General features: G+C 47.2%; 5 protein-coding genes across 7 annotated transcripts; 4 read left to right on the top strand and 1 right to left on the bottom strand.

The window, feature by feature from the left end:
- Positions 1-25,558: 25,558 nt before the first annotated feature.
- On the top strand, positions 25,559-27,839 carry LOC136538164 (SCARECROW-LIKE protein 7). Its single transcript, XM_066530142.1, has one exon. The coding sequence runs from the start codon at positions 25,697-25,699 to the stop codon at positions 27,389-27,391; it is 1,695 nt and encodes a 564-aa protein (XP_066386239.1). The 5' UTR covers positions 25,559-25,696; the 3' UTR covers positions 27,392-27,839.
- Positions 27,840-30,483: 2,644 nt separating this feature from the next.
- On the top strand, positions 30,484-31,542 carry LOC136538163 (uncharacterized). Its single transcript, XM_066530141.1, is given in 3 exon segments — positions 30,484-30,892; positions 30,987-31,114; positions 31,209-31,542. Coding segments are annotated over 3 exon segments (507 nt in total). The 5' UTR covers positions 30,484-30,593; the 3' UTR covers positions 31,289-31,542.
- Positions 31,543-51,882: 20,340 nt separating this feature from the next.
- On the top strand, positions 51,883-61,023 carry LOC136519443 (BTB/POZ domain-containing protein At1g63850-like). 3 transcript variants are annotated; one of them, XR_010774923.1, is made up of 3 exons: positions 51,883-53,122; positions 60,167-60,252; positions 60,541-60,675. XR_010774923.1 is itself a non-coding variant. In XM_066512849.1 (2 exons), exons 1-2 carry the CDS (start codon positions 51,962-51,964, stop codon positions 60,814-60,816), a joined length of 1,437 nt encoding a protein of 478 aa, XP_066368946.1. In that variant the 5' UTR covers positions 51,883-51,961; the 3' UTR covers positions 60,817-61,023. The 3 variants fall into 3 exon arrangements, 2 of the variants coding, with proteins under 2 accessions (XP_066368946.1, XP_066368951.1); XM_066512849.1 differs by lacking the exon at positions 60,167-60,252 and having other exon boundaries at positions 60,541-61,023; XM_066512854.1 differs by lacking the exons at positions 60,167-60,252; positions 60,541-60,675 and adding an exon at positions 58,044-60,158.
- Positions 61,024-63,070: 2,047 nt separating this feature from the next.
- On the bottom strand, positions 63,071-64,179 carry LOC136538162 (uncharacterized). The gene has a single exon (XM_066530140.1). It carries the CDS (start codon positions 64,002-64,004, stop codon positions 63,420-63,422), a length of 585 nt encoding a protein of 194 aa, XP_066386237.1. The 5' UTR covers positions 64,005-64,179; the 3' UTR covers positions 63,071-63,419.
- A 2,357-nt stretch (positions 64,180-66,536) lies between these two features.
- Positions 66,537-69,972, top strand: LOC136538161 (uncharacterized). Its single transcript, XM_066530139.1, is given in 8 exon segments — positions 66,537-66,860; positions 67,951-68,042; positions 68,145-68,183; positions 68,185-68,322; positions 68,428-68,526; positions 68,639-68,884; positions 69,213-69,443; positions 69,586-69,972. Coding segments are annotated over 7 exon segments (882 nt in total). The 5' UTR covers positions 66,537-66,860; positions 67,951-67,979; the 3' UTR covers positions 69,652-69,972.
- The last annotated feature ends 1,323 nt before the right edge of the window (positions 69,973-71,295 follow it).

The following is a 71,295-nucleotide window of genomic DNA, read 5'->3' as shown; positions in this document are numbered from 1 at the left end:
TTCGGGGTCCACACAAACTTATCATCCTTTTGAAGTAGTCGAGTCATGGGCTTGGCGATTTTAGAGAAATCTAGGATAAATCGATGATAATAGCCAGCCAAACCTAGGAAACTTTGGACTTCTATGACCGTAGTAGGTGCCTTCCAATCTAGGACTTCTTGCACCTTAGTAGGGTCAACCGAAATCCCCTCTCCAGATAACACATGACCTAGAAAAGGTACCTTGTTCAACCAGAATTCACACTTGCTAAACTTAGCATAAAGCTGGTTGTCATGTAATCGAGTTAAAACAATTCTCAGATGTTCAGCATGCTCTTCTTTATTTTGAGAATATACAAGGATATCATCAATGAACACGACGATGAACTTGTCCAATTTCGGCATGAATACCGAATTCATCAGGTACATAAAGTGTGCCAGAGCATTTGTCAACCCAAAGGACATGACAAGATATTTGAACAAGCCATAACGAGTAGAGAAAGTTGTCTTAGGTATATCTTCAGGATGAATTTTGATCTGATGGTAGCCAGACCTCAAATCAACCTTGGAGAATACCTTAGCTTTAAAGAGTTGATCAAACAGAATATCGATGCGAGGAAGAGGGTATTTGTTCTTGATAGTAACAGCATTAAGGGGGCGATAATCCATGCACATGTGCAGAGACTCATCCTTCTTCTTCACAAAGATAGCCGGACAACCCCAAGGAGAAGAACTAGGCTGAATCAAACCTTTCTTTAATAACTTATTCAACTGAATCTTCAGCTCAGCCAACTCATTGGGCGGCATTCTATAGGGCCTTTGAGAAATAGGAGCCGTACCTAGAATGAGTTCTATCTTAAATTCTACTTCATGGTCTGGAGGTAATCCAGGCAAGTCATCAGGGAAGACATCTAGAAACTCATAGACAACCGATATATCCTCCATGGCTTTAGCTAGGGTAGCATTGGTTGTATTGTGGATAGCAATATCACAAGGCAACTGCACTAGAAAACCCTTCTTATCCATAGGATCTCTCAACATTACCACACGGGTTGATGTATCGATCAACACTCCATTCCCGCTCATCCACTTCATCCCTAGGATTACATCGATTCCTACCCTCGGTAGAACTACAAGATTCACAAGGAACTCTCAATCCCTAATCTCAATCTTTACATCTTTAACTACTTGATTAGCCATGATATTATTTCCAGCAGCATTAATACAATAACCACCCTTGACAATTATAATCACATTCATCTTATGCTTAGATGCAAAAGTAGAACTCATAAAGTAATGTGAAGCACCCGAATCAAAGAGCACAACTGTAGGGTGATCATTAACAAGAAACTTACTAGCGGTGACCACTTCACCAGTAGGAATTTCCTCCACAGTAGTGTAGTGAACACGCCCCTGACGGACATTTCCCTGAGCATTCTGCTTGGGAGGATAGGAACAATTACTAGCCTAGTGACCAGGCTTGTTATAGTTCCAACATGGCCTGTTAGATGGTGGGACATTGGAGCTGCCCTGCTCAGAGGTATTCTTTGGCAAGGAAACTACGTACCCCTTGCGGAAACTAGTTTTAGCTTGATTCTTCTTCTGAGGTGGGCGGTACCGGACATTAGCATTAGGTGGACGATATTGGGTTTTGGATACCACTGGTGCCTTAGACTGAGAAGCACCTACCTCAAAGTTTCTTTTACAGGTCTTGGAAGCAGCATATACCTTATCATTATTCTCCTAAGTCAGGGTGTCACTGACAAACTCATTGAAGGTGACACACTTACAGTTGCCCATAGACTTCATCAGTTTAGGGGAAGTCCCCTCTTAAGACTAGCTATCTTTTTGGCATCAGTATCAACAAACTCAGAAGCATACCTCACCAGGTTGTTAAAGGCCTGGAGGTATTCATTAAGACTCTTGTTGCCTTGAGTTAGCTTCATAAACTCGGTATGCTTGATTGCCATGAGACCAGGAGGGATAAAATATCCCCTGAAAGCTTTCTGGAACTGGTCCCAAACCACCTCGACGTTTGCAGGGAAGGTGGTCCTGTGATGGTTTCACCAGATACCTATAGGGCCTTGGAGCTAGTGTCCTGCATACGAGGCCTTCATACCTTCTATCAATCTAAGCAATCGAAACCTTTGCTCTATCGTACACAACCATTCATCAGCTTGTAATGGTTCTTCTGCCTCTCTAAAGATAGGAGGCTTTGTGTCCATGAAGTCCTTAAAGCTGCTATATAGGTTTGGCTCGGGTCCCTGGCAGACATGTCGATCATTGTGGTTAGCCAGTTGGCGCATAGCCTCAGCTAGCATGCGCTGACTTTCGATGACTGTCTACATTAGCTCAGCTGGTGTGGGTGGTGGTGGAGGAGGTGGTTGTTCCTCATCTCCAAGGCTACGACCGCGACGAAGATTATAAGCCATCTGCAAAATGTATAGTCAATGAGCACTGACGATGTGGAAAATTTTGTAGATGAATTGTATAATTATGCCAAACTGATTCCATTAGAGAGAATGAATTTATACAATCAACAGAGGCACAATCATCCATTATAATCACACAACTCATCAAGCGCATCAATTGACACATTAATGCGATGAACTTAACCAACAACGAGATCTATAGACCGCATAGACGGAATTTATCAAAGGCTCACATACGTGGAGCATAACACGTTTGATAGGTTACATCCAAGCCATAGAGGTTCCAAACTTACATCAAAGATAACATAGGGTTCGATATTACATCCCAACGATTAACTTATTACAAAGCTACTCGTTCATGCATGAGGATCAACAAAAGACTAGCTCTAGCGCATTAGCTAAGTAGTAAGCTAAACTACACATCATCCTCAGAGTCAGTGTCGAAGATCTCTCCTCCATCTTCATCACTAGCAGGTTCTAACTCCTCATCTTCCTCCTCTTCAGGTGGAATGTCCTCAGGTCCATTAACCTCAATGTCATCATCATCTTCAGCCATGATGACACCAGAGCCCATCTCATCCTCATTGTCATTCTCATCATCAGGGGGCAGGAGAGGGTGAAGCTGATTGTGTAACAGGTGAACCTCCTCATGGAGATGGTCGTTGTACTCTTCTGCAGCTGCCAACTGCTGCTCCAGCTCAACCTGTCGCGCTCTCAACGCATTCTCTTTGTTCCAGGCTTCATTCCGCTGGTTCGGCATGTGAATCAACATACGTTCACAGTTGCGATGAGCAACTGTCAACTTCTGAACCTCCAGGGTCTCTTGATCCCGTTCCTGTGTTACTTGCTCCAAACGCTGCTGAGCTGCACTCCTCTTAGCAGTCACCCGGGCCAGCTCCGCTCTCAGCCTTTCCTCCTCAGTAGCCTTAGGACGGGGCTCACGAGGAGCTAACTGGTGATGAGGTGCCCTGCCTTCGGCGAACTTGCGAGCAGTGCGTTTTGTGCGTGCCATCTGTAGCAGAAAGTTGCAACTTAAGGGGAGAATCATTTAAGGGATATGAAATTTAATTAGTCAAGAACATCAAATTTTAAAGGAGGGAGTAATGTAAGAAATGCCATGTATGCTTGAACATGATGCATACATGATCCGTACATCCTCACAAACCTAGAAAAATTTAAAGGCTAGCGAAATATACGGTGGCATACATACATTCTCTCATATACGGTAGCTAGTCGATCTACAACGATACGTTGTTAGTGTACCTGCAGCAAATTTCATTTTGGCCCAATAATTTCCCAAAAAGGCATGTAAAGTAAGCAGTAAACTAAATACTTTCATACATACATCCCCCGATGTATATACTCTAGTATTATAGCTACCCGACAGAGATACCCACACTTAAGTAGTCTCATAGATACATGATTGAACATGTAAGTATACGAGCAACCACAACTACTCTCCCCTAGACCGACGGTTGGACGGTTATGCTCTCACAACTCCCACTTACTAGAGCGTAGAGGTATTTTGATCTATACATTACCACCCAAGCTGATGGCATCCATACAATAGCACACCGTATAGACAACGAAATAGAAACAAGTAGAAACCCCCAAGTTAGTACTTTAATAAGCCACCTAAGAGTCCTTATTTGGGCATAATGGATATGACCACTGGCAACACTTAGTATTTAATTTAGAATTTTCACAAATACTTTTGTTTTAACTACACAAATGACATGTTTAGTGTTGAATCTTGCTCTGATGCTAGCTGTAACAGAACCGACCAAATTATAAGAACGTAAGTACAAAAACAATCACCGAAGTGATCAAATTTCTGTACTTAAGCTCCCATAATCCCGGTAGTTCAAAAATCATGATGGATTTCAAACAACTCCCGACATACAAACCAAGACCGTAGTAATTCAACACAACACATCATTCGTTACAACATTTCACAAGTGGCATCCGGATTACATCCATCAAAGTTCAAATAAAATATTACAAACCAAGTTCAAATTTGCGGAAGCAACATAGTTTAGTACATAACTTCATAGTTTCAAATACATCGCCAGATCTTAGTCATGTCCCACCAAAAGCATCTTTAGGTATGAGAACTAGAAGAGACCATGCCCAACGGTCTAGTCTTCATCTCCAGCCGGGAGAAGGCAATACTTGCAGCAACCAAAGTAGAACTGGTCATCTGCAACAGATGGGAGATAAACCCTGAGTATGAGAAGGTACTCAGCTAGACTTACCCATCAAAACTAGAAATAAAGGACACCAAGGGTCATGCAAGGCTTATGAGATGGGCTAGCTTGACACAGTTGCATAAAAGAGCTTATGAATATAGTGACCAATTTAAACTTAGCATCAAGTTTATCATCATTTACCTATCCACTAGATTAGCACCTGTACTAGAGCACTCACTTATTAGGAGTAAACAATATTAATCATAGCAGGTATAATAAGGTTGTCATCATCATACCATCATTCCTAAACCATTATGTTATTTAGTGTATCTACTTTGGAGATAAGCCCGTCAAGTTCTCACTAACCGGTGAGAGACAGCGACTCGAATCAAATTACAACTCAGCTGAGGGGGTATTCCTAACTCTCACCCTGGCATACATTGTAAGGGTAGCCATGGGTCACCTTTGGTACAACTCAGGAACCAAATTCACGGGTTCGATCAGCGCCAGCACTCTCAGGGATTACCCTTCTGCTAGGATGATCATAACTTTTAAATCACCTGCCCTTGGACTCACACCTATGGCTCCCTTCCGAGTCGTACTTTATACTTATCGACTCCTGGCCTGAGGTGAGCTACTCGGCTTCATGGTCGATCTCTAGACCTGGCCAACTAAGAGAGAGACATGCATTCAATATGAATAGGAAAGGCTCCAAGATTCGGTCCTTAAGCGACACAGACGGAGTCACTACAAACCGGCAAGCCTCCGCCCGGTCTTCAATTCAAATTAAGACAGGTTCTTTTCCACGATAGCAAATATAGCCAACCATGCCATATGTATATCTCTATAGCTCGCAGGTGATAGGAAATCACCTGACTTCTATCACATTTAAGCAGGGCTAAGCACTACACGAGCCTGAGCTACATAGGATTTAGGGTATCAATATCTGGACAAGGATTGGATAACCAATGCAGCAAGTGTTTGCATCCAACACCTAACTTAATGCAACAATATATATGTAATAATAATACTTTAATTGCATTTCAGAAATTAGGAGGCTTAATATGCTCCGGGGCTTGCCTTTCACAAAGTTGCACGGATGGTGATCTGGGCACTCAACGGCGACCTCGTATGGCACTTCTCTCGAGGGCTGCACCTCCTGAACCTCCGGTGTTGGCTGTTGCTGCTCCCCGCTCGGTTCCTCGAATTCTAGCAGTGTCACTCCTTCCGGTACACCTATTGCATGCAGATGCACAAGATAAATATCATGGATGCATAAGGAATGATATGATGCTCATGATGAATGGATACAGTAAGTGTTTAATGAAAACATCACTGGACACTCGTTTACCGATTAAGAATAGCTCTATTCAAATCACTTTAAAACATGTATCTAACTTAACTCAAAGAACAAGATCAACTTACCTAACTTGCATAACCTAAGATAAAGATGCTCATCTTCAGTTAAAGGCCTAACACCTAGGAACATTACCACAAGCTTAGGAATAGTAAAGGCATACTTAAATCAAAAGTTAAGGTTTCATATGCAAACGAGCAGTTCCTTAATTCAATCACAACAAGAGTTATACAAATTCAAATGACTTGCAAGAGGACATTCTAGAAATCTTATGAAATTCTCTACAAATCATTTGTAAACAACAAAGCATGATTCTTACGTTAACCAAATCGAATTAAAGTAAACATAGAATCTATCCAGAAATGGCAGGTTTACTAAATTAAATATTTAGTGATGATGCAAAAGCATAATTGGACCAAACCAAGTTTACCAACTTGTTGTGCATACCAGAAGAACATCAGAAAGTATAGTGCCAACTTCTAAATAAATTGTTTAATGTCCTTTTCTAATTTATTTAGTTAATTAGGTGATTAAAGCAACATATAGTAAAACTATACAGAAAAATCTACAAAAATTACAGTAGCTATCTCACGCTTCACATAGACTACCATAAAATTTTCAAAGCAATTGGACAAGCAAAACTTGCTGTATCAAAAATAACAGATGGCAGGTCTATTTCTAGCATAATTAGGAAACCCAATTGAAAAGTGTCAAGCAATAGATTTCATATTTTTTCTAGTATCATTCTAGAATAAGAATAGCACTCACCATATTTTACCTTTACTGGATCTATAGAAAAATTATGAAAATTCACACAAGATCCATCCATGCAAACAAGAGAATTACATAACTCCTACATACAGTGTCCAAAGTGTATAAAAATTTAACTACAAGCTATTCATGATATGAGCAGTACACTATAAAAATTTCATACTATTTGGAGCTATACATAAAAAGATATAATTACCCCTATTTCCCACATGATTAAAAGAGATAATTAGCAACTCTATTTTTCATAATAGAACATGGCATAAATTATATTTTTAATATAAACTAGACATTACCAGGAACTCAACAAAATTGGAACCACATCATTTGGATCTATCAATTAAGAGATATATATTTTTGAATCTGTACCCAAATCTGTGAAAAAGAATAAAACAAAACAAATTGGAAACCCTAACCAACTACTAGGCCGGCCCAGAAAGCCACTGCGGCCCGTGACGCACGCGCCCACACACGCCAGCATGGCCTAGAAACATGGCGCGGCCCACGGTCGACTCCCGCCCGCGCGCGGCTGCTGACAAGTGGGCCCCAGAAGTCAGAGAGAAAACAGGGGAGGGAAGAAGAGCGACAGTGGTAGCTCGCCGCCGATGGCAGCTTCGACGAGGCCACAGGTACCAACGTGTTCACCTCAGCCGTGCGCACCTAGAGGTACCATTAATTGCAGCAATTGCGGTGACTAGGGGGAATGACGACGGCCATGGCGGCGCATGGCCGTGAGTTGGCCAGCTCCGGCGAGCCGACGGCATCACGGTCTTAATGGTCTACCCTACGAGCATCAGCATCACTAACTGGACCTCAAGCAAGGGAAAGAGGGGGCAGTAAGAGGCTCGAGCGGCACAGCCATGTGCGAGCTCGGCCGGCGGCGGACATGGCGACCTGGTGGAGCCGCCTTCATGGTGAGCCCTACCTGAGGCGAGGATGAGGTTTCGGTGAGGTCGAGGACGTGGAGAGGCTCACGGTGGTGCTATGGTTCAGGGGAATCGAACAATGGTGCTCGGTTAGGTGATTTGGCTCAGCGGCGGTCACGGTCTTCCCGGTCACCGCGCTCGCTTGGAAGAGGACGACAGAGAGGGAAATGGCGAGAGGAAGAGGGAGTGAGCGAGGCACTGGCTTGGCTTTTATCTGGGAGCACGGCGCGCGACATGGAGGCGCTAGCTGAGCATGCACGCCATGCGGTGGCCAGCCTTTGAACCGGTCGGCCACGGCGTTCACTGAATGTTTTCTAAAACGCCTAAATCGGGGTCCATTGGCACGACTGACAGCGCCGATTCATCGCCTCAAATCTCATAATCCAGCCCGAGTTAACGGTAGGTAGTAACAGCAAACTTGTAGAGCTATAGGAGTACTACAACATTGTCAATTGGGGCTTGGACTAATTCGGTCTGGATTGGGAGATACAAGGTCGCAAAGAGGGGCTCATGAAACTATAAGCCAGGGCTTGACTGAAGAAAATTTTCTAAGTCTGAAATCAGCAGGGAAACCTGACTTGTGGGCCCTGTTTGAGCATGTTCTAGCCATTTTCATGAGATGGTCATATTGAGACTTTTGTTTCTTGATAAATTGGCTACAACTTTGGTAAAGGGTGCACATCCATACAAGATCTCTAGGTTGGACTTTTTAATCAGTCAAACAGAGTCACTCTAGAGGTCATCCTAAAGTCAAACCTCCACCTAGAGGGCAATTTAGTCATTTTGGTCCACATGAACAATGTCCCATCAATTAGCCTAAGTGTAGTTAAGGTGTATTAGACCATAATTAACCACTCTACATAAGTGCTACCCCAACTTCTAAGTATCACATGTGATAAAACAACAAAACACTCAAATTACCCTAATGTTGCAAATCCATGTTTCACATGTTTCATGACTTTGTTGCAATTTTAAACTTGTCATATTACACTACCATGTTGCCATATTTCAAGGTATGAGAAACTCATGTTGCATTCACATGTTGCACTAACTACCATTCACAAGCAATCAAGTATGAAACAACATAATTGAGAATATTGTATATACATGTTTCAGTAACAATGGCATGATGAGATAGATGATGCACATGTTTATGAAGTGAAATGCAATTTTGTGGGAGCCAAACACCTAGGGTGTTACAACGGTCGCAATCTCACGGAGCCCTATCGCAACGCTGCGGTGAGGTGAGGCTTTTTTAGAATGGATGGGGATGAGTGGATGAGCACATAAAAGGACGGTCATTGGGCTGGTGTGGGCGGCCCACCGTTTGGGCCGGGCACATCGTAGTCCCATTGTGACACCACACGAGTGTCCAGGCAGTGAGACGGTGCGATGGAGCACGGTTGCCGAGACAGCACAGCGCAGCGCGGTCGCAATCTCGTGGAGCCCCCTGTCGCACTAAGGTTTTTTTAAATGGCGGGAGACGAGTGGATGAGCACATAAAAGGACGGTCGTTGGGCTGGTGTGCCCGGCCCACCATTTGACCCGAGCACATGTAATTCCATTGTAACACCACACGAGTGATCAGGACCTACAGGAGATAAACAATGTGGGTATCCCCTGTAGACTGGGACGATCCCACGGATGGAACCCAGGTGGGTGGCGTGCACAACCGCACTGCCAACCACTGAGCTACGTGCTCGTTCCGGTAAACAGTTAAATTTGATATTTGGACATGCACGGACAATGCAGAGCATGGCTAACGGTTTTGGAAATGTTGTAAGAAATAAGTGGTTCAATAGTAAAACAGAAGGACGCTCCATTTGATAACTAGCTATCTTCCTTTTCTCTAACTAGAAGCATACCTCGCACATGGCTCTGAGAATTGCAGATGAATTAGAATAAAGTTATACTAAATTACTTTTATAAAGGAATAAACTATTATAGATTAATGGCAGTGGGACGATTAAATACATGCGATGCGATAGTGGACTGCTAAGGTGGACTACTTGCATGTTAAGATAGAATAACTAACGGGGTTTAGAGTTATAGATATAGATATAGGTTGCTATTATCAAACCTTCGGTTACCATTAGATGTTGGTTCTTACTCAGACCCAGTTAGAGCTTGGTTCTTACTCAGACCCAGATGATGCAGGTTGATCCTGCCTAAAGTATTGTAAGGGCAACTCCAACCAAGCTCTCATCTGGTCTCATATTCTTCTTTTTAGGGGCTTCGGACTTGAAAACACAGTTCCAACCGAAGCTTCACCCGGCCCCCGGTGGATGAGGCACTTTCATTCCTCTCTCCTAAAACTCTAGATGTAGGAGTCCCTCATCCTCTCCCCTACTCCTCATTCCTCTCTTGTTACAAGGCTGACAAGTGGGTCCAATAAGTAGGATACATGATAATATAGTGTAAAGTAGAAAAGTTTTAGGAGATCGGTTGGAGTGTGCTGAGAAGTAGAAGCTTGAATATGGATGAGGGATTCTCATTTCATAAGATAGGGGGCTAAAATTTGAGGAATATGTTGGAGTTGCCCTAAGGGGCGTCATTTTCTCCCTCTGTCTTTATGTGATGACCTCAAGAGTCAAGACCGGTTGCCATGAAGAATCTGATGGTGAACCTCATTTACTTTGCATGATCCTTTAATTTGAAAATATTGACTCGAAAAAACCCTGCATGCATATCAGTATCATTTGGCCTCTCATTCGGATCCCTTTAGAATGCAGTGGTTTCAAAATAATCGTGTGTAAAATTTCACATAAACAACATAGGAAACACATGAAAAATAATCCTACATTTCAAAAGAGGCCTTAGTCATTGTATGCCAAGTCAGCCACTTGAAAGAGCTCTTTTCCTTGTGAACGCATACATCCTACTCCTATGAGTACCCAAAAAGACTACAACTTGTGTCATCTATTGCTGAAAGAATAACGTCATTAAATCTTAAAATAGTTAAATTCAGGAATATGTGAGTACCCACAAACCATAGCAAGTCGAGGACTTAACCCAAATGAGTAGGTTCCAACATAAAGACACTCTCAATTGTATGAGCTAGCTACCAGCTCTAAGACAACCTCCTCAATAGTGCTAACTTTTAGCAATAGCCCATAATGGCCTTGTTCGGCTGACACAAAAATACTGTTCACGGATGAAAACACTGTTCATGATGAAATTTTGTGAGAGGAAAACACTGTTCCGGATGAAAAAAGAAGCGGATCAAGCCGGGTTCAAGGTCAGCCGAACAAGGCCAATATGATTAGATCTACATGACAACCTCATATAATCTTGAAATATATGTATAAGTTTATCTCTTTATCAAGGGATAGTTTTTCTCTTCTTCTATTAAAATATAAAATATGAAACAAAATATTTAGAGCTAGCTCATAAGTCACTGTTGAGGCTATCCTAAGGAACCCAACCAACTAGACTACAGCTTGCTACTTCGAGAGTTCAAAGAAAAATCAAGTTGATTATGCTTGTCCCTTAATAAACATTGTCGTTGCGAATCTGCTGATCTCACTAGTACAGAAACAGGCTTTAGTCTCGGTTCTCAAACCCCTTTAATCCCGGTTTTGGAACTGGGACTATGCAATCGGGACTAAAGGTCTTGATTTTTAGTCCTGGTTCCTCCAACCGGGAGTAGATGTGTTTATTGGGTGAAAAAAAGTTACAGCTGTAGAGATTCGAACCTCCCACTTCAGCTCTTGCACGCGTTACCATCTCACCTACAACCACACATCTAACTTAGATAAGATACGCTTTCTTTTTTAATTCAGTTTGGAGACACCTTTAGTCTGGGTTTGAGACATAAACCGGGACTAAAGGTACCTTTAGTCTAGGTTCGTCTCTCAAACCGGGACTAAAAGTCACACTTTTAGTCCGGGTTCATGTCTCAAACCGAGACTAAAGATTCTCGCACTGACGTGCCTCTGACACACCTCGGTAGCCGTTGGGCAGGGACCTTTAGTCTCAGTTGGAGCTACCAACCGGGACTAAAGGTTTCTCTAGTCCCGGACGCGAAAAATACCGGGACTAAAGCTAAATTTCGAAGTGTATCAAAAGTCGTTTCTCTACTAGGGTCTGTGTTCCCTCCCGGCAACACATTAGACGTGGAGAAGATGGTATATGATACATCTCCCTTCTGTTCTCTATACCAAGTGAAACATGCACGAAGAACACATTGAGACTAAAAAACGCTGAAGAAGCTGACCTCTTATTCAAGAATTATGTTTCTTTATATGGTGTGAACCCTTCACGAGTATATATATTCAATATCTCCGGATATCTTAAAACTTTTCTTTGAACAATTACCGCGGCTAGCTTTTGTCTCGTTAAAAAATCTTTTCTAAATCCAGTAAGATTTTTTTTTTTGAGAAAACAGTACATTATTACTGTCTACACTTATTGCCTTGTTAAAAATCTCATTGTAAATCTCGCAGTTGCCCACAAGACGGATAAAACGGCGAGTCGGTGATGTACTGGAGTGCTGGTGGATGTCGATGTGATCGATTCAACTTCCGCGACCTGGGCCGTCTATTGGGCTTACGGCCTGCTGTGCGCTGTGCTTGTATTTCTGGGGCCCTGGATCGTCGCTGATGGACGGGCCTGATGCGTCCATTGTAGCATACTCTGTGGTACTGCTAAACCTGAGCACTGACCATATTCGATCAATTATATATGCGAGATTGGAGTATATAAGACGACAAATGGGCCACCAAGAGTAAGAACAATGGATGAGACAAGACTAATCACTTGGACGACTACCGCCTAAGCGACGGATTAGAAAAGAGCAGCCACTTAGAGTCGCATGATTTCCGGATCTCGGGTAAACACGACTGGTTGACATGTCCTACAAGGCTACAAACAAACAGCTGCATGCACGAAAGATAGACCCATCGATTACTGATGCTGCGTGCACTGCGGACAACGCCGGAGACGTCTAAGCGGGAACAACGCAGTTGGAGTAGCCTGCTCGAGACAGATGATACATAGATCACTGGATCGGGGCTGTACAGCTGGCTAATCTCTCGAACAAGCAAGCGATGCAGTGCACCAAGCAACATGCCAACATCTGATGACGCACCCTTGAGAAACATCCCCGCTCACGCTAACTTGTCAAGTTGTCAATACGGTACTCCTACATGTCGACTGCCCGGCCAGCACGGCAGTCGGCAGCACGCACGTTGCTGAAAACCGGGCCACCTGATAATTGCCGCCAGGACCATCCATGGATCCAAAGCCCTAGTATATGGACTCGCTGTAAAACGGCTAAACAAAAGAGGGTGAAAATAAGATTTGCGTGAGTGTTTACCGGTGGCAATCGATGGAAGTGGAACGAGACGTGACCACACTTCCAGTAGTCCGCGAGCAACGGCGCTTCCGGTGCCAGTTTTCAGACAGCACACATCAGTTCGCCGTCGGACGCCACCCAAAATCTACGCGGCCCCGCAGCTTTCGGCCCCGTCTGCGCGACTTGCCCGCCCGCCTTTGCCGATCGAGCCAGCCGCACGAGTGCGCGACGAGGTCTGAACGCGACCGGCAAAATTTGTCACGCGTCGTCTGGTAGCTGGAGATCAACTAGTTAAAGCGCGGTCAAGCCGAGTGAGTGATGAGTGGCGCCACGCACATCCCGGACAGGGACGCGCGCAGCTGCCGCAGCATGGGACTGTGGGATGGCCAATGATACACGCGCGCGAGCTAGAGCTAGAGCTAGAGGCCTGACCGGCGAGTCGGCGACCGGGGAGGGAGAGTTTTGCGCGGGCGCGCGCACGGGCGGTCGACGTCGCGCCAGCCTGGTTGGTGACGACGCCAGGACCTGGCGAGCGCGATCGACGGCGACGTCCGCACTCGGCACTCCTCACTGGCGGACCAGCCGGTCATTATACCGGTGTGAAGGCGCCGCTTGACCGCGCTGCATTTTTGGGCTTTCGGTCGCTGGATTTGCCTCCGTCTTTGGAACTTGTTGGCGCTCGATGGTGCGATCACTTTTTGTATTTTCTTCGGCGCTTTTTATCTCACAAAAGCTGTGATGAAAACTACGAGTCGTTGCGAGTCACGAACCCAACGAAAGGCCAATCGGATCCATCCCAAGGCTCGCAGCAGAATATACAAACTGCTGCTAGCTAGGCCTTCGTGCTTTGCCAAATCTGGAGGGAAAACACGTACTCCTGGAGTCCTGGTAGTAGGTAAACCACAAACCGACAGAGAGAAAAATTGTTAAACCCAAGTGAAAGTAAATGAACCTGTGAGGTCGGTAAAGACCAAATCATGGTGCTCCTTGGCTTTTCCGGGCTCGTATATGTACGGCGTTAGAGCGAGGCTAATAATACAACCGTTTATGGCTGTAAAATTTTTTTTTTTAGCTTTTTCTCAGTACACTCATATAGTAATTACTTCATCACTATTAATATATGGTCTACTTGTCTATTTCATAAACTTTCTTGATTTTTATGCTTAAGTTTGCTGTAATCTTACCGCCTACTCTTAATTTTTCTCCTCCACCTCAACATTTATCTAGCTTACATCCTCAGCCTGTTCGGCTGGGGTGAAACGATCGTAAACAATCGAAAATTTTCAACCAAAACAGTATTTTTCTCACACGCCCTACGAACCGCCCACGAACCAGCCGGACACCTGTTACTCTTAGCGCACGCATCCCCAGCGGTGGGCTCGAGATTCACGTCCCGACAGCGCCATTGCTTTAAAAAAAACTACTGTTGACCGGGATTGATGTTCAGCGTACGTAATTTGGCGCTCACAGTCGCGGCACAATCATTTTCAGGCCCCGCCATAAACAAGTCATCCACGCGCCCGGTGCACGTGTAAAAACGATTAGATTACGAGGGCGCGCACTAGTTTATGGTAAAGCGAGATCTATAGTCCATGGTGCGTGCTTAGATAAGGGTCAGTCCTAGTTCCGATACGGTTAGGCATCATGATTGCCTTGCCACAATCATTTTCCTTTGTTTTTTTATCATGTGCACGAAACAATGTATCGAAATGTTGGTTGGTTGATTTCTAAGCTGATAAACTAGTTTGTTATGAGAGGAAAACACTTTTGATTGACCTGGCTGAAACCAACAAGCAAATAGACTGTATAAATAGGCAGTCACGAAGTTTTTTTTTCGATACAGTAATTACCAGCAGTAATAAGCAGAGAAATTTCCCGCATGGGAAAGCCATACCACATGATATGGTTCAAGCTCAGCACACGTAGTCGTAGTCCACAGTACCGTACTTGCGCGCCAATTACACGCACAAGAAATTAAGAAAAGGTACTTGGGCACCAATTATCAGCTCCATGCACACACGTCGCAGACCAGACTCCAGAGCGTGCACGGTGCACGCCTGCACGGAGACATCGCCGTCCTCCGTCCTCGTGCAGTCGTGCCATCGCTGCAGGCAACGTCATGGATGGAGGGGCAGGGGGCGCATTGATTCGCGTGCCGGAAAAGAAACGGAGAAAAGGAGCCGACAGGTCTCGAGACAAGGGAAACGAGAAATCACCCGTCGGCCCGAGGCTGACGTCGCCGGCGGGGCCGCTTCGAGCGCCGTTCCCAGTTCCCACAGGCGCAAGCTTTGGAGCACCGTGCATTCGTGCGTCCCACCGGGGCCGGCCGGCGGGCCGGGGGACCTGTCCCGTCCTGCCTCTCGCGGGTGGCGTGGACGTCGGTCGTCACTGCAACCAGCGGCAGCAACGCAGGCAGATCATCAATGGGGATGCCTGTGAACTGTGATCGCCTGCCGGCTCGCCAGAGGCTCGCTCGGTCGGCAGAATTTTAGCTGAACTTGCTGAAAATACCGTTTTGACTAAATTATTGTGAAAGAAAAATACTGTTCTGACTGAAAAAAGAAGCTAAATAAATCGAATATAGGGTAAGCCGAACGGGGCCTACTGGCGTAGTGTGAAATGTGAACACTTTGACGTTTCAACCCCGCCTCCCCCTTCAGTTAACAACCTCAGCCTCAGCAGTCGAACCGGAGTACCCCAATGCAGATGAACACTTTCAATGCAAGAAATCATCCGTAGTTCCTATGGTCCTGTTCGACTGGCATTAAAGTCAGCCAGCTGAAACTGTTTTGTTGTGAGAAAAAAATTGACTGATAAGTTCAAGCGAACGGCCTATAGCTCACGACTCCGTACCAACAAACTATTCTTCGGAATGCAGCTCGTCTGTCTAGAGTCCAAGTAAAAATCCGGCCCATCATTCACAGCGTTGTTGGCTCCCGTACCTGGATCCTATGCGCCTCTCATGAACGAGACCGTGCTCTGCACCCTGAGCTCCGTCCTGCTCGCCGTGGAGAGCTATGAATGGCGTCGCAGCACCATTAGGCGTTCCAGCCGGTGGAGCAAGCCCGCGAGCCGCACAGGGTGGTGGCGTGTGACCTCTGTGAGCAGCTGCGTGGGCGGATATCTCCCCAGTTGTGGGATGCTCTCCGGATGATCGATCCGATCGAAGGTTATGGCATACTCCGACCAACGGAGAAAGGCAGGTGTGGCCGGTTTGGTCGTATAGACCTCGTGGCGCGCGACCTTCTGGCGACGCTTCGAGTTATAGGTTGCCGATCCTCTGAAGATCACGAGGCAGCCATCCAGCGTTAGAAAGCCGCCGTCCTTCCCCTCGGTGTCGTCCGTGGTAGGGTCGGAGTCCTTCCCTTGCTCCCCTTTGTTGGAGCCTCCGGACAAGAACCGCTTCATGAGGCCACAGTCCTTGTGCAGGTCTTTGACGGGGTAGGCATGGTTCGGGCATAGGCCCTCAAGCAGTTTTTCAAAGTGGTTCGGAGTGCTCTTCGCGGGCTATCGACCACCCCTGCAGTCAGCGACGGCCACGAGCGAGCCCTCGCATCATTGTTTTTTTCTTTTTCTTGACGGAACGATTGGAGGCGCCTTCACCAGCGTCCTCGTCCCGCCTCGCCTTGCAATTGAGGTGGTCGAAGATCGCTCCCACCGCTTCTTCGCTCGAGGCGTGGCTGGTGGCAATGTCGAGGAGTTCCTTCATGGTTCGCGGGCCTTGCATCCCAGCTTGTGAACTAGGGACTCGCAGGTGGTCTCGGACAGAAAGCTCCTATAACATCTGTCGGTGTTCCGGACCGGGGGGTCCTCGACCGACTAATGAATTTGTTCTGCGTGCTCCCGATTCTGGATGGTGATGCAAAGAGACACAAGGTTTATACTGGTTCGGGCAATCGGCGCCCTACATCCAGTCTGAGAGATCGAACTTGTATTCCTTGCACCGGAGTGCTCGTAGTAGGGGGTTACAAGCTAAGGGAGAGAGGGAACTAGTCCCAGGTCTTGGCAGGGTGTCGTGTGGGCCGTCTGAGACGTTGCTCTCAAGCGGCGGGAATGTGTGTGTGGGTGTGTTATCCGGTGCCCCTCTAAGTGACCCAAGTCCTCTCCTTTTATAGTTGAAGGGAGGACAAGGGCAGTACATATATTACTATGCGGCGTCGTGCCGATAGGGACGGCATGTCCGAGCCCTGTGTCCTGTTCCTGTGGCGGCGTGGTCGTCGGAGTGGTCCTTCCTTGGAGTACTGGGGCGGCGTGGTCGTCCCATCAGATCCTGTGCGTCGTGGGAGCCCCTGGAATGCCTCGGAGTGGACGTGGCGGCGAACATAGCCACTGTGGACGGACTATGCACGAGGCTGAAACTCGGTCGGTGCCGAGGCTGGTACTGCGGTGGGGGGTCTCGGCGGGCTCGGACCCCAATATCGCCGAGGCCTTGGTGTACAGTGCCGAGGCCCTGGTGTACAGTGCCGAGGCCTTGAGCGGGCGGCTGATCGTGGACACAGTGGTAGGGCACAGTGGCCAGTAACCCCCGACATATCATGTCCTAGGCGCAGATCGTGGTCACAGTGTTAGGACATAGTGGCCGGTAATCCCCGCCGTGCCCTGTCCCGGCCGGTATGGTGGTGATGCGACTTCGGGTCACGTCGGTCATTCTGTGACGTCGAGCCGCTGTTCGGCTGAGATCGCGGGGGTGGTTGAAAGTATTAATGTGACGTGACGCGCTGTTGGGAGGGTCGGCCGAGGCGGGGGGCGACGGACCGCGGACGAGCCGGCCTCGAGCGACACGGAGAATGAGGCCTCGCGCGAGACGGAGACCAGGCTCCTTTCCGAGGCCTCGCGCGAGAGGCCTCGCGCGAGACAGAGAATGCGCCTCCAGCCGAGGCCTTTCGTGGAGAGCCTCGGGCGGGGCGGAGATGGCGTTCCCTGCCGAGGCCTTCCCTGGGGGGGGCTCGCGCGAAGCGGAGTTGGTGCCAGGATGCCGAGACCCCCTGCTTGAGGCTTGAGGCGAGGAGGGGGAGGACCCAGTGGGCTCGGTCGCGACGGGGAAGGGCCCATGACTTACCTCTTTGCTTTTATTATCATCAGATGGGACTTGGGCAACCCATTTGATGTTTTGCTTGGGGTACCCCATTCTAAGGTACCCGACAACATCGGCGTTGGCGACGTTAGGGGGCTTATTGCATTACCGGGAGAAACATCGGATGTACCCATGGAGGGTTTCTTTGGCCTTTTGTCGGTAATTCTAGAGGTCCCATGGGTTCCTAGGGCGCTTGTATGGGCCATAGAAGTTCCCCGTGAAGATCTTCTTCAGGTCCGCCCAACTCGGATTCTGTTGGACGGCAGGTGTTCCAACCATGTTCGTGCCGAATCGGCCAAGAACAATGTAAGGTTGTAAATAATTAAATTATCATTATCCGCACCACCGGCTTGGCAAGTAAGTTGATAGTCCTCGAGCCATAGTCCGGGGTTTGTCTCCCTATATTACTTTGGGATGTTGTTTGGTGGTTGGTACCTTGGCGGGAAGGCAGTGTTGAGGATGTGTCGACTGAAGGCCAGAGGCCCCCGCTGGCTGGGGCTTAGGTTTCGGTCCTCGCTGCTGTCGTAGCGTCCGCCATGGCGAGGGTGATAGCCACGACTGGCTCCCTCTCTCGGGTCGTCATGGGTACGCTTGTGAGCATCGAGGGTGTCACGTGCATCACAGTTGTGGTCGAGACGCTGACGCATCGGGACCATGGTGCGCTGCCTGTCGCCTTGTGGCGCCTGGTGGACCGACGCATCCCTACCGGGGCACTCGGAGAGCGTGCGTTGGCTGGCGTTGAGCTCGTGTCGCCGAGACAATGAGCTCTCGGCCTTCTGCGCTGCCGCACGCTTGAGCAGCGTGTGAATCTCATGGTGGGCCCAACGATCCTTGGGCGTCATGGCCTCTAGAAGACCATGAAGCAAGGCCATCGCGGCAGCGATGTTCTGGCTTGCCCGAATGAAGCGAGAGAGGGTTTCATCGTCCATGATGATCCTTCGGTTCATGTCGTGGGCCATGGCGCATGCACGCCCACTGTATCCATGGCGCTCGATCTCTCGATCGAGCTCCGCACGCTCCTGCTAGAGCTGGAGTCGCGCTTTCTCGAGCTCTTGGTGTCGGGCTTTCAACTGCTCCACCCGCATGCATGGCGGAGCTACTGTCTCCCCCTCGGCCTTATCATCGAGGTTGTTTAGTGGGGTAGTCTCCTTCTCACGGACGCTTTCGACATGTCCCTCAGGGGTACCTATTATGAAGCATTCGTGAGAGGGGTGATGGCTCCCCCTGTTAGAGTCAGAGATAGAGGGCGATTCTGGCTCCTCTGCGAGGAGGTCGTGGAAAGATTCTATGACGTGCTCGATCATCCCTACGAATTCATCGTTCGTGGGAGGTGGAATCATGCGTTGTGCCATAAGGTGGCTAACGGTCTCTGTGGCATTGCGGAGACCGAACAGGAGCACTATCGAGGCGCTCTAGATGAGGTGCTCCGGAGAGAGGGGTTCCCCTCCGGCGAGCCATGCCATGTCATTGGCGTAAGAGAAGGTGAGGTGGCATAGATCCTCCTGGGACGGCTAGGGTCCTAGGGAGACACCGAGCTGGTGCTCCGGTCTCCCGTAGTCTAGGAGCTGGTTGTTTCCAGGGGCGTGGGCCCCCGGTGCATGCAGTTGCAACTCCTCAACCACCTCATCGACTGTGTCGAGGCCGATGGAGGGGAGAGGTTGGATGGTGGCGTGAGCCATTGCCAACTCTCCTCCCACCGTGATAATAAAGTCCAGGTCCCCGAAGCACATGTGTGCGCCCGGGACCCAACTGATGCCATGACTAGCCATCCATGGCCTGATGTTAATGTTGGGACACGCAAAGCCCCCTACCTGACACGCCAACTGTCACTGTTTCGAGTAAAGACCAACGAGTAAATTTGTGTTGTTGTGTGTCTGACCTGGATGGTGTGCTAAAAGATATAAGGTTTATATTGGTTCGGAAAGAATATCCCTACGTCTAGTTCATGTCTAGTTCATGGCTGTTGCTCGTATTATTAGCACTGAAAAGTTCGTAGTAGGGGTTACAAATAGGTGAGAGAGGGACGGGTCCCAAGTCTCTGATGGAAAGGTCGAATAGGTGCCGAGAGCTTGGTTGCTGCCTAACTATGTGTGATATGATGTGTTTTGTGTTGAATCGATCCCCTTAGTGAGGTGCTACGCTCTCCCTTTTATTAGCTAAGGGATAGTATGGATTACAGATGGGAGAAAAGAGGAAAATGAGAGACAAAGGAAGTCCTCCAAGGATGCCGCGTCTTCCTTTTCCTCCGTGCGAGCCCCCCTGACATGGTAGGTGATGATGGGGATAGCCCCACATTGGGCACCGTCTGCTGACCCTGACAAGGCCACGCTGAGTGTCTACCTGTTGATGATGCCATGTCCTGACATTGTCAGCGAGTTATCACATCCCATCCCGCCCCGCGCGGGCGGCGCGACAGACCAAGGTGTTGATTCGCGGCCATATAGGGAGCAGACGACGCAGTGATCGCATGTCCGTTACTGTAGGTGATGCGAGTTTCCTCCTAGACTGTAGTGGTTGTCCTGAGCTTCCGTCAGGATCCATGCTCGAGGGCAAATGGCGCGCCCACAACACTGTGAGGCAAATGTCGACGCCTACAACACTGTTTTGGGCTCTAACATGCCTAGAAGGTCGCAAAGCGCCCTTGTCATATCCTGACGGTATTTTTCTGTAGGTCGTGCAGGGTACGGTCCTCGGTATTGTGGTTGACTTGAGCGTCTTGCCTTATCTGCTCCGCCTGATTCCTGGGTCAGTATCGTGGTAATGTCATCATATGTGTCGGGCGAGGCGGAGCCAACCCTCGAGGGTCGGGTGAGACGGAGTCTGCCCTCAGACATCAGGCGAGGTGGAGCTAGCCCTCGGGGGTCGGGCGACATGGAGTATGCTCTCAGACGTCGGGCGAGGCGGAGCTCGGCAAGCGGTGTAGTCGCGCTCTTGGTCGCGCAGATGAATCAATGTTGATGGTTATTAGCTCCTCCTCTTCAGGTACCTAATATTGGTCTCCGAGAATGAGTTATTGAGATGAATGACTTTTAACTTAGTAATTTTTTTATTTAGATGGACAAGAGGGCAAAGGTTTGAATTTATTTAGCCACAACACAGATGTTGCTTTCAATGATGGCTGCCATTATTCAAACTAGAAAAAGAAAAGGATGTGAACGTAGAGAAAGAAAGAATTACTTATGTAGTCCAATAGATTAGAGAGATAGAATGAGATCTGAGCATCTAAATAACAAAATATGGAAGAATGATGTAACTTGTGTGGATTAGGAAATTATAATAAATTTACTTTTTCTGAAATAAGGACTTTTTTTAGGTTAACATATGCCAATTAATGGGTTTAGGTAAATATTATCGTAGCATTAGCACGGACATTATACTAGTAGTGATAGAAACCATGCTGAAGACAATTAATGGGTTTATTTACCGTTTACGATACCAGATCGGAGGCTCGGGGGTACTCACTCGATTAACACCACGGTGATCTTCCAATTGCTCGTGTACTAATATTTTTCACGCAGTATATGATTGAATCTTTAGCTCGTGCGCGCAGAGTTCTTTGTGCAGTTTGGAGCTAGCCAATCACCAGTTGACGGCTGCGGCTAGTCCCGAATTCAGGGTGCAGAAAGGGGCCGCACTATGCGCATCACTTGTTTGTTCCACCGCATTAACTTTGGGTTTATGACCCCGGGCCCCCCGCCACGTAGACCAGTACGAGCAGCGAGTAGGGCGTGCCAGCCGATCGGACGTGGCAGGACAGTCAAAGCTCTGTACCGCCCGTACGGACGCGCCGCGAGGTGACTGTGCTCCGTTGGCTCCGACTAATTCTGGAGGCTACAGAAATCTCGTTGAATCTTCAGAAATTTGTGAAAGAAAAAATTTGTTTTGGATAAAAAAAAGAGGTGGGTGAAGCCGGATCTAAGGGCACTCGAAGGTGGGGGCCGCCACCCGCGCGCGAGGCCGGGATCAGGGGAACCGCATGGTCACGTCACGGGACGGCGTCCCGAGGCAGCCCAGCCAGGGGACGAGCGCGGCACGCCGGCGCGGGCCACGGCCAACAGGATGTGGCCTCGGCTCGGCACGGTACCCCGATCAGATCGGGGTCCCCGCCACCCGGGCCCGGGCGTGCGCTGCCTCTGCACTGTGTTCCATTGGCAGGTGGGGCTGGGGTCTCGAGGTCCGGAGTGACAGGGAGAGAGACGTCACGGGCCGGTAGGGCACCGCGGCACGCTGCGGAAACGGTCGTCGTGTGGCGTGGCAGTGTGCTCCACCGGCAGTGGTTGGTTCGCAAGATCTTGTGTACGGAGTAGAGTCCAGTCTGCAGTGGACATCAGTCTATATCGGCGTTTAACCATTTCACCGTTTCGTTGTCCGGGACCAGACACCATTTCGTTGATTGCAAGGATGGCGACAACTTGCAAATGGGCAGAGAAAAGTAGTAGCCCACCCATTTAAGCCCGGTTCGTTTCAAAGGGAATGACAGTTAATTTATACAAGCTTTTATTACCTGAAATGATTCCGGCCACATTCACCTCAAACCGAACGGGCCCTTAGGTATGTTTGGATTCGCTGATCTAAAATTTAGTTGATCATGGTTGGAGACTAAAATTTTAGACCATTTTAACTCACATATGTAGTCTAAATTTTTGTAAGGTTAACTCGATTTTAGACAACACTTTGCACTAAATTTCTAAGGTGTTTTTGTGTTTAAGAGAAAGTCCATGAGAACAACTCCAACAAATTGGATATTCTTGTTATGAAGGTTATTTTAGAATTTGTATAGAAAAAAGTAGGCTCTAACAGATGGGCTATCTGACTTTGTAAAATAAAAAGCTAGCTATCCCTTGACTTTCGGCGGACAAATATAGCCAACCACGGACGCTCGCTATCTGATTTTGTAAAATAACAAGGCTGTTGTCGATCTTTTTTTAGAAGTTTTCTATTTTACAAAATAAATAATAATGGAATTTGGCTACTAATTTTAGCGAAGCTATTGGGGTTGCTCTCACAAGGAAATGGCCACTACCTTCCTCAATTTTCAAATAACTGATTCGGTCTGTTATGCAAGCATGCAAGCTAAGAGCAACTATGATAAGGGGCTATAAGTGGGTTGTATACTGATGTGGAGGAGAGAGGAGAGGAGAGAGAAGAGAAGAGAAACATGTTATAAGCTTATAGTCCGCTTATGTATAAGAACCAAGAAGTTTTGTGAGACAGCCAAGTGGAGTATAAGCTGGCTAACTATTTTATGAGTGGGCTGATAGATTGGCTGTACATTCTTCATATAACCTACCGTTGGCTGGATTATTAATCTTGCTCTAATTTTTCCTTCGTCAGTTTCCAATGCATGCAAGCTAACTTTTCCTTTGCCAATTTCCAAATTATTGGTTCCATACATTAAGCATCCATTCGCGACTCCACGGCTTGATCGGCGCACGAACTTCGGCACATAATATATGGGCAGAGAAAAATAGTAGCCCACCTCTAGAACAGGTGTGATGTAAGGTGTCTGAAGTTCTTCCAAAATGTACGAATTCTTTTTACTGCGAATTTGGTTTCTTTTGGATATTTTTTTTGATGCATTACAATATTTTACGCTATGCAGTTTGTATGTGTAGTAGTAGCAAAGGATATAAAGGAGCCAAGGTAAGAGAAGCCGATGTTGTGTTATACGGAGTATTTGTCGAGGGCCTCATCTATTCCTGCCACTCCTCTTTTCTATTGGCTTATTGGGTCGTTGGGTACCATAGGCCCATAGGTAACCCACTATCTCCTAACTACTGACGTTTCTCACTGCTTTGAAACGTGGCTTGCCCCCAAGATGCTCTCAAAGCCATCAGGATGCCATAAGTTTGTTGATTCTCGAGTCTTACTTATTCGTTGCCCAGGTTGCCACTTGACTCGTTGAATTCATAGAACTCCTTATTTGTGTATTTCTACCACTTGTCATAACTCAAGAATTGGGAGTTGAAGTGTTGTCTTGCAAGCTTCTTTGTGGTACCAGTGTTATTATGAGATAGAGTGATCATTACATCACCAGGATCCCATGTCCATTCTAGATGCCTGATGTCTATTGTTGTTTCAACTTGAGCTTCCTATTGCATCCTTGTTCTAGTTTATAGATCTGTGTTTGCCATACATGTGTTCCCTCTAGTGATAGTCAGTAATTTGATCAAATTCAAACATGACAACTTGAGGTTCACCTTGTAACTCATTGCCATCTTGTGTCAGTGTGGGAGGTGGAATCCATACCGGTCTCTGCAAAACTTTTGCATGCCCATTGCTTGCACTCCCCCTTAGAAAACAATTGAGCTTATTTAGCACTACTTTTCAGCCACCGAACAATATTTTTCTCTCACAATATTTCAGCATAAGCCAAATTTCAGCATAAGCGAACACACGAAATGTCTTCTTTTGCTTACTCTTGTGTTCTTGTTGTTCAAATTCATTTTTGGGAGAATGATCTTGCTGAGAGACAAAAAAAAAAAGGGGCATCGTAATCTATCGTCGAGGATGCACACAACTATTAGTTAGTGATTCAAACAACCCTAGCTAGTTTTTAGTTGTAGCTAATAATTGGCTCTAAACGTTCAAACAGGGCTAAGTGATCGCAGCTTACAATTGAAGTGAGTAGAAGTTTGGTATAGTAGAACTAGTGCCCATTAAATGTTGCCGTATAGGCTATGTTTCATTTAAAATAATTCTAATTCTATTACTCGTACAATGTTTCCTTTTCTTTTCACTCAAACGCTACTCGATGCTGGCTTGCAGTGAATAAATCCGGCATGGTTAGTGGCAGATCTTAACCTGGGTCATGGATTTATTCTCCGATCCCCCAAGAGTTATCGGACCAAACGAGATCATCGCGGCTTACTGCAGTGACAAGCGGAGTTCGGAACTTAGGGCAACTCCAACCAAACTCTCAAATTTTGCCCTCCTATTCCTTTAAATGAGAGTTCCTCATTCATATTTCATCCCCTACTTTTTAGCGCACTCCAATAGATCTCCTAAATTTTTCCTACTTTTCACTATATTGACATGGGACGTGTTTATTGGTCCTACTTGTCAGCTTTATGAGAAGAGAGAAATGAAGAATAGGGGAGAGGATGAGAGACTCCTACATCTGAGAGTTTAGGAGAGAGAAATAAGAGTCCCTCGTCTATCGGGGTTTGAATAAAGACTCGGTTGAAGAGCTTTTTTATGAATTTGAGCTCTCAAAATAGGACGATGGCTCAAGCAGGAGTTTGGCTGAAGTTGCCCTTAGCGATCGCAGAAGATCCTAGCGAGCCACACCTGATCGGCGCAGAAAGGCAAGCCGCACCCCCCTCATCACTGGCTCTCATTTTACCGTTGGGGCCAGGCCGCCACCAAAGTGGAAGCCAATCGGTACATACATTTGCACAGTACACTAGTCCACTCTAGGATTCTGTACGCTACTTCACTCTAGGATTCTGTACGCCCGAGGACAGTCCCGTAATTGCGCCCCGCACAGTGCCTGCGAGTGTGTGTGCCACCACAGTGCCCACGCCCTACTGTTTTAAATCCCGTGCCGCCGCTCACCACCGCCGTCCCCCCCTTCCATCATCCATTCTCCCAAAACAGCACCGCCGAATCCCCCGGCCGCGCCGCTCCCCACCCACCATTCCGCGATTCTCCCACCGGGAACGGCGGGGAGCGCCATGGCGTACATGTGCGCCGACAGTGGCAACCTCATGGCCATCGCGCAGCAGGTGATCCAGCAGCAGCAGCAGCAACAGCAGCACCAGAGGCACCACCACCACAACCTGCCGCCGCCGCCGATGCCGCTCCCGCTCCCGCTCCCGCCGCGCCAGGCGCCGCCGGTGCCGCCGGCCCCGGCCCCCCCGCACGGCCAGATCCCGGCGGCATCCCTGCCGTACGGCGGCGGCGCGTGGCCCCAGGCGGACCATTTCTTCCCTGACGCCTTCGCCGGCACGTCGGCGGCCGACGCGGTGTTCTCCGACCTCGCCGCCGCCGCGGACTTCGACTCCGATGTGTGGATGGACAGCCTCATCGGGGACGCACCGGTCTTCGCGGACTCCGACCTCGAGCGCCTCATCTTCACCACCCCGCCGCCGCCCGTCCCCGCCCCTGCCGCCGCGCCCGCTGTGGGCCCCGTCGACGCGGCGGCCCAGCCCGAGGCCGCCACTCTGGCGTCGCTTCCTCAGCCTGCCGCCGTCGCTACGCCGGCAGCGTGTTCCTCTCCGAGCTCCTTGGACGCCTCCTGCTCCGCGCCCATCCTCCAGTCCCTCCTCGCCTGCTCCCGTACAGCGGCCGCTGACCAAGGGCTCGCGGCCGTGGAGCTCGTCAAGGTGCGCACTGCCGCATCCGACGATGGGGACCCCGCGGAGCGCGTGGCGTTCTACTTCGCGGACGCGCTGGCGCGCCGCCTCGCGTGTGGCAGCGGGGCGCAACCCTCGACGGCAGTGGACGCGCGCTTCGCCTCCGACGAGCTCACGCTCTGCTACAAGACACTCAATGACGCCTGCCCCTACTCCAAGTTCGCGCACCTGACCGCCAACCAGGCCATCCTGGAGGCTACGGGCACGGCGACCAAGATCCATATCGTTGACTTCGGGATCGTGCAGGGTATCCAATGGGCGGCGCTGCTCCAGGCGCTCGCCACTCGCCCGGGGGAGAAGCCGTCCCGGGTTCGTATCTCCGGTGTACCCTCGCCGTACTTGGGGCCAAAGCCTGCGACGTCCCTCGCCGCAACCAGTGCCCGTCTCCGCGACTTCGCCAAGCTTCTTGGGGTGGACTTCGAGTTCGTCCCATTGCTGCGGCCAGTGCACGAGCTGGATCGGTCGGATTTCTCGGTTGAGGCTGACGAGACCGTAGCCGTCAATTTCATGCTCCAGTTGTACCACCTTCTTGGCGTCTCCGATGAGCCCGTGCGACGACTCCTCCGGCTGGTTAAGTCACTCGATCCATCAGTGGTTACCCTTGGGGAGTATGAGGTCAGTCTGAACCGAGCTGGGTTCGTCGACCGGTTTGCCAATGCACTGTTGTATTACAAGCCAGTGTTCGAGTCACTGGATGTGGCGATGCCACGGGACTCACTGGAGAGGGCGAGGGTGGAGCGATGCATGTTTGGGGAGCGCATTCGAAGGGCCATTGGGCCAGAGGAAGGCGAAGAGAGGACTGATAGGATGGCGGCTAGTAGGGAGTGGCAGACACTGATGGAGTGGTGTGGCTTTGAGCCTGTCAAGCTCAGCAACTATGCCATGAGCCAGGCTGATCTTTTACTTTGGAATTATGATTCAAAGTACAAGTATTCACTTGTTGAGCTGCCACCAGCGTTCTTATCTCTGGCTTGGGAGAAGCGGCCGCTGCTCACCGTGTCTGCTTGGCGGTGAGTCCTTTTTGCGTATTAGCGCTGTTGTATGTAGCTTTGTCATAGGATCAGGGAAGAAATGGATAAATTGGTTTTGCATTGTCTTAGTTTCCTCCCAAGATGATGACAATGGCTAGATGGTATAATTGGGACTTTAGTTAACTTGTTTGATGTTTGTTCTACTACATGATCAGTAGCTAGAGCAAATTTAGTGCTAATTGTATAGAAATGGATAGCAGGTGGAGTAGACTGCTTGCTCATGTGGTTTTCTGAATTCTGATGGCAATTGGCATTCCGTTCTGTATGTGTATCAGTGAATGAATATGAAAAATCATATGGGCACCTCCATCTTTGCAATCAATAAGCTTATAGTCGTAAACTAACTATAACCAATGTTTGCTTAAGTGTTATTGCAACTACTATTCTCATGTGTTTGGTTGCAATGGTAGTGTAGTGCACAAAATGAAATTCTGTTTGAGCTGATTTCAACCTTGCTAGTCCAGTTTCTGCCTGCTACCTCAGGGTTGTCATCCATAAGCGTGTCAATTGCTACTACTTCATTAACCTGCATTCTTTCCTTAGTCATCTGTTCGCCTTTTCCGTCTTAGTCCTTATTAAGTTTGTCTATTGAGAGTAATAATTTTCTGGAAGCGCCATTAATCTCTTGTTGCTGTTTCAAGGTTCATGACCTCAGGCCTCAGTTCTTATGTGTTGCTGTCTGTTTCTTACTTGAATTTAGTTTCTCAAGTATTCATCACAGATAGCTCAGCATTGTTTGTAGCTGCGCATGCCTGTTGCAGGTGTTCCAATGCACATCAAGTACGCCACCATTTATTTGAATGAGAAGCAATGCGCTCGTTACCCTATTCCAGTGCTGCCCTGTATCCTTGCTGTTCTGATCGTAAGCTGTCATTTTCATGCAATTTGTTAGGAGGCTTGTCGTTTTATCTTGATCCGGAAGGCAGCATATTTCCTTTCTGTTGATGCTTAGTCTTTTCTTCTGGAGTTAAAATTGCTACTCGTCTTCATGACTCCACGCATTTTAGCTACAAAAACGTTATTCATCATTCTAGTGAAAAGGATCGCATGCCTGCCTTTATTTTCTGGTTCTTTCGGTTACTTGGACTCTGTTCCTCACCCTTTTCTTGGATGAGAACGCATGCAGTGACCGATATCTGGATTCGGAGCAATGGCTTGTTTGGTGCCCGCACCAAGCCATAATTATGGACTAAGCAGTGAGAGCGATGTTGTTTTTCCTGAAACTCATATGTTCCAATGGACATTATGTCACTGTAGGAGTTATTTGTCTAGTTTCATCTTGACTGCAATTTATTGTAGAAAATACAAGTTCTTTTTAACAATAATAGAGAAGTTCACTGCAACTTAACCCTGAAGGTTTAGGGTTACAAATTTGCAAGATCAAACAACCCCGACTTGTTTTGGCAGAGCAGAGTGGCCATGGTAGCGATCACGTCGCGCGAGTGGTCGCATATGGCCGTAGGTGCACTGTTCATATTCTTGTCCTCGGCTTTGGTCTTTGATGAGTGCATATAATTGCACTTGCACATTTTGATTTTATTGTACTCCTTTTGTTTTAAATTATAGGACGTTTTGACTTTTCTAGATACATTGATTTTAGTATAAATAAAAACTAAGTAGTGAAAAAATTTAAAATGTCTTATAATTTAGGACTGGGGAATATTAGTTAAACGCTTCTGTAGATGATCCTTTCCGCACAAATAGGGTGTGCCAAGGGCTCCGCGGTTCCGCGACAGCGGACTCCTTCACTGGAGCTGCAAATCATGCTCCGCCTTCGAACGTGAAAAGGGTTCCGCTGCCAGAGTTGTTGGCAGAACTAGAGCTGGAGCGCCCCAAACATGCCCTTATAATTGATGAAATATAAGACAATTTAGCAAGATTGAACACCCGTGCATCCAATCAGAGGTCAGCCAAGACTTGTTATAAACTGCTATTGGCAACTTTATAACTGGACCCAGGATAGTCTTTGTTGCTTTGGGCTGATTGTTGCCGGTGTTTAGAGTGTCTTTTATTGGGCTCGATATCAGGCGTGACTAGAGGTGCTGCCTCTCAAGCCACAACAATCCGGAAGGTTCTTTCATCGGCTCCCACGATGGGCTTCGCGATTGTCCTGTAGCCTGTAGGGCCGTAGGGGGGGTTTGAGTTATCCTACCACAAATCTTTTCATCAACCACTTCTTATGATCACCTTCACTAGAGCTCCGTGCTAGCGACCTAGCCGTTGTTGAGTTGTGATGCTCCCTTTGTACCTCACCACTTGGGTTCTTAATCAAAACTACCCCCATAATGTCTCATGCCTTACACTATTCAGTCGATCTGATCAAGCAATCCGCAGGGTAGAGTCCACGGCATCTGCATGGGGGAGTCGTATTCCAGATTTTTCTACTGAATACTGGGCCAAAACGCAGAGTGCTTTTGGGCTTTCAGAACTGGTCCCTGGGCAGCCTGCTTTTCCTTTACGCCGACTGTTGCTGTCTTGTGACGATTTGGTCGGGTTTTGTAAGCCTAGCCTCGGACGAAACCCATCAGCCCGGTACATTTCGCGCTTGCTGCGACACCACCACCGCTTGGCTCTAAATGGTAAAGCGTCCATCTAAACGAATCAACGGTTCGCTTTGATCGTATTTGGCTTATAAGCTATAGTTTATTAGCTAACAAATAATATTTTTTTCTCACACTAAAATAGCTAATAGTAGTTTCAACCATGACTTATAAGCTAAACAAGTTCAAACAAATAGGCTCAATCTTCATGCAAATCAGCATCTCCATTGTTTTAGCCTCCTTATTCTGCATCGTGCATCCGCCACTGGGCGGCGGGCGCCGGATACGGATACGGATACACCGACTGGCCACCCGCGACGCGAGTCGCGTGCCGTCGTGCGACGAGAGAGACCTGGGCGACTGACACGAGGCGTCCCTATCCCCTGCGCGCTTTTCCACGCCGAGACCGCTGGCAGAATCCGCTCCCGCGCTCTTGTACGTGTGCGGCCGCCGCGCGGCCCACGGCGCCACGCTGCCACCCCCTTTGGTGCCTTCCAGGCGCGCCCCCGTACGTGTGCCCCCGCGCGAGGCGCCACGGCGACGGCGGCAACCGCACGGCTGGCGCGGCCGCTTATAATCCCCTCCTCGCCCGTGGTCTGGGAACACATCGCCCACATCGCCGTGCGCGCGTCCACTCTGTTGCTCATGTACCCCTACACGCTTCGGGCGGCGGCTAGCAGCACGGGACTCGGGTTCGCGCTCGGCCGGATCGGCGGCACGACGAGGGGCAGCGGTGCCGCGGCGCCAGGCTAGGTGGTACCCGCCGCGGGCGTAGGACGCGGGAGGAGCGTGTCCTCGACGCCGGCCGGCAACGCACCCGTGCCGGGCGACCAGGGCGTCGGCATGGAGCAGCCGAAGCAGCAGCAGCAGCAGCCGCAGGTGCCCCCGCAGGACGCCGCCGCCGGGGGCAAGAACAAACGCGACGACATGCACAAGACCACCGGGTAATCCTGATCCACCGCGTCTCCGATTCTATGCCTTCTCCGCGCGGTATGCTTGCGGTGTTTGATTGGTTTCGGCCACGTCGCGCGCACGCAGGGACGTGGTGACCCACTCGTTCGGGGAGGGGTACTCGACGCGGTCGGACGAGGAGGGCTTCGGTGGCGTGTACGGCGGGAACGACCCCGTGGAGCACCCGGGCACCGAGATCCATCCTAGTCACCCCGGTACGTGCCGTGCGCTCTGATCTCCAGCAGAAACGCCGGGTTGTTTGTGTGAGAGATGACGGTGTATTGACCGGCGGTGATCCATTCTGTGCAGACTACGACACGTCGCAGGGTTCGGAGGTGAAGGAGGAGAAGGCGCGCCCCTCGAAGGACGAAAAGCACGCCACCGCCTAGGCGCAGGCTGCGATATCAGTCGGGGCTGTCAGACGTTTAGATAGCGCCCAGCTTTGCTTTGCTCCCGGTTCAGGGGATGTCACGTCCTCGTGGTTCACTGCTTTCGAAACACTACTATCTCAAATTAGTAAGCTGTTTCAAGGAGCTTTCGTGATATGTATGTTATTTCTACTCTTTTCTTGTGGCTTTTTATGTAATAAGCTACAATTTTTTTGCGCGTGCCAGATTCAACCTCAGTCTGTCGACCAGTTTATGTATATATAAAAAAACCTAAGCTAAGTGGACAATTTATGTATACGTCAAACCAAATACTTGAAATGTACGTATTTCGAATAAATTCGATAGCCCTCCATTTCGAATAAATTCGATAGCCCTCCAAATCAAATTTTCAGTGTCTTTTTCAGCACTGTTGGATCATTCAACGGCCTATACGAAATTCTCTTAAACTATAATAGCATGACAAATTATAATGGCATGGTTTCTATATCTTACCATATGAATTCTGCATCCAAAAGCTGGTCAGCCAGCGTGCCACGTCGCGTGTTTTTTACGGCCGTTCGATCGGACGCGCGGACGGCCCAGATCGGGTGAGCCGCAGTCTTTTTGCAAAAAAACCTAGTTTTTGTCGAATCAACCCGCAGTCCAGGCCTTCTTAGTTTTTGTTTTCAAAAAAACTCTCGAACTTTACCGAAATCAACCCTCGATCCAGGCCTTTACCGGAGCCATCACGAAGTTTCGTGGGCGACGCTCATCCCCTCTCCCCTGCGCCGCCTCCGCCGGACCGCCGCCCCCACCCCTGCTCTCCACTCCACCCTTTCGCTTGCAGGGTCACTAGAGCGGGCTTGAATCGTGGTCGCCGATGAGCTGGCGCGACGCACTGGCACGGCGGTGAGCTGGCCCCTCTCGACAGGCGGTGAGGCGGGGATCTGGCGGCGGCTCCCAGCCCGTGGGTGCGGCTGTCCGCGGGTCGCCGGGAAGCGGCACACCCGTCCCACCATCCTCGACACTTGCCGCTCCGCCGCCGCTGGGGCGTCCGAGCCTAGTCGGCGCCGACGCCTCAAATCCTCCATCGTCGCCCGACCATCACGTCCCCCACGCTAGTGCCCGCGGATGTGGCGCCCGGCCGGCCCTGCCGGCGGCTGTGTGCGTCGATGCGGCGGCTTGCCTTCCTCGCAGCTGCCTACGGGGATCTAGCGCAGAGAGGCAGCGATGGTGGCGTCGCCGCACCTTCTCCACGCCTCTTGCCTCCTGTCCCTCGCCCCGCACCAGATGCTCGGATGAGCAATAGCGTCCATGCGAGATGACAAACTACTGAAGGCACCCACATCCTGACGCTCCACATAGACATACGTGCTCCATCGATCTCCTCCGTACCACGCTGCCGACCTTCCTCTGCATGGAGGCCATCGAAATGTGGTGAGTTCATCCATCCCCCCACCCCCACCCACCCACCCACCCACCCACCAATCTCTCTCATATTTGTTGGATTACGCAGGTGCACGACCTTCATCAGGGAATGGAGAAATTTTGGGAAGAAGAAGGCCGATGTGTTTGTGCAAAAATCACAGGCTCTGATTTAGGAGAGTTAGAGGAGGAGATGGCTTGCGAAATCAGGACCTAATCTCATATCAACACACTTTAACATACATGAACAGAGCAACCCAATCCACAAATACAGGATTTGTAGGGTGTTACTTCCATGAGGGGTCCGAACTTGTCCAAGCTCTTTGTCTTGCATGCCACCGTCTAGTTTTTTCCTACCACGCCCATATTTACTGTTTGGCGACCGAATATGTAATCACATTGACCTAAGATAAAAACACTCAATTGTATGTCGTAGGCCAAGGATAACCAAAACCGTAATTAGAACTATCGATCTCTGTTACTGGTCGGTGTATGTCGTATACATCAATTTTGAAAAGTTTGAAACTGTTATTTCGAGGGTATCGAGTTTTATTTCTTATCCCTTTATTCTTCCGTGTAATGGATGGACGTATGAGCTTGTTATAGGGTTGGAAGTTTTTCTAATAGTTTTCATCATATTTTCCATAGTAGTTGTGGATTTATGCATTTGATACCAAAAGTCACTTCTTTTTTTATTTGATATATGAGATTTTTTAACATTCTTTTGGTTGGAGATGAGGTGAGATTGGTGTGGCAGAACCTCTTAAATTATATGGCCCAGATGAGCCTGTCATTGTCTTACAGACTTCTGACTGCTGAACATGGGAGCCAGACAACTCTGGAAGTCTGTCGGGTATTCTCGAGGAACCTCGAATTATCCACTTCATTTTTTCGAGCAGGACACATTACAGAAGACATTGCAGTATTACAACACTTTATACAAATATATTACATTAGAGTAAATGACGAAAGTCTTACAAACCATAAGTTTACAAATCGTTTATTAAGTTGATACAAAACATAAGCTTTAGCCGATTAGGCAGTAGGGTAGCATGACATACACACAAAAGAGGGTTCACCCTGTCCAAGGGTGCACAACTAACTCTTCTAGTGATGACTCTCCTCCTACAACAAGGGTTTAACAAACCCTGAGTACAAAGGTACTCAACAAGACATAACCGATAAAAAGGAAAGACTCTAAGGATATGCAGACTTAAAGGGAATCAAGTTAAGTCTGTAGCAAGAATCAATATTAACTTTTGCGTAAAAGCTTATTAACAATTGATCCTTGCTTTCAATATTTTAGCCCAAGTTAAGTAATAGAAGTCTCTAGTTTGCACTTGATCTAAATAAATCATGTCGGGTTCATAAACCCGGGGCCCCTAATGGGCCCGCTTCTCAGCAAAAGCTCGGTCCAGCAGACGGCATTACAAACGACGCGCAACTCCTGGGCCGGCTTAGATACCTAACAACAGGCCGGAAGAGCGATCCAGTCTCCATCCGGAAGGCCTGGTCAAGGAGGGGATGATGCTCGCTTCTGACTCCGACCCGCTTCTCCGACCGGGAATACACCAAACCTCTGCTCACGACTCTTCTTCGATCGGCACGATCGGAGCCGACTGGGAACGATCGGCCAAGGACGCCCGCTCGGTGAGGACCCAAGAAATCAGGCGGAGCAGATAAGATAAGGCGCTCAAGTCAACCGCAATACCAAGGACCGTATCCTGCACACCTGCAGGACAGTACTGTCAGGCCATGCCAGAAGGGTACTTTGCAGCCTTCTAGACATGTCAGAACACAAACAGTGTTGTAGGCGCTGACATTTATCCTACAGTACGGTAGGCACCGACATTTGCCATACTAGAAGAACACGATAGAGCTTGCCACATGCATCTGGGCATCAACAGTATTATGGGCGCTGACAAACTGTCTTGTACCCGACGGCATGGACAACAAGACTAGGGCACACACATACTCTCTCTCTCTCTCCTAAACTTGAAAGGCCGTCCCCTTCATCTATAAAAGGGGATGCGCTCTCTCCCAACAGAAAAATAGTCATTCCAGCTCTCTCTCTCTCTACTAGCTTTAGACATTCTGAGCACTCGAACAACTCTATGACTCTAGAACTCTAAAGCTACATAGAGCATACGTTCCAATACTTAGCGTATGTAGGAGCTCCCGTCACTCTTGGCCCTTCAGTCCAGAGTCCGACCGAACCTCTAACACCCCCATCTCATTCCCACTCGTTTGTAACCCCACAGTAAACTTCGAGCACCTGGGCTCAGGAATAAAGTCACCGACCGACTGAAACTGGACGTAGGGCACGTTGCCTGAACCAGTATAAACCCTATGTCATTGAGTGCTAAGCCATATCCGATCACAACATACGAAAAAACTACAAATATTTATTTGTTGGTCACTTTTCGCACTGACAAATCACTTCTTTAACTTTCTCATCTCATGATCATAGTACCAATGTTTCAGTTATTAACTACGATGCAGTTCAGTTGATCAAGTCTTCTTCTCTGAGAAGTCATGGCGATTCGAATCGATTTGGCCCAACTAGGGTTTCCTTACCACAAGACATGTGTAGGTCCCGATCTCGAACGTACATATATCAACCTTCACTCGGATCCTCCAAAACATGAACCGGTCTACGCTACCTAAGAGCACAGTACTCCTACTCCCTGCGCCACTCCTGGTGGATTCACAGGATGGGTACACGCTACTCTCACCATCTCCCACGCCTAGTGCGCAGTTGTCTTTTCACATAATAGAATAGCCGAGGTATCAGACTTACCAGAGTATGTGGCTAGTACTACAAGTCACGATCACAAGTAGCCCTACAACGATCGGTCCTTAATCGTCATAGGCGGGGCACTACGTCAAGACTCCATTCTTGACGTAAGCAAAGGGTCCGCCCGGTCTCAAATTAAATTCATGATCATCATTAAACTTTAGGACCAACCCTGAGTATAGAACCATTAACTCATTGCTCAACTCTTATCAACTAAGCATGGCTAAGCATCATTAAACTGACATAACTAAATAGGGTGATAAGGATGAGTATTGAAAGTCAAGGAAGGCATGCAGCAATTGGTTTATCAACCAACTCCTATTCACTTAAATGCGTAAAGCATAGACTTATATGAATAACATTTGTAAAACACAAGGAAATTGTTTATGCTCTGGGGCTTGCCTTTAATGTTGGGTGTTGGTGTTTTGGATTGGCGGGCCCTCAACCAACTAGTGAAAATGTACTACGTGCTCCTAATCCCGGATGGTGATACAAAGAGACACAAGGTTTATACTGGTTCAGGCAATGGGTGCCCTACATCTAGTCTGAGACATCAATCTTGTATTCCTTGCACCGAAGTGCTTGTAGTAGGGGGTTACAAGCAGGGTGAGAGAGGGAGCTTGTCCCAGGTCTCTACGTGGAGCGGTGTGAATTGCTTGAGATGTTGATCTCAGGCAACAGGGAAGCGTGCGTGTTACAGAGTGTCGCTTGCACGTGAGTGAGTGAGTTCGTCTCTGTGTGTGCCCGTCCCTAGAAACAGCCCCGGTCCCTCCCTTTTATAGTCGAAGGGGAGACCGGGGTGATACATGTGTTCACTATGCAGCGTCCTGTAAGCAGAGGTGGCGTGTCCGAGCCCTGTAGCTTGCTACTATGGCGGTATGGTCGATGGAGCGGCCCTATCCTTGATGTGCTGGAGCAACGCGCCAGTCACATCCGATCCTGTGCGACGTGGGAGCTCCAGTGATAGCTTGACGTAGGGCATGGCGGACGATGTGCCGGTCGCTGTGTACTGGTAGTGTAAAAAGCTGAGGCTTAGTTGGTGCTGAGGCCGAGCCATCGTGGGAGGCTTGGCGGGCGTGAATCCCTAGGTTGCCGAGATCCTGAAGTGGATTACCGAGGCTTGGAGGGAGCAGTTGGTCCTGTACACTGATTTCGAGGCTATAGTGACCCAGACTTGACTCCACATGCCGTGTTGTTCCTAGAGCAGGGGTTAGGTAGCACAGTACAGTGTGGGCGTCGGTCATGGGTATAGTACCTGTGCACAGCGGCCGGTAACCCCTACCCCATCCTGTCCCGGACGACATGGTGTTGATGCGACTTCCCGTCTCGTCGGCCGCTCTGCTGTGTTGAGCCGTCGTCTGGCTGATGTCGTAGGAGTGGTTGGTCGCATTAATTGGACATGATGTTCTGTTAGGGAGATCGGTCGAGGCAGAGGCGATGGGGTTTTTGTCGAGCTAGCCTCGAGCGAGGCGGAGAATTGGCACCTCGTCTGAGGCTTTACGTGCAGGGCCTCGAGCGAGATGGAGAATCGACTGGCCGTCCGAGGCCTCGAGCGAAGTGGAGAATCGGTAGCCCATCCGAGGCCTTTCGTGTGAGGCCTCGAGCGAAGCAGAGAATTGGAAGGCCATCCGAGGCCCCTCGTGCGAGGCCTCGAGCAGGCGAAGAGTTGGTAGCCTTAGACAAGGCCGAGGTTTAGCCAATAGTTATCTCTTGGCTTTGATTTTGATAGGGTCTAAGCGAGTTTTTCGGTTTTTGCTTAAGGGACCCCTTTTTATGGTACCCGATAGTAGCCCCCAAGCCTCAGGGAGAGTGTGAGCGCTCTCCCTGAGGTTTTGACGAGACTCGACTCGTGGCAGCTCCTGGCAGGATGGTGTTTCGTATTCGAGGCCTCGGTGGGTGCGCGCGAGCGCACCTACTGGGTGTAGCCCCTAAGGCCCTAGAGGAGTGGATTTATTCCTCCAGGGGCTTTTCTTACATTGTGCGAGGGGTTTTATTGTGTTTGCCGAGCCTATAAGTGCGAGTTTGGGTCGCTGAGTCTTTGGCTTGGTTGCAGGAAGAGCCCCCGAGCCTCTACGCAGAGCAAGAGGGCGATCAGGAGTTTTTCTATCTTTTTTGTATGGCCCTCACGCATCCTTTTCATTCAGAAGGAGGGGTGAAGAATGCCATGCTACCCTTAGTGGGCACGAGCAGTGACACCTCCGGTGAGCTGCTATCGGGTAAGTCCGAGTGGAGGCCCATGCCCCATTCGATAGGGGTCAGATAGCGGTCTAGAGACGTACTCCAAAAGTATCAGAGGGCTTCTCTAGTGGGTCCTAGGGCCATTCGATGGGCCCTAGGGGCTCGATGCCTCCCTACGGTGGGATACCATTCGGAGACCTCCTTGCCGGTCTTAGACATGACTTAGGGCATCCCAAGCATTTGCTTGCTTGGGCCTTGACCATGTACGGGCTTGCCCATAGTCATCTCTGACTCTGTTCGTCCTGGGGCGACTGTTGAAACCTTTGGGGGCCCAGCCTTCGAACCCCTAGACCGTAATAGGCTCGGTGCCCTTTATCGCATTTTTCTAAGCCTTCGAGTGCGAGCTTGGGTTGCTTGTCTTCGACCTAGTTGTAGGGAGAGCCCCCGAGCCTCTGCATAGAGCGAGAGGGTGATTAGGAGTTCCCCTAGCTTTTTGTGCGACCCTCGCGCATCCTTTTCGTTCGGACAGAGGGGTTGTTTGCCGAGCCCTCAAGTGCGAGCCTAGGTCGCTGGGTCTCGGCAAGGTTGTAGGAAGAGCCTCTGAGCCTCTGCTCAGAGCAAGAGGGCGATCAGGAGTTCTCCTAGCTTTTTGTGTGACCCTCGCGCATCCTTTTCGTTCGGAAGGAGGGGTTGTTTGCCAGGCCCTCGAGTGCGAGCCTGGGTCGCTGGGTCTCGGCAAGGTTGTAGGAAGAGCCCCCAAGCCTCTGCACGGAGCGAGAGGGCGATCAGGAGTTCCCCTGGCTTTTTGTGTGACCCTCGCGCATCCTTTTCGTTCGGAAGGAGGGGTGGAATATACCAGGCTACCCTCGGTGGGCGTGAGCGGTGACATTTTCGGTGAGCTGTTATCGGGTAAGTCCGGTGGAGGCCCGTGCCCCATTCGATAGGAGTCGTCTAGTGGTCCAGAGACGGACTCCAAAAGTACCAGAGGGCTTCTCTAGTGGGTCCCAGGGCCATTCGATTAGCGCTGGGGGCTCGATGCCTCCCTATGGTGGGATCCCATTCGAAGACCTCCCTGCTGGTCTCAGACACGACTTAGGGCATCCCAAGCATTTTGCTTGCTTGGGCCTCAGCCACATATAGGCTCGCCCATAGTCGTCCCTGACTCTGTTGTCCTGGGGCGGCTATCAAAACCCTCAGGGGCCCAGCCTTCAAACCCCTGGACCATAACGGGCTTGGTGCCTAGTTCCTTCGTCTGAAAGAAATCGGGTGAGGGATATTCCCCTCCCATCTGCTGACACCGTGTCGCATTCGACCATAGCAGCGGCAGGCGCCGTTTTGCCTCCCTGAGAAAACCGCCTCAAAAGGCGGTGCGCCAGGTAGGGGGTTACAAGCAGGGCGAGAGAGGGAGCCTCGGGGCTAGCGATCGCCTGCCCTAGGGCCGAGGCTGACACGTGCAATGCACGGGCGTTAGGGAAGCGTGCCGTCAGCCCGGTGGGCTCGACGACAGAGGTGGAGCAGGCGGCGGCGGGGGTGACATAACTACCCCCGCAGAGGGTCGAGGGGGCACCGGAGTCTGGTGAGGGTCGGCTGGCACCGACGGACACGGAGGTCGTGCCACCGCCGCTGTTGCAGAGGAGGAGGGATGCAGTGCCAAAGCAGTTGTGTCCCCGTTCAAGGTGAGTGTTTTTTCAGCAGAGTTCGTATCATCTCCTGCTCGCTTTATGGTCGTATGCTGACCAAGTGGGTGTTTTGCCTTTAGCTAGAAGCATCAGGCGGAGGTGCCTGCCCTGGCACCGCGTAAGTCGCTCAAGGTGAGCACGGGCTCCACCGCTCAATGGGTGGTGGAGGCATAGGCCGCCATACAGCATGGTGTGGCATCGGTGAGGGCTGACCCAAAGGAGCTGGTCACCCAGGGAGAGGCTACCAAGGTGGCCGTGAAGCAAGCGGAGGAGGAAACGCCTACACCCCATAAGGTCGAGGCCTATGGGTCAGATGGGGCCAAGGCGCCCTCAGTTGCCGAGGCCACCGAGGGCGAGACCGAGCCCCCCCGGACTTTTGAGGCCAAGGCGATGGAGGCCGGGGTGCCCAGGACCACCGAGGCCGAATGGCGGGGACCGGAGCCCCCGAGACCACCGAGGCCGGGGTGGCAGGGGCCAGTGTGAGTGTGGCGAAGCCGACGGCCCAGGAAGTGGAGATGGAAGTGGGGCAAGCCCCAATACCGCCGCCAGTCCAAGGCCCACTGCCGTTGTAGGAGAGCGCCTAGGAAGTGGAGGTCCATTCGATCTCCTCCGATAATACTTCCCGGGGGAAGGAGGTGGCGGATGCCAAGGTGGCCGACACCGTGGAGCAGTCAGCTCCAACCTCTAGCAAGGGAAGCTTGGCCCTCGTGTGGGTACAACCCGAGCCCTGCGGGTGGGATCACCCACGGGTCTTGTGGTGAAATCGGGACGACCCTGAGGGGGAGCCTTTGTTCGCCCTCAAGGACACGGCCAAGGAGGGCGTTGGGACACCTTCAAGCAATACCGCCGTCTAGCGGAGCGGTCATTGCGGACAGTGCTGTTCGTCGTGGCCGACGATTTGCCCGGGGTCGCCCAGGTACGCGTCTTCTTTTCTCGTGCGGTATCGTCTTTTTTCCGAGTTTTCTCGCAGCGCTTGACGTCCGTTCTGCTTATCAGGAGCTCGAGGCCCGGTCCCTCAAGAAGTCGTTGTTCCTTCGATGGGAGAGGGACATCTGGGACCAGCTTCAATAGTAGAAGGACCTGCTCGCCAATGCCAACGAGCTTCTGTCGGCACGGAGCACAGAGGTGGAGGACCTCCGCTTTTGCTGTGCTGATATGAAGGCCGAGGTGGCCATGGCTCGAGAGCAGGCCACCCCTTTGGCGGCGCAGATCAAGGAGTTGGAGGAGGAGCTGACCCGGGTGGCCGGCGATCGGGACACCTTCAGGTCCCGGGCTAAAGAAGCGACAACCTCTACCAAGGCCCTCGCTGGGCAGCTAGGGGCGGAGCACGGCGCGTACCTATTGATGAAAGGTGCCCTAGCAGAGGCCCTCAAGGTGGCCGAGGCCTCCCGGACCGAGGCTCTGGTCTGGAAAGGAAAGGTCGAGGGTGAGTCATGTTCCCCTTGTTTTACTTGTTTTTCTTGTGTTCGACCCCTAACTCCCTGGTGTGATGTAGAGCTAGAGAAGGAGGCTTCCAGGGCGGCCGAGGCTTCTTGGGTCGAGGTCCGAGGCTGGAAGGAGAAAGCCGAGGCCTCCTTGGTCGAGGTCCAGCGCTGGAAGGAGAAAGCTGAGGGTGAGTCCCGTAGGCCTTCACCCCTATTTGGCTTATTTTCTTTTGCGTTTAATCCCATCCTGCTTGTTTTGGTGTAGGGTTGGAGAAGGAGATCTCCCGGGCAGCTGAGGCCTCTTTCGGAGTGCAGGCGGTGCTTGAGGTCGAGATCAGGGAGCACAACGCGCTGCAGAGCGCTGCCCATACCATCTGCAAGGCCCTGGAGTTTGAGGGGGTCGAGTCAGGCAGCTCCCTTAGGAGCCGCTTGACCACGTTGAGTGGCCAAGCGCGCGAGCGACTCCGGGGGGCGCTGCACACGGGCGTCAAGTGCGCCCTGGCCGTCGTCTCTTCGCACTACGCCGGCATCGACCTCGAGGCTGTCAGTGACGGCTACGTCTTGGCTGAGGATGACAAGGAGGCTGACACGGAGGTGGCGAAGCTGATGGAGGCGGCTAAGGGCCCTAGCATGGTGCTGGCTAAGCTGTTCAAAGAGGAGGTGGTCCCTCCCACGCCGTCTACCGACGCTGGTGACCCTGAGCCTTGACCTGGGTCAAAGGGGCCGTGTAAATAAATTAGGATTATTATGGTACCATAACGCTTGTGGCTATCGAGGCCTTTTCTAAAGCACTTGCGTCTATGCTTCTTAATCATTTTTATTGTGTTTCCGAGCCTCTGCTCTCTATCTCGTCTCTGAACATATCTCTTGCAAAAAACTTCCTCGGAGCCTGAGCTGCCGCTCGGGCAAAAGGTGGTGAGGGAGTGCCGTAGCCCGGAGGCGTAGGCCGTCTCATGACTCGGCTGACCTTTTTGCCTTGAGGCAGACTTTCGATCTTTAGGTCTTTTACAATCAATTTGTCAGAGCGCGCTAGAGAGTTTGGCGTAGAATTTTTTTTTGAAAAACGACTAAAAATGGTGCGTAGGACTTAGGGGGGGAGTCCCCCCTTCTAGCCCCCGAGGGAGGCTTGGTTCTACAGAGGCAGAGTCGTGTCCTGTTCAAGCCCCGCAATGGGCACCTCTATAGAGGCGGAGCCGAGTCTCCATTATGGTGTTATCGTAACGCTGAGGCCCATGACGGGCTCAGGGGGTTTCTAAAAAATTAGAACAATTAAAGAACGCTTCTTTATTGTATTTTGAGAAACAATGTATATAATGCTTGGGAATTTAAGGGTAAAAGCAACGTAGATGTTCTATGTTCCAAGCGTTGGTGAGGATTTCACCTTTTTCGTTGGCTATCTTGTAGGTCCCAGGCTTTTGCTCCGCTAGAGTCGACTCCTTAGGACATGGTGGGGCAGAGCTTGATGACGGGGCATCGCTGTGCGCCACCAGCGCCTTTCCCCTATCTAGGCTCAGGCTAGACAGGTCCCCATCTAGGGACCTTGTGCCAATAGCTGGCCATGGGATACCGGCGGAGCATGGCGCATTGCCCTGAGCTTGCGCGGGGTCGGGGTGGTCCCGCCCGTGCCGTGCCTGGCGAGCACAATGAGAGTGGCAGCCTAGGCGTCGCCTACGCCTAGGCTGCTGAGGCATGACATCGTCGATGGTCGGTGGGGCCCTAGGTGTGAGGAGTACCATATCATACTCACATCCTAGAGACATGAACTCTAGGCTCCCGAATTGGATCACCGTGCCGAGACGCAGTGGTCGTACGGGGTCTGCCATCTGGAACTTGTCGGGATGACGAAGATGACATGCAGTAGAACCCCTACTTGGTGCGCCAACTATCGGTGTTTTGGACCGGCGGGCCCTCAACCAACTAGTGAAAATATACTGCGTGCTCCTAATCTCGGATGGTGATGCAAAGAGAAATAAGGTTTATACTGGTTTAGGCAATGGGTGCCCTACATCTAGTCTGAGAGATCGATCTTGTATTCCTTGCACCGAAGTGCTTGTAGTAGGGGGTTACAAGCAGGGTGAGGGAGGGAGCTTGTCCTAGGTCTCTGCGTGGAGCGGTGTGAATTGCTTGAGATGATGATCTCAGGCAACGGGGAAGCGTGCGTGTTACAGAGTGTCGCTTGCGTGTGAGTGAGTGAGTTCGTCTATGTGTGTGCCCGTCCCTAGAAACGGCCTCGGTCCCTCCCTTTTATAGACGAAGGGGGACCGAGGTGATACATGTGTTCGCTACGTAGTGTCCTGTAAGCGGAGGTGGTGTGTCCGAGCCCTGTAGCTTGCTACTGTGGTGGTATGGTCGATGGAGCGGCCCTGTCCTTGATGTGCTAGAGCAACGCACCGGTCACATCCGATCCTGTGCGACGTGGGAGCTCCAGTGATAGTTTGACGCAGGGCATGGCGGACGACGTGCCGGTCGCTGTGTACTAGTAGTGTAAAAAGCCGAGGCTCAGTTGGTGCCGAGGCCGAGTCATCGTGGGGGGCTCGGTGGGCGCGAATCCCTAGGCTGCCGAGACCCTAAAGTGGATTGCCGAGGCTTGGAGGGAGCAGTTGGTCCTATACACTAATTCTGAGGCTATAGTGACTTGGACTTGACTCCCCACGCCACGTTGTTCCTAGAGCAGGGGTTAGGTAGCACAGTGCAGTGCAGGTGTCGATCGTGGGTATAGTACCTGTGCACAGCGGCCGGTAACCCCTGCCCTATCCTATCCCGGATGGCATGGTGTTGATGCGACTTCCCGTCTCGTCGGCCGCTCTGCTGTGTTGAGCCGTCATCTGGCTGATGTCATGGGAGTGGTTGGTCACATTAATTGGACGTGATGTTCTGTCAGGGAGATCGGTCGAGGCAGAGGCGACGAGGTTTTTGCCAAACTAGCCTCGAGCGAGGCGAAGAATCGGCACCTCGTCTGAGGCTTTACGCGCGGGGCCTCGAGTGAGACGGAGAATCAGCTGGCCATCCGAGGCCTTTCGTGCGAGGCCTTGAGCGAAGCGGAGAATCGGTAGCCCGTCCGAGGCCTTTCGTGTGAGGCCTCGAGCGAAGCGGAGAATTGGTAGGCCGTCCAAGGCCCCTCGTGCGAGGCCTCGAGCAGGCGGAGAGTTGGTAGCCTCGGACGAGGCCAGGGTTTAGCCAATAGTTGTCTCTTAGCTTTGATTTTGACAGGGTCTAAGCGAGTTTTTTGGTTTTTGCTTAGGGGACCCCTTTTTATGGTACCCAACATTGGGGTTGTTAGTCACTTTAGAAAACCACAGAAAAGATAACCAACTCCGGCTGATAAGAAATCCACTTTGGGGGCTTGCTCAACAACGGAATTCCACTTTCGATCTCTATGCGTAAGTATGCATACTTTAGAATGATGAGATGCAAAACATGGATTAATATAACTACAAAACTAATTAACTTGAATACAACTTTTCTTCACGGTTAAGTTTGGTTAATTATTCACAAAGCAATATTAGTTATTATTATTAACAAGTTGATTATGAGCTCACAAACAAGTAATTAATTTCCAAGGAACATCAAAAGGTGTTTTGTGTCCCAAGGTCTACAGTCAATCCAAAAGTACATTCAAGTCATTTTAGAATTTATCCTAATTATTTTAGCATTAATTAATTACTTAATCAAAGACATGTAATTAAGTGGATAACTAAAAATTATCAAAACAGTACCAAACTTTTTGTCAAGCTTGGTTATTGCACATAATATTTACACAAAAAAGTTTTATGAGTAAAGCATAATTATTTTAACCTATAAAAATCATGGAAGATGCCTAAAAGAGGTGTTTTTTGATCCTAGCAAAACTATTGATTTTAGCAAACTCGTATTTTTCCCTGATTAATCATATCATAACCCAGCCACAAAAATCAATTTCATAATTTTATCCCTTCTAATTATTTAGTTTTGAATTAATCAAGTTTCAACTCATTTTAACATTTTTTGAAAAAACAAAAATAGAGTATATCCTTTTCTCACACTCTCTCTCAACCGCTCTCACTGACAAGGGGGCCCGGGGGCGCGCCCGCGCTGACCGCGGCACGACGGCTTTTGACCGGTGGGTACTTGCCGACGGTGAGCTCACTAGAGACGAGAGATACCCCGACGGACTCCCCACTCCCCTGCGCACCCGCTAAAGGTACCAGTTGATCATCTGGAGCATGACAGCAAGCACGATGGCGGCTCTAGCGGCACAGCGATGCTCCGATGACACGGCAACGGCCGACGGCAACAACTCTGGCGACTCGAGCTAGCTCTCCACGATCCTCTCGACATCACAAACTCACCCAAGGCATCGGTTGGGTGAATTAGTGTTTGGGATGAGCTCGCCCACGGCCATGGTGGCACAACGGAGAAGAGCACGCTGGCACGGCGGCGCTCTGGCCAAACCCGAGCCTAAACAACGTAGCTAAGGACCTAGACAGCATCAGGGGCTCAACGTGACTTTAGAACGACAACTGGTTAATTCGAAGACAGGCCAGCGTTGCACGGTCGACGGTGAGGATGATGGCAACGGCGTGAACTCACAGTGGCGATGCCGTTCTGGCATGCCTATGGCTTATCTGTGAAAACCATCAAGCCGTTGAGTCTCACGGCATCAAGGCGCGGCTAAAATACGAATGATGAGGAGCCAAGGTCAACCTGAGTGGCCTGGCCATGGTGAGGTGGTCATGGCGGTGCTCCGTGAACATCGAGGAGGACGATGGCGTCGTGCGGGGCAGCTTTGATGGGTAGAGCTAGCGTGAGCGGGGGCAATTGGTGCGCAAGGATGTGGAAAAACTGTGGGCGAGAGCAATTGAGCTAGGAGCAAGCATCGGTGGAGAAATTTTCGACGAGGTGGAAGCCCGACGGCGGCGCTAGAGAGGAGAGAAAAGAGAGGTGATGGCCGGCTCTGCGAGATAAGGGCGACGGGGAGGTTTCTGGGCGTCTAGAACCTGCTCGTGACGCGTCCACGGAAGTAGCTGCGTGCCATGGCGCGAGGAAGTGGCAAAAATGGTCGGTGGGATGGCCACTGACGCTGACCAAGTTAGCAGCTCGCAGGCGACATTGTAGCGCCTAACAGTCCTTCCTCTTCCATTTTCTACCGATTTCAATTGGCAACTCGAGAATCTCCAAGAACATAAATTGTCATCTACATGTGGCCTTCATCTTTGCTTAAAGGATCGAGCCCTGATTCTCACTAGATCAGGAGATCTAAATCCTAGAATAAGGGTAAGAAGAAACTGAACCTAGAGTTTCAGTTAGGGTTTGGAAACAGAATTGATTAGCTATCTTTGTGGATTAATTGGTGATTAATTATCAAGCAAACACTACAACCAATAACACCATTGCATAGTACAAATTTCATACTTTGAAATGATGCTAAAGTTTGTAACAAGTTTATTTATGAAATTTATTTTTATAAATCCTTCAAAATTGAACTCAAGCCGAAATCCGAGACATCCAATTTGTCTAAGCTTGAAACTCAAGTTTGAATATAGGTTGGAGCTCAAATTTTAATAGTTTGGACTTGAATTCATACCCTACACTTGACATTAGTGTAAAGTACACACTTTACACCTCAAAGTTTATTAGGGTACAATTCCAAGTATTTTGGTGAAATTCAAAATTAAAAGGTGACAAAGTACCTTAAAAGAATTTTGGAGTTGTAACTCAACACACCACCATATGCATTGCAAAGCTAAGATTAACATTGATTTTAGTGCATGCACAACATGGTTAGCTACTAAGGACGTGTCGGTGTTTCGAATCATCGACTAGTAAACATGATTAGCTATCTTTGTGGATTAATGCGAAGAAATGCAGGAAGAGCACACAGGAGGCTAAAGACAAGTGCAAGAAATCACTAGAAGATTCAAAAAGGAAAAGGAAGGAGTAGGCTGTTCGTGAACTAGAGCTTAGAGAAGATGTGAATGTTTCTCGGGTTGGAACAGAGGATGATGAAGTGACTTGTGTTGGAAGTTCAGAGCCTCACAAATTAGGACCCATTGATAAGTGGACACGTGCTATTGATCCTAAAGCAACAAAATCCGAGTCTTTGAAGCAACAAAAGCTGAACAAGGAACTTTGGAAATAAAGAACACATGAGGTGCATAAATATATTGCAAGATGGGCATATACACATGGTAATTTAATATTATGAATTTCTGTTTTACATTTCAAATTTGAATACATGCCTGAACTACACATTAATTAGTTAATTACACTTTTTTGTATCATATGTAGCCATACCATTCAATGCTTGTGACAATGATGAGTTCAAGCAAATGTGTGAAGCAATTGGATAGTTTGGTTCTAGACTTGAACCTCCATCTCTGTGTGATCTGCGAGAGAGTTTGCTAGATGAAGAATATGCAAGAACCAAGAGTTTGCTACAAGAACATGAGGCTGCGAAGGTGAAGAATGGGTGCTCTGTTATGACTGATGCTTGATCAAATAGGAAGAGAAGTATAATGAACCTATGCACTAACTATGCTGATGGATCCAGTTTTGTCAGCTCAAAAGAGATGCCAGATGTGTCACACATAAGTGAAGTCATATTTGAACTAGTGGACAAAGCAATTGAAGACATTGGTCTAGATGATGTGGTGCAAGTAGTGACAGACAATGCTTCTAACAACATGGGAGCAAAGAAGCTATTGCTTGAGAAGAGACCAAACATCTTTTGGACCTCTTGTGCAACTCACACAATCAATTTGATGCTCCAAGGAATTGGCAACATGCCATGATTCAAGAAGGTGATTGACCAAGCAAAGGCATTAACCATATTTGTCTATGGGCACACAAGAACATTGGAGTGCTTGAGACACTTCACAGAGGGGAGAGAGATAATAAGGCCAAGAGTGACTAGGTTTGCTTCAGCTTTTCTCACTTTGAACAGCATACTAGAGAAGAAGGACCAACTAAGAAAGATGGTGGTTCATAATAGGTGGGACACATTGAAGGAAGTGAAGTAAAAAAAGGGAAAAGATGCAACAACAACTATATTGAGTCTAACCTTTTTGAAGGATGTGAAGCTGTGTTTGAGTGTTTTTGAGCCATTGGTGAAAGTTCTTTGTTTGGTTGATGGGGATGTGAAGCCATCAATGGGTTTCATATATGAAGAACTACTGAAGGCAAAGAGAGAGATCAAGGAAGCCTATGGCAATGTTCAGTCCCGCTACAATGAAGTTATTGCTATTATTGACAAGAAGATGAAAGAAAGACTTGATTCTCCATTGCATTTGACTGCCTATCTGCTGAATCCATACTATAGCTATGACACCCCATCAATCTTTGATGATGCCACAATAACAGTACGTTTTATGAGCTGTGTAGAGACTTTTTATCATCATGATGAGGACAAGCAAGATCAGGCTATCAACACTGAACTATAGAAGTTTCAAAATAGAGAAGGACCATTTAACAAGAAGCTTGCAAAGACTTGTGAACAATTTGAGTACAACCCAGGTAACTCATATTACATGGCTGTTATAGAGTTGCTGCTATCATTATCATTATCCAGTGCTATTACATGGCTGTTATATAGTTTCTGCTCATTTATTTCAGCATCTTGGTGGTGGCTGTATGGAACTGAAACGCTCGCTTTACAGAAGTTGGCAACAAGGATTCTATCTCTGACATCAAGCTCTTCTGGTCGTGAAAGAAATTGGAGTACATTTGAAATGGTTAGTCCCTATCTACTATCCAGATTTCAGCAGTAAACTTACAGGAATGAAAATAGTTATATGCTCTCATGTTTAATTTATAGATACACACTAAGAAGAGAAATAGGCTTACTACAACCCGACTCAACAAATTGGTCTTTATTCAATTCAACTCCAAGTTAATTAATAAGAAAGAAAGGATAGCGTCAAAGAAAACCACTGATGTTCTCTTGTCTAGTGAGACAACTAAAGCACAAGGTTTTCTGTATGAGGATGGAGATGATTGTGCAATAGTTGTCTAAAGAGACGAGGAAGATGAGGAGATAGAAGGTACAGGGATACCTTGGTCTGTTATTGGAGAAGCAGTAGGAGCAGACCAACAACTTGAGCTGCGTAGAAGTGTAAGAGTGAGGTAGCTTTATGAAGGAGAAGAATTTGACTCCGAAGAAGAAGAGTTTGATGAAGATGAGGATGAATATATGGAACCCTATTGAAGAAGATATGTCAGTGGGGCTTTATCATGTCATGTTTATCTTTTAATTGTATCTTTAACTTATGAACTTGGAACTCCTGCAGTCTGTGTGCCTGTGTGCATGTGTTCTGTATTTTAAGAACTGAATTATGTGTTGTTCTGTACCATTTAATTTTCTTTGCTGCTACTGTTATCCCTACATGTTTGTGGTTTTAAATGGCTATCATTTGCTGCTGAATTGCTGATAATGTCTGATGGATAGGAAAGGGCTAAGATCATTGAGATAAGTACTTAACCTGCTCTTTTCTATTTTTGTATAACTTGTATTGTTCATATGGTCTGCTGTCCATTTATATTTAACTACTGATATGGTCTGTTCTCCACTTGTATTGCTGCAGGACATCACATTTGTATTGTATCAACTATCAACTATGAACTAAGCATGAACATCGCTTTTCTATCAACTAAGGTATGTCTATTGGACCTTTTCTCTTTTTATAAAATTCACTCGGCTACTATATTTATATAATTTATTTAGCTATATATGCTGAGATATAAAAAAATATCAAAACGCCTAGGCGCTAGGCGATGGGTCACCGCCTAGAAACCGCCTAGCGCCTAAAAAACATTGATAAAAGCTAAAGACAATAAATGAAAAAAATGAAATCAAAGCTGATATAACAAAAGAAATTTCGTAAACTGAAACTCTGAATATTAACTAAACTAACAGCTAAAAACACTGAACCCTGATAAAAAATTGAACTAGAACTCTACTAAACTTAGGGGGTGTTTAGTTCGAGCTACTAAACTTTAGTAACTACTAAACGGTTTAGTCACTTTTAGTAACTCCAGAGTTATTAGAGATGATTAAAGCCCTTTTAGTAGCTTTTAGTCATAGTGTTTGGTTAAAAAGTTACTAAAATGACTAAAAACTACTAAATTTAGTAGCTACTAGGCGAACCAAACATGCCCTTAACCTGAACATCGATTCAACTAAAACTAAAAATATATTGTAATAAAAAAGATTATATTATTCTAAACTTGAACTAAAAATAGGATGTACTCAAGTTAACCTAAACTTAAAATCGAAATAAATTCTAACAAATAATTGAATTTAATTTTTGTCGAATTTATTCTGGTCATATCGTTGAAAATTTTGTAACATTCTACTTTAAGCTGAATTTATCCTGGTCATATCCTGAGATTAAGAAATCTAAAACTTAAATTGAACTAGAAAGGAAAACTAAACTGAACTAAGAGGATGATTCTGAAACTTAACTGAGACTGAAAATTACATGAGGGAGAACTATTCGTACATATCAGATATGATTTTAAACATGAATGCTTGACAGGTCACACACAAATGAAGAAATAAAAGAAAAAAATCATAATAAAACTCTGAATAAGATGTAGTCAATTTAACCTAACTTAAATTGGAGATAAATTCTAATAAACAGAAACTGAACTAAACATATAAGCTAACCACAATAAATGAAAAAATTGAAAATGAAAGAAAACCTGATATAACAATATAAATTTACAAAAATAAAACTCTAAATAATAACTACACTAACAGCTAAAACACTGAAGCCGGATACAATTTGAACTTAAACTGAATAAACTTAACCTCAACTTCAATTAAACTATAACTAAAAATAGATTCCACTAAACAAAAATGAATGTTAACTTCAACTAAAAAGAGATTCTATTAAAATAAACTATAACTGAAAATAGGTTGAACTCAACTTAACTAACACTTAAAATCAAAATAAATTATACAAAACTGACAATGAAGTAAACCTCATACTGAAACTACCACTTAAATTGAACCTAGAGCATAGAACAACATGACATAGATCAAGCAAACCATAACAACACATTCAACACAAAAAACGCATCACACTTGCAAGAACAAACAGAGGTGCACAACGAAATAAAAAACATAGAAAAGGATAGAGAAACTTATACCTTATACCAGATGCCGATCCAATCTCCAGATCAACACGGCGACTGGAAAATAAGAACTAAGAAAACAACAAACATATACAAATAAATTTGATCAGAATGAAACATACACCGATACAATCAACATCCGCAACAAAAATAAGAAAACTATTAACATAAATGAACGAACCCTAGCACCGTGGACGATCCAAGCTCCAGGTCGGCAGCAAACCTCAACACGAACAGATCAGAGACCCCAATAGAAAAGGGGAGCAATAGCATCCGATCAAATCGAAAAAAATAAAACAACACAGGAGATTCAGAATACATCCATACAACTCAAATAGCTCAGATTCATGGAACTAAAGGAGAAATTGAGGAAGAAATCATGAACCCTAGCTCGGAATCCCCCGATACACCTCGCGTCGCATCCAAACGCCTCTTCGAACAACACTGACAGACGAGAAAACACAACACAGAAGATTCAAAATACATACAGATAACTAAAATAACTCAGATCTATAGAACAAAAGGAGAAAACAAAGAGAAAATCACAAACCCTAGCCCATCGCCTCGAATCGCCTCGCGTCACCTCTGGGAGCTCCACTCACAGACGAGGAACTCAAAACGCACGCAGAAATGAAGCGGTGGACTCCAGGACTCCGTTTCCAAACCAGTAGAGGAGGCGCGACTCTCGAAAATTGAAACAGTAGGCGCAGACAAGACGGACCCACATGTAAGAGACATATCAAAGCAAAAGAAGAGCAGGCAGATGAGAGACAGAGAGATCGGACGGCTACCAGAATCGAGTGACACAGCCAAATAAAATGCGCGAGTGAGAAACAGTTTTTCTGAAAAAAAAAACGAAATTCAAACGTAGCCTCCGAGAAGGTACATCAGGTTTCATTTATCCGGACGGATCCTCATCCTCATCTCAATCCATTCGGGCCAGTGTCCCTTCCTTTTTTATAAGCGCGCAACTGACGCACTCCCCTCTCCCTCGCGGCCTCACTAAAAGTCACTATCCCCAAAGCGGCAAAGCGAGAAGAAAATAATCCCCAATTACCGACATCGAACGCCGACGGCGATGTCCCTCCGCAAGCGCCAGCGCTCGGCGAGCAGCTCCCGCCTCGCCGCCTTCTGCTCGCCGCCGTCCCCTCCGCCTCCCTCATCTACTTCCAGCTCTCCCGACCCGCTTACCTTCCCCAACGCCGACGTCTTCCTCCGCCTCCACCTCGACCCCTCCTCTCCCGACGACGTGGACGCCATGCCCGACATCGACTGCCACCTCTCCGCCGCCGCCTCCGGAACCTTCCTCGACCTGCACGTCTCGTCTGCGTCCCTCCTTCGCTCCCGCTACTTCGCCGCCCTCCTCTCCGACCGCTGGCCCACCGCCGCGAGTGGCCGTCTCTCCCTCGCGGTGGTGGCGCCCCCCTTTTGCCCCCGCCCGTTCGACGCCCACATCCAGGTGCTCCGCCTCCTCCACACTCTCGATTTCGCGGGCGCCATCCGCTCCCCCGGCGATGCCCTCGACCTCCTCCCCGTCGCGCTCCTGCTCCTCTTCGACGCCTGCGTCGAGGCTTGCATCCGCTTCCTCGAGGCCGTGCCCTGGTCCGAAGACGAGGAGGCCCGCGTCATTGACCTGGCGCGGCTCCTCCCCGCCGATGAGGCAGCCGACCTGCTCGCCAGGGTTTCTCCTCCCCCCGTCGCCGCTGGTCCTTCTTCCGCTGCGGGGGTGGCCGCCAGGTCGCCCTCCGAGGCGATGCTGCACGGCCTGATCCACTCGGCGATCCATGGCCACCCCGTCCACGCTGCCACCAAGGCGTTCGTAGCGATGCTCCTTAAGGACTACCCGTCGCGGGACTGCGTCCACAAGGTGCTCGACGAGGCATTTCAGTCGCGCCTGGACACAGTCAAGGAGCTCATGGGGAAGTACGCAAGCCCGGACTTCAGGGTTGCGGTGGACAGTGATGAACGCGAGGCCATTCAGAGGCTTAACCTGCAGTCTGCGGTGTTGAACGTGAAGCATCTGTATTGGCTCATCGAGAGGATGGTCGATCTGAGGGTGGCGGATAATGCGGTGATGCTGTGGAGTGATCAGGCTGCCCTGGCTACTGATTTGCAGAAGTTGCTGAATGATGCAGACATGTGGCGGAACATGACGCCTGGGCTTCCAATGCTTGTGACCAGATGCACACTCAGGCTCGCCAATTCAGTCATCACTGGGGAGACTCTTGTACCTCGGCAGGTTAGTCTGCTAACATCTTTCTATTACAGCAACTTTATGCATGCTGTATCTTGTGAAGGTAAATTACTATATTATAGTATAAATGCACGTGCGGCACGCACTTGGCCATAAGAATATTTTGTAGATTTAAAGATTTTTCAGGAATTTTTAGGAATTTTCAATAAGTAAAGCTTAAGAATTTAAAAGGAAAGCTCTACCACACTGACTACAAAACGATTGAGCTGGAGTGAGCCGAGTCACAACCACAAGCCTGGAATTCGTTCTCAAACTACACAGAACTACATGTCATTTCATTAAGGAGATAAAAATACAACGGAAAGAGGCAATTCCCTTAATAATCTTGACATGTCATACAATTATCTTGGAAGGGCAATTTCAACATAGGTATTTCTAGCTCGAAACAAGTTACATGCGAAAACATCTCTTTGCAATTGATAAATAAAAATGAACCTTTTTTACCATAAATTCTCTGATCCATTAGTAGTACAAGGAGATTATTATTCTCTGATCGATTATTATTTAACACTAAACAAGATGGTCCTCAAAACAATTACCAAGGAGCAAGCACATCTTCACATCGATCCGGACAAAATATCCTATGAAATAGTAAGACATGGTTATGATCCACGTATTTTGCACATGATTTCCCCCTTTTTTTTTGTCTTGGTATATGCAAAAAAGTTGGAACAAAATCTCTTCTGAGTCTCCCTCCATCTTCAGCTTCATTGATGCCAACCACCCTTGAGCTTCTGCCGTAACACTACATGGACCCAGAAATTTAACCATCATGCTGCAAGGTTCTTAGTATGTTATTTCCCTGCAAGCATTTCAGAATGAGAGTGTATGGAGCAGAGTAAGAGAGTTTAAAATTTTACAATACATCATTAGCAGAGCCAATGCATCGACAAAATTATTTACTCGGCAAAATTTCGACAAAACAATTAATGCAGCTGTGTAATGGAAAATATGGAAGATATTGATGGGATGGGATAAGGGCAGAATGTTCTCGAACTACCAAACATGATCCACCACCTATTAATTCATTAATCTATTTGCCTTGGTAATGGATGAGGTTACTAGGAACATACAAGAGGATATCCCTTGGTGTATGTTGTTCGCTGATGATATAGTGTTAGTGGACGAAAGCCAGGCGGGAGTAAATAGGAAACTAGAGTTATGGTGGGAGACCCTTGAGTCTAAAGGTTTGAGATTGAGTAAAACTAAAACCAAATACATGAGATGCGACTTTGGCGGAGTTGTACAGGAGGAGGGAGATGTGAGTTTGGAAGGTCAAGTAGTGCCTAAGAAGGATACCTTTCGGTATCTGGGATCGATGCTACAGAGGGATGGAGATATTGATACGGACATTAGCCATAGAATCAAAGCAGGGTGGATCAAGTGGCGACAAGCTTTTGGCATTCTCTGTGACGTGGGTACCACAAAAGCTAAAAGGCAAGTTCTATAGAACGGCGATTAGACCGACTATGTTGTATGGAGCAGAATGTTGGCCTACAAAGATTCGACATGTTCAACAACTGAGTGTTGCAGAAATGCGTATGTTGCGATGGATTTGCGGTCACACAAGAATGGACCGAGTTCGGAACGATGATATACGTGATCGCTTAGAGGTAGCACCAATTGAAGAAAAGCTTGTCCAACATCGGTTGAGGTGGTTTGGTCATGTCCAAAGGAGACCTCCAGAGGCACCAGTGCATTGTGGAGTCCTAAGCCAAGCTAATAATATGAGGAGAGGTAGAGGAAGACCGAAATTGACATGGGGGGAGGCAATAAAAAGGAGATTTGAAAGCTTGGGATATACCTAGAGATCTATGTTTGAATAGTAGTACTTGGAAAGCAGCTATTGAAGTGCCTGAACCCTGACTTGGGGCTCTTGGTGGGTTTCAACTCTAGCCTACCCTAACTTGCTTGGGACTGAAAGGCTATGTTGTTGTTGTTGTTGTATCAACAACTGAGGAACTGAATTTCCCGATGTAAAACTTGATCAGATTGATCCATCCACAAAAATCAGTGTTAGTTTCAACAGATAGCAATTCTATACTAAGTCCTGAGCCCAACCAAATTGAAATACCCACCATTTCATTCCCCCAACCCCCCCTCTGCTGGAGGCCTAGCTGCTCGTACTATGGATGCCCCAATTCGAACTTCACCTCACATTTAGCACCTAACAGGGAACATTTTTTTTTTAAAAATCAGATAATAACCGAGTAAACAATTATAACATAATAAATATGCAGCAATCAAAGACAGTACCAGCAGGGCAAGACGTTTGATCAGTTCATATACAGCTACTGTGACTTATTTATAAGAATAACACCACAGTGTTGAATTGCTGAGTCATGGTAATTTAATTCAGAATAATATCTTACCTCCCCTCCTACGAGAGCAAAATCTGATTGCTTTTTTTTTTTGTCTTTTGTAGTCAGTGCAACCTGATTGTTCACACCCATCCACAATCCCATTGATAACCTACATAAAATTTATGAAGTACTTATGGGTAAAATCAAAAAGTTACATGAGCAGAAGACCAAGAAAACAATTATGAGAAGGGCAAATTTTATTTTGTTTCAGTGAGAAAATAAAGTGGCAGCACCTTCTCTGCAAGACTAACATCAAGCTTACTTGTTGCATAGTAATCTAGGAAGAACAACTGTTTTTCACCCCAAGTTACGATGTCATTGATGAACATTGCCACCTGCCACAATGGCCTAAATCCATTCAGTTCAGTCAACTTGCGACAGAGATAAGGAAAACAACCTTACATTGCAGCTAATCTCTTGCCAGGTCAATGGCGACCGTATCATGAATACCAGTTTTGAAAGCAAGCATCAGCTTTATGCCCAGTTAGTCAGTGCTAGCAACAAGAAAATCGTCCCCTGTTCAGATAAAACAACAGGAAAGCAAAGTTTCACAAAGTGCGGCATAAGGATCACGGAATTGATATTATTGCTGCATCGAGTGAGAACTGAGAAGCAGCAAATAAACCATCCAACTACATGGTGCATACTTCTACAATTCTTGCACAATATTCAATCCATTAAAATAACTTTGAAATGTACACCAGATCACCAGATGACAAGAGACACTGAATAATGCTTATTTATCTGGAAACAGGGCGTTCCTCCTAACAAATATTGCAGCATAAAAGAACTCTACCTGGGGAAGGGGGGAGACTACCCCCGTGTGGCATTGCATTAAGAAGAAACTTCTCACACGCAGACCAAAATAAGGCACCTCATAGAGTTTGGAATCCAAATTTAGATCTGAAACAAATAACAACATGTACAGGCCTGAAACCAAAATTCACAAAACGATTGTGATTTGAGAGCCTTTTTTCCACTGTATAAACAGACCGGTGCGCTTTACCTATTATTATATATATAGATGAGAAGAGCATAACCAAATAAAATGACATTAGGCCTTTATGTTTAAAGTTATGGTAGCCTGATAGGCGACGTCCTAATAAGCAAGGTATCTGAACCATCTTCTTTTGGGGGTTTGGTTCATCTAAATCATTCTGTGCTGGTAGAAAATACAAAGGAAGCATATCAGTAAATTTATAATTACAAAGCCTGCCAATGTCTTTAAAAAATAAGTAAAAAATATACCTTCTACAGATTCAAACATTCTCCAATCCAGAAATTGAGCATAGGACTGAAAAGTTTCAGTTTATAAACATAACAATTTAACTCAATGAACATAAAGACCTCAAGAGTGCCTCCGGTTTGTCCATGGCGCCAGTCAGTGCCTGCAGCCCAGTCGTGTGCTGGCACCACCACCAGCGAGGCCGCAATAAGAACCAGATCAAAACCAGAAACCTGAAGGGGCCATAGGGGATGGAGTGAGATCCGGACCTTGGCGCGGTTAGGGGCTACGACGACGCGACCTCGCCACCCGCTCCCGGACACACCGTCGCGTCCTCCGCGGGCACCGGCTCTAGCAATGCCGGCACGCCCTTCTCCTCCTCCCCTGTCGGGCGTCAGAAGGGGTTGCCGACCTGAGAGGCCCTAGATGTGCACCACAAGGGCCTCTAGGGACTCCATCAGTGCGTCACCATCCGCCGATAGGGCTTGGGGTTTCGCATACGCCCGGGCCTGTCAATCTGCAAGTCGAGGGCCTCCAGGGACTCCATCAGTGCGTCGCCATCCGCCGATAGGGCTTGGGTTTCTCGTCCACCGGGGCTTGTCGATCTGGAAGTTGGGAACCGCATCTCGTGCCGCCGCTGGAATTGAGAGGTCGCCGCTGCCGAGGGAAGGAAAGGCGAGGCCGCCGGGGATTGGCGGCGCTGATGGGAACAAAAGGACAACACCCATGGAAGGAGGCGCCGATGCCACGGATGCGGAAGGCATCGTAACTGCAACACCGTGGCCCGTGGGTACGCGTGGGCGGGTAAGGGAGGGCATCGTAACCGCATCATGGCCCGTGGCTCATGGGTACGCGTGGGCGGGTAAACAAGTTGCTGGTGAAAAAAAAACAGCGTGGGGAGTGTGGCGGACAGGAACGTAAGATCTCACGCGTAAGACATCTTACGGCCCCACTCTAAGATTAATTAGGGCCATCAGATTTAAAAACTCAATTCATCCAATGGTTCTCATGTAAGATGGGTAAGAAAATTTTGGGTAAAAAGATATTTTCAATTTCTTCGCTCCTTTATAGTATAGATAAATGTGACAATTCAGATAGAACTTAGAAGATGCTACCTGCATGTGATTTCCTTCTGTTGAAAAGCAGTTGATAATAGGTTGCATATGTCAACATAATACCACGCTCTGTTAGAATGGTTTAACTTGCCGCAGCTTATAAGACTTGTTAATGGAATGCTCCTTTGTTATAAGCCAATGGCTGTGTTTTATGCATCTTTCCTCTTAATACAAAGTAGCACCTAATGTTCAACTGTTTATAGGTAAGCCTGAAAAGCCCAGCCAGGACTTGCATAAGTTGCATACCATTTTTGTCGATACGTCTCAGTACAATGAAAATAGGTTCTATATTGTGCTGATACACTGTTGTCTTGCAAGATAACTTTGTTGATATGTAATGTAATGTATTTTGATTTATCTGAGTATATTCTTTTGAGAAGTTCTAGGTTGATACTTCAGTCCTAGGGTTGTTTGAACTCCTGAATTGTAGTGGAATCTACTTCCACTTAATATAATGGATAGATGAACAAGGTAGCACAGATTTGGAGTACTCCCTCCAATTATAATAGTGCATCAGTGTGGACACCGACATGGCCACCGACATACTACTTTGACCACTAATTACTAGCACAATATATTGTAATCTTATCCTATTCTTTATGGTTAGTTTATTTAATTCAAGCAACATGTCGTGTGGTGACTCCATATGATTATCATGCTATCAAGGCCTCACTGGGTATCTCTGTTGGTTGTAATCTAAGAACTCCACATGGTCTCTACCACATTGTTTGGTAATTAGGGTTTGTAGTATTGACCCCTAAATCAGATTTTTGTGAGGTGTTTGGTAGTGTATCAAATCAGAGAGCAAAGCCGCCTTTTATGAGTATGTATTGATATATTGATTAGCTTGTGTCTTATTTATGGGCATTAATCGGATTAATAGGTTGTGAACAAGATTAATCAGTGACAGGTTGGACTGATGAAAGCGTTAATACTTAAAGAGTGATCTATGTTTGACGTGAGTTTAAGTGCTAAATTAACCAATTATCAATGTTGTGGATTGCATTGTCATGTTTTGGTAATAGTAATACAGCTTGTACAAGTGTTTTAACGTTGACTTAAGAGCTTGATTACCTATTTGCATGAATATATAGTAGTGATTCCAGTAAGGAATCAATTTACAGATATTTAAATGTGATTATTGTTGGAGTTATTGATGGTCAAGAGCTGAAAGAAAGACAAGAGGATGGTAGGAATTAAACACGAATCTGGATTGAATTCAGACCAAAAGGTTTATGCTACATGCAAAAAAAGAGAAAAGAGAAATAAAGAAAAGCTTTAATCTAGGAGCTGATTTCAGAGATAAGAGGGTCAGGATTGTTGAATGCTTTAATAATTTATTGCTTTACTTAAGGAGTCTGATGAGATAAATGGGCCTAGTATATTTGCTTCAGTAGAGTTGGTCTGAAACATTTGGCCACATTGTGGGCCAACTATTAGTGGTTTCTTGCGTGAGCCCTTGGTCGCTTTGTCTGCTCATTCACCTCTTATCCAATTGCTTCTTCTAAAAACGCAGCATTGGTTAATCTTTCGTATTCTCCCTTTGGGGTTCCTTATGTTTCTACTAATAGAAACAGTTCAGACCTTGCTCATACAATCCTCGGGACTACTATTGCTTAATCTTTGCCCTCCCTATAGAAAGTGAACAAGACGATACAACTGAATAAAATCTGACTGAATATTTTTGCTTGGTCGGCCAGCAAACTAAAACGCTCAGATCTGCTTCCAGATTTGTCAGCAAGGCTACATCACTGCCAATGTCTAAAAAGAAACACCTCCAGTATTTTTGTCATCATAAAATCTAATCGTTGCATGAAGGCCCCAAACTAATTATATCCAAGGACGTGCTTGCTTTTCTAATCTTAAGCAAGTTGTTGGTCTTTCCCCACAAAAGGCTTTCCCAGAATTATGCACTCTCCAATTCTCCGTGGTTGCCCTTTTTGTTACATGATTAAATATCTACATCATGTTTGCCAGTAAACGAAGCAGTATCTAGCTGCAGGTTATAGTGTTTAGTTTGCTGAAGGGGCTACTCTGTAGGTTTCTACCAAAAATGCTCATTGTACGCTTTGCTAAAATTACAGAGGTTGTAACTGGTTTTCAGGAATAACTAAGGAGTCCTCTTACTGTTACTAGTACTATATGCTAAAGATGACAGTTCAAATTGTCGAGCTGGATCTTTATATATTTGGCACGTTGTGCTCCAGTAGCCTCCTGCCTGTGGATTTTTTTTTAGATGATTCAATTAGCGACATCTCTGTTTCTTATGCTATTATCATGCACATGCACTGATGTTCATTTGTTTCCTTGTATCGTTCATCCACAGTTTATGGTCTGGCCTCTCGGGGCCTTCTGATTCTGGCTTAAATGTTGGAATGCCTCTAAAGATGAAACTCTGATACACTTCAGATGGTATAGGTCTCATGGTTCGCTGCATCCATACTGTTTGTACTTATTTCTTAATAGAAAATTCTCTTTCCAGTTCTATTCCATCTGTGCATCTGCAGTTTATGTATCTACCGACTGGTGTTTCCTTTGAGCAATGCAGCAGGCTTGCACTTTGGTATCTTATTCTTGTCAAACGGAACCTGCAATCTCAATTCTTCGATTGCATTTGAATGTTGCAAGCTTCTTGATAATAAGCTTATGAAGTTGCGTTTCTCTGTGTATCTGAAACTGTTCTACATGTCTTTTCATCAGGTGAGGATGATGCTTGTCAAAAGCTGGCTCCCTGTCCTAAACGTCTGCCGGGACATTGTTCAACCAATGCACTTCCAGAAAGCAACCAACTGCCAAGAGCTGGAGGAGGCGTTTCTTCAGATCATTTCCACCTTGCCTGTCCCAGAAGCCCGGGAGCTGCTTCAGCAATGTCTGGGGTTCTCCACCCGCAATGTTGACGACTGCCCGCATCTGGTCGCCGCGTTCAAGACGTGGTTCCGGCGCGCTGGCCGGCCTCCTCTGGGCGGGGAAAACTGAGACATGAGCGGATGTCTGTATCGCCCAATCAGTGCGTGTGTCGCTGTGTACTCACATGTAGTCAGCTGTAGGCCTACCTACATCCTCTGGATTTGGTATAGTGCTTGCATCTCTGTTTTTTTAAGACTGTATATATTGTCTGAAGTTTGTGCACTTAACTGTCCCTACTCGTTTTAGCTAATAAACAAGGTAAAGGTATGCAACGTATGCTCCGTGTTTTAACTCTCAAAATGATGTCTGCGTGCTTTTTTCACTGAGGAAAATTCACCAGCGGTCCACGAAATTGGCACAAGGTGTCACTTAGGTCCCCGAACTTTCAAAGTGATATCTGTAGGTCCCTAAAGTTGGCAGAGGATGTCATCTAGGTCCCAAACTTTCAAAGTGATCACCGGAGGTCCCTAAACTTGGCAGAGGGTGTCATCCAGGTCCCAAACTTTCAAAGTGATCACCGCAGGTCCCTAAACTTGGCAGAGGGTGTCATCCAGGTCCAAAATACTGTAGCGATTCGGCACAGAATTTTTAAAAAAGAAATCTAAATTTTGGTAATGTAGTTACATTCTGCAGAAAATTCTAAAAATTGTATCTTTTTAATACGATCTCGTACGGATGATTTTTATATAAAAGTTGTAGCTCTCGACGGGATCTACAACTTTCTAGTTTTAAGTTTTTTTTAATTTGAGGTCGCTAATACACTCAAAAAAAATTAAATAAATTTTCAGCAGTATATTAATCACGTACGAACGCTTGTCGCCTTGAAAAAAAACAAATCTTCTTTATATGTCATCTGATAGAGATAATTTCTATATAAAAATTGTAGCGCTCGATGAAACCTACAACTTTCTAATTATGAGTTTTTAATTTAAGGTCGGAAAGATGCTAAAAAAGTTAAAATGCTGATTTCAGTTCATGTATAGTGGTTTTGCATTTTAAATTTTTTTGAACATCTTAAAGACTTCAAATTGAAAAACTCAAAATTAGAATGTTGTAGATCTCATCGAGCGCTACATCTTTCATATAAAAAGTATCTCCATTTGATAGCATATAAGAAAGATATGTTTTTTCAAGGCGACAAGCGTTCGTACGCGATTAATATACTGCTGAAAATTTATTTAATTTTTTTGAGTGTATTAGCGACCTCAAGTTCAAAAACTCAAAACTAGAAAGTTGTAGATCCCGTCGAGAGCTACAACTTTTATATAAAAATCATCTTCGTGCGAGATCGTATTAAAAAGATACAATTTTTAGAATTTTCTGCAGAATGTAGCTACATTACCAAAATTTAGATTTCTTTTTTTAAAATTCTGTGCCGAATCGCTACAGTATTTGGGACCTGGATGACACCCTCTGCCAAGTTTAGGGACCTCCGGTGATCACTTTGAAAGTTTGGGACCTAGATGACACCCTCTGCCAACTTTAGGGACCTACAGATATCACTTTGAAAGTTCGGGGACCTAAGTGACACCTTGTGCCAACTTCATAGACCGCTGGTGAATTTTCCTCTTTTTCACTCAATGCGCAGTGTTTGATGACTGCAGTAATATTTCCAGAGTACTGCAACTGGTTGTGAAATTTGCTCTCTACAGTCTAAGAGCCTCTTTGGTAGGGCTCTTGTAGGGGCTTCAGCTCCGGCTCCTGCAGGAGTTGTGCTAAACATCTGTTTTGGAAAGGGCTCCGCATGGGGAGCCGGTCAAGAGCCGGAGCTATTTTTTGCCTGCGCAGGAGAAGCCTAAAAAACGAGCTTCGCGTGGCTCCTTGCTGTAGGTTCACATCGTTTAGTGCGAATGAGTCGTTTTGCCAAACGTTTTCCAGAACGGCTTTAGCTCATCCAGAGAAGCTGCTTCTTCAGAGGAGCCAGAGCCGCAGCCATTTTTAGAGAAAGCCAGAGCCATGCCAAACAAGCCCTAAAAATATAAGTTGTGAAATACGTGAGGAAGATACGTCAGAAATTTTCTGATTATTTGGACACAAGATATCGAAGAAAGAGGATGCAATTAAGAAGCTGTGGAAGCGAAGCTGGCAACAAATCGACCCTGGCGCACTACTAAAAAGAGCATATATGTTTTTTTTTTAATATGCGGCACCACTAAAAAGAGCATAAATGTTTATTTTTTGGTAAGGGTAAGTGGCAACCACTAAAAAGAGCATGATGTTGTTCTTTTTTTTTTTGTAAAGATATGTGGTAATTCTTAGGCTCTTTAGTGGCAAAAACAAATTTACCCATGTCATGGTGCATCAGCACCGGGAAGCTGAAAGCTGAGCGTGGCGTGAGTCGCCCTCAAAATATATTGCCTTGCAGATCATTACATTGTTACCGTACAGTACATCGCAAAAAGCATGCCAGGTTTGTCCTCGTCATGTATGTCCGTGCATTGACATGGCAAACCCACATTGACATTGGCACATTGCAAACCCAAACCGAAAAGAAGGAAAATGGGAAAAAAATGAAAAGAGAGACTGAAGCAGCCAACACATGGGTGATGGGTCAGAGACGCGTCATGACTCATGACTAACGGTTTTATCCTCGAAAAAAAAATGACTAATGGTTTTACTTTTGCTGACGAGGAGACTGGGAAAATGATAACCTCGGCGCACGCAAGGGCGCGCTAGTAGAAGCCCTGCACCGGCCACCGGCGATCGGGGTCCGGCAGCCAGGACGACCGCTTCTTCTTCTTCTTGTCCTTCTTCCCTTCGTCGCCGTCCTCGGAGCTCCTGGAGTCGCCGTCAGACCCGGCGCCGCACCCACCGGCCCCTGCCCCAGCTGCGCCGCCCGACCTGTTCCTTGACCGCACGTACTCGATCAGCCTCCACGCCGCCGGCTTCTGCTGCGGCGGCACTGGCGGCGGCGGGGACGCCGCCCCCTGCTTGGCCAGCGCCTGCGCCTTCTGCTGCTGCTGCTCCTCTGCAGCCAGCAGAGCCGGAGGCGGGTTGTTGGCATCGTCGTCGTCAGCGTCGTCGTGGAGGGGCGCGGACTGGGACAAGCGCTCGTAGTCCGGCAGCGGCACGGTGTCCTCCAACCCGCCGTCCCCGTCGCCGCCGACGACGCAGTCCATGAGCAGCAGGTGCTGGTGGCTGCCGCCGGACCTCCGCTTCCGCCGCCGCGCGCCGAGCCTGGAGCCTGGGCTGCCGCTGCTGGTGGCGTACCGGCCCCGCTGCTCCTCCTCATCGTCCGAGTGATGCAGGGCGTCCATATTTAACGAGCTCCTTGTCGCCACAAACCATGCAAGAGCAAAACCCCTCCCTCTCGTTGCTGGTTGAAATCCCTTGCAAGTGCCCTGGCGGCCTGGGGATCCTCTCTCTCTCTCTCTGCTCGTTGGGATTGGGAGGATAAATCCGCTGCAAGTGCCGGGGCCTATGGGTACGCGACTCCTAGGCCATGTTTATTTGCCATGTTTCCTGAATTTTGCACTATGCAAAAAGAAGATTTCCCGTCACATCAAACTTGTGGTACATGTATGGAGTACTAAATGTTGACGAAATCAAAAACTAATTATACAGTTTAGTTGTACTCTGCGAGACGAACGTTTTAAGCCTAATTAGTTAACGATTGGACAATTATTACCAAATAAAAACAAAATGATACTGTAGCTACAGTGTGCCGCAGAATCGGCTGATGAACTAAACGCGGCCCTAACTCCCAAAGGGACGCAGAAACTAGCAACAGGGAATGGATATTCCATTCCATTCAGAGGAAAAGTTTGAAGTCCGGCCCGGCTGATCGCGTCGGCCTGAGCTGGTGGTTGACCTGGAGGAAGGTGGCGTGGTGGCTGCACGGGTCCGCTGGGTTACGTGTCGCCCAGGACGACGGGTGGGTCCCGCGGTGCAGTGAGAGAATGCGTACGGTTCGATGCTTTTTTGCCGCGAGAAAAAAACGTACTGCTAGTTTTTTATAATCTGGTTTTGGAAACCTGGTGGGATCCAAACAACTTAGTTTTTGCTCAGTTTCTTGTGCAAGTTTTTGTTAGATTTTTAAAAACCAAGAAGCTGTTGATATCTAGCTTTTACCACTTTTCTACGGCCCAAAGAGCAATAAATAAAGTAAAAACTGGGGATCCAAACATCGCCACTAGTTTTTTTTCCTCAAAATCTAGATTTTAGAAACTAATGTAAAAACTGGTTTTTAAGAATCCAAAACTAGTCAAACGGGGGATATTTCAAAGCTCAAGACCACTATAAAAGAGCGGATGGAGCTGAAATCTCAGCTAAAAAGTTGCTATTCAGAGGGTGGTTCACTGGAAACCATCCCCAGGTGCAGGCAGGCAGGCATATAAATACCTGTTTATATATTTATTAACTCACAAGTCATAACATTGGATCTAGGGCTAGATAGAGCTTCTCGTAAGCCAAATTGGATTTTGCATACTGATTGTGGTCCCTTAAAATGCATCGTCCTGCTGAACACCACTCAATTACGGCGAATATTATATACACAAATACAAGTGAACGAGAGATGGCCCATGTTGTAGGCAAGCTGCGCAAATTTACTTTTCAAATGTAGTGCTAGTGCCCCCAATTTCAAGAAGATTCCTCCTTGAAGGCACATAATCAACGTTTCAAAACATTGGTAATCCAATTACTAGACTATAAGACGATTCGTTCATGTTTGTTATTACTGTCACTGATTAGGTGCCGATGAAGTAAGGTAGTGTTTAGTTCCCAAAATTTTTCAAGATTCTTCGTCACATCAAATCTTTGGACGCATGCATGAAGCATTAAATATAAATAAAAAAATAAAACTAATTACACAGTTTAGATGAAATTCACGAGACGAATCTTTTAAGCCTAATTAGACTATGATTGGACACTAATTGTCAAATAACAACGAAAGTGCTACAGTACTATTTCGCCAAAAAATTCGCCAACTAAACAAGCCCTAAATATATTCATCCGCGACACAGTCCCTAACAATTGAAATTCTGCACCTGTGCTCACGGAGTCACGGGTCAAATTCTGCGCTAGTAGTGCTCGTGAATTGAATTACACTAGGTATAAAAACTTGATCGCTCAAAGGTTCTGTAAAAATGTCTAATGAACTTATGAACAGAACTACAACGCCGCTAGTGTCGCCGACTCCTGACTCGCTTCTGGATATAAGTTTCTGACCATTTTGCCCTTTTCATTTGGTTAACTTAATTGTTTCTGGTATGGTAGTGCTTTTAGTCCTGCCTATAACTCTGTGCTTGTTTGGACTAACTATTCTGTTCTGGTGACATTTGTAGTGTAGTTTGACATTAAGCTGTGTATATACGAATAGTTTGCAAATCCTCTAGTAGAAATGTGTACGTGTGGCCTGAATTGTACTACCTTTATTCAAAAAAAAATCTAAATGCATTTTTTTGTTAAAGTATTATAAGTTTGAAAAATATATAGATAAAAATATTAATGTTTATGATACAAAACAGGTATATTATAAAAGTATATCTCACAAAAAATTTAATGTTATCTATATTATAAATATTGGTATTTCGTAAATATATAATCAGTCAAATTTAATATACTTTAATTTGATAGCGCTGTGTTAACAAAAGAGCATGCGTCATGCGTGTAGTGTACTCACACCTCACAATTAAAAAAAATACAATTCTATTACCTGGTCCGGTGGAGAGGCGGAAAAAACAATCTCTGTCCTTTTGCTGCAGCTGTCCTGTTCCTTATCTGACGTCGATCGCAGTATAGCAGCACCCTTCCATCTCGTGGTCTCGGTGGTGCAATGCAACTATGCAAGTCAGCGAAGGCGAAGCGACGTCAAGAGCGCCGTCCCATCCACCAAAGCAATTAAAAGCACGCGACCGATCGGTACAATTCTATAAGCCCCTCCCTTGCCTGCCTCTCATCACAAGTGCGTTGATTCCTGCTCCCACGAGAGGACAACGAGCGAGAAGAGGGAGGAAAATTCCAGTCCAACTCGTTTTCTTCTTCTTTCGTCCCCGTCCCCGTCGCCGGCGCCGGCCCATGGCTAGTCGTCTTTCCGCCATTGCGTGACTCGCAGGTTCCTGGACTGTGGCCTCATCTGCCGGGCTTCCTTGCCTGTCCTGAGTATCCTGCTGGTATGGAGCCTTTCTCGATCCCCCTCTTCTGTTCCTCTTCTTCTAGTGTCCGCGTCGATAGCAAACTGGTCTGGTTATCTCTACTTGTTTTTGTTTCCTTTGGTCTTGGAAGAACAGAGGTTTGTTTATTTAGTTGTGGCCGTCGATCTAGTAATAAAGCCCCTGTTCTGGCACAATCTGCTTCTCTGTTCTTTGTTTATACCGGAAGTCGGCAAGTGATATGAGAATCAAGATTTGTCTTTTGAGGAAACGCCGAGATCTTGATGCCTACCTCTACCTGTACAATTCATGTTCTTGTTGGTAATTTCGGCTTTGTCAGATGTGTCATTTCCTCTAAGAATGATCTTGTTGAGCTGTTAGGTACAAGAGCCCTCTTTCCCCTTAACTCCTCCATAGTAGCAGCCCGGCCATTCAGTAGGTTCTTTCCGTTTATGGAATGGAAAAAAGTCTACAAAAATCCTGGATGTAGTCTACAACTAATTATCTTTCTGTTCTTCGTGGAAAGAAACCATCAAACACGTCAGTGTGAGTGTATGCAGAAATGGAGCCCAAATCCTGGATGTAGTCTACAACTAATTATCTTTTTTCAAAGAACCGTTCAGTCTTCATGAAAATGCCCTCAAAACAAAGTATTGCTCTATGAATCAGTGATATGTAAAATTCAGTAACCCTGATATTTACATATATGATCAAGTAAAATCCCATTCAAGTAGCATGCTTTGTAATTGGCATCAGGACCGCAATTACATTTATGTTGTCTTTTAAGAACAAATCCGCATTTATGTTAGTGCTATGAATGCAGAAATGGAGATCCTGGATTTAGGCTGCATTTAATTCTGTATCCTTTTTTTCAAAGTATATAAACCGTTCAGTGTCCATGAAAGTGTCCTGAAAACAAAGTATTGCTCTATTAATCGGTATTATGTAAAATCCACTAATCCTGATATTTACATATATTATTGGCGCCAGTACCATGCTTTGTAATTGGCACCAATACTGCATTTATGTTTTATGTTTTATCTTTTAGAACAAATTCGGTGTGTGGTTCCTCACTGTCAATTCTTTCACGATATGACACAGTTCATTTTAGGTTGACCATCGTTGGGAGTGGAAGAAATCATGTTTAGGAGAAAGCATGCCTCTCATTTCGATTCTAATGATGCTGATCAGCGAAAAGCAAAGGTAATTTTGAAAGTTGTCATTTCATTGCAAAATAAAAAAATACAGTTTCTAATCGCAGTATTTCTTTGTCCATTTCTGACACAGCTATCCCGGAGCGAGCAGATTGCTGAACTGAAATCTGCACTTGAGACTTTGTCTGCCCCGTGGTGAGAAGTACTGCAGCGAAGCATGCTTAAAAAGATATCTAGAAGCCCGTAACTGGAATGTTGCTAAGTCCAGAAAAATGTTGGAAGACAGTCTCAAGTGGAGAGCAGCTTACAGGCCAGAGGATATACGCTGGATAAATCCGCCCATTGATTTTTATTTACCTGACGTTGCTTTCCTCAAGTATCATGGTATCTGAACCCCGGTAAAGTAACTAAACATCATTGTTACTGTATTTTAGCCTGAAGTTTCTGTTGAAGGGGAAACCGGTAAAATGTACAGGGCAAGTTTTCGAGACAGAGAGGGGAGAACGGTTGTCGTTATGAGACCAGCAAAGCAGGCAAGAAGTCCCTTTTTTAAAGTGTTATCATTGAGTGTCTTTTCTTTCCGAAAACCGTTGCTCTCTGTAAGCTTTGTTCAGAATTCATCTGTATACTGTTTTCAAATTTCAGAATACATCATCCCATGAAGGACAGATACGGTTCCTTGTATACTCTTTGGAGAATGCAATCCTCAGCCTGCCTGAAGGTCAAGAGAAAATGATCTGGCTGATCGACTTCACAGGATGGACAATGGCAAATGCTGTGCCCATAAAGACTGCCCGAGAAACTGTAAACATCCTGCAAAATCATTACCCTGAGAGGCTGGCCATTGCATTTCTATTCAATCCCCCAAAAGTATTCGAAGCGTTTTGGAAGGTAAAGTCTGTCAGTCTTCCCCAATGTTTGGATTTTTAGGCAACAATCTTAAACAATCTTTTTTTTTTGAAACGAACAATCTTAAACAATCAACTTATACTATTAAAAGGACAACTCACAGAAGATAATTCACAAGTTTTTTTCTATAGCCAAAACAAAATTACACGTTGCATGAACAACAACAGGACCTGAGAGATAGCCATATAGGAGAAGTGATTGTTGCACAAAATATTCTAATTTTGTTCAAAATATACAAATTCAAAACCAAATTTTAGAGAAGAAGTGGTGTTGTTTCCCTTTGCAACATAAATGTCGCTAATTCTTTCAGGTTGTCAAATATTTCCTTGACCCGAGAACGGTCGAGAAGGTGAAGTTTGTTTACCCGAAGGATGAAGAGAGCATGAAGGCCATCCACAAGTACATCGACCCGGAAGTCCTTCCTATCGAGTTTGGGGGCAAGAGCAGTGTGGTTTACAACCATGAAGAGTACTCTGAGTTGATGACCAAAGACGACATCAAAATATCCAACTTTTGGGCAGCAGATGCTCAAACTGACCATCAACCTGTTCGTTTCGGCTGAATTGGCTTATAAGCCATGGCTGAAAATACTGCTGGCCAATTTGGTGTGAGAGAAAAACACTGTTCAAGCCGTGGATTATAAGCAAGATACGAGTGAATAAGCCGAAACGAACAGGCTGCATGTTAATCATGTCATCGATGGGACCTTGGCCCCTGAGGTTACACCTGTTTTCACTGCTAATTGCTGATAAACTTAGTTGAGGAGTATCAACCTGCTATGATCAGAGCTATTCTATATTTCCTATAGCTTTAATGGAGGAAACAGACAAGTAGAGGACTAATGGAATCACACCAAACATAAGTGAATAAAATAACAAATAAGTTATGTACCTTTTCATTCTGAAATTTGTTCGTGTGATCAAATAGTATATCCAGCCGTTGTGCTTCAAGAGTAGTTTTCATCATGGGTGCCTTGAGTGCCAGAAGCCCAACACTAACAGAAGTGGTGTACAAGACAGGGTTTAGTCATACCTTATGAGGACTGGACACAATTATGTCAAATTTTTAGCAAATTTATACCAAACTTGAAATTCCCAACAGAATTTTGCTCGAAATTTGGTACACTAGTAAATCACCAAATCATACATACATATTAACAACCGAAGTTTGATCTGGTAATCTGGACACTTATACTAAGAACTGCGCAGCAGAGCCAGCCATTGAGCCTAGCATAGGCTCTTCTTTCTTCTCCCAGTCATCTTCCTCTCCTTTATTCTTCATTTTTTTCTCTTGAAAGTGATGTCATGGTGCCAGCGGACAACGGACTGTTAGGTTGATCTCCACCAATTTGGTCCAACGGCCAATTGGGCCCTTGATCCGCGCCCTGATGGGGGGCGCCCAGCCGTTCTTCTGGCTGATGGGCCCCCGTCGCGCAGCGTAAAAAATAGGAGGTGGGGGCTGGGGCTTGAGATACAAGGTTCACCGTAGCCGCCAACCCCTCACCGATGTCCTATCCCTAAACCGATCGAGAGGGGCCCTATAAGCGACAGGAAGCTCCATCGCCTTCACCGCCGCCACAGCACCGTGCCTGCACTACTGCTACCTATGATGACCTAGTGGGCGTGTCACGGCTACCTCTACTCCGACCCGCTATGGCTACTACGTCACCGGCGCCTCGGCCGCGACACGGTTTAGTGAGGTACATCAGCAAGTCATCCCATCTAAGTCAAGTTTTACCCACTGATCTACGTCTAGATGGCCCTAGAATTCTATCAATTGTATCAGAACCATGTTGCGAGTATGTAGATCTAGACTGGGCTAGAAAAGTGAAAATAAATCAAGAAGGAGATGAATCGGATTGAACCCCAACCCTAACCCTAACTCTAACCCTAGATGGATGGACGGAGAAAGCGAAGGACCTACCCGGTTCCTCACCGTCGTTGCTACCTCCACGTGCGAGAAGATGTAGCCGAGCCACGCTTGTCGCCGTGCGCGCGAGCCCCGGCAGAGGGCACCGTCATAGGACCACTCGATGGCAGCGCGCTCATCCACTGGGGAGCGCGCGCTTCGGCGAGGGGACCCACGGCGGCGCCGCCCTTCTTCTCCTGCGTCTGTTGCTTTAAGGGCTGACAAAGGAGAAAGGGATCTAGCGTTTAGGGAAGAGCGCGTGTGGGGGCGCAAAGAGCACCACCGCGGTGCCACTCGACGGCGCCGTGCGCGGCTCTATTCGCACGTGGGCACCGGCGAAGGGCTCCACAGCGGCACCATCACTCTAATCTCTGGCCACCGTGTTTCGGGTGATAAGGGGGGAGCAAGCCGACGGCTGCGGCGAGGAGAGAGAAGCAGAGAAAGAAAATGAGGGTTAGGGTTCTAGGAGCGGAGCCGCGCGGGGT

This window comes from Miscanthus floridulus, chromosome 2, assembly GCF_019320115.1.
Source record: "Miscanthus floridulus cultivar M001 chromosome 2, ASM1932011v1, whole genome shotgun sequence".
NCBI classification, from domain to species: Eukaryota; Viridiplantae; Streptophyta; class Magnoliopsida; order Poales; family Poaceae; genus Miscanthus; species Miscanthus floridulus.
This window is presented reverse-complemented; position numbering and strand designations above follow the sequence as displayed.

Excerpts from the sequence above, each read along its gene's own strand:
- LOC136538164 (XM_066530142.1), top strand. The coding sequence starts at position 25,697 with ATGGCGTACATGTGCGCCGACAGTGGCAACCTCATGGCCATCGCGCAG.
- LOC136519443 (XM_066512849.1), top strand. The coding sequence starts at position 51,962 with ATGTCCCTCCGCAAGCGCCAGCGCTCGGCGAGCAGCTCCCGCCTCGCC. Across the intron at positions 53,123-60,540 it reads AGACTCTTGTACCTCGGCAG|GTGAGGATGATGCTTGTCAA; the intron begins GTTAGTCTGCTA and ends TCTTTTCATCAG.
- LOC136538162 (XM_066530140.1), bottom strand. The coding sequence starts at position 64,004 with ATGGACGCCCTGCATCACTCGGACGATGAGGAGGAGCAGCGGGGCCGG.